General features: G+C 33.2%; 4 protein-coding genes and 1 pseudogene across 4 annotated transcripts; 1 reads left to right on the top strand and 4 right to left on the bottom strand.

Annotated features, from left to right (window-relative positions):
- Positions 1 to 6,502: 6,502 nt before the first annotated feature.
- Positions 6,503 to 11,432, top strand: LOC129303066 (eukaryotic translation initiation factor 6-2). Its single transcript, XM_054942076.1, has 8 exons — positions 6,503 to 6,790; positions 7,491 to 7,561; positions 7,730 to 7,826; positions 8,177 to 8,262; positions 8,464 to 8,508; positions 9,584 to 9,714; positions 10,765 to 10,875; positions 10,943 to 11,432. Exons 2-8 carry the CDS (start codon positions 7,552 to 7,554, stop codon positions 11,198 to 11,200), a joined length of 738 nt encoding a protein of 245 aa, XP_054798051.1. The 5' UTR covers positions 6,503 to 6,790; positions 7,491 to 7,551; the 3' UTR covers positions 11,201 to 11,432.
- Positions 11,433 to 11,464: 32 nt separating this feature from the next.
- Positions 11,465 to 17,704, bottom strand: LOC129303065 (pyrophosphate--fructose 6-phosphate 1-phosphotransferase subunit beta-like; annotated as a pseudogene).
- A 10,974-nt stretch (positions 17,705 to 28,678) lies between these two features.
- Positions 28,679 to 38,339, bottom strand: LOC129298711 (disease resistance protein RUN1-like). The gene is made up of 10 exons (XM_054937132.1): positions 37,759 to 38,339; positions 35,824 to 36,928; positions 35,448 to 35,729; positions 34,257 to 35,348; positions 33,180 to 33,701; positions 32,190 to 32,368; positions 31,952 to 32,078; positions 30,834 to 31,654; positions 30,557 to 30,677; positions 28,679 to 29,074 (listed from the first exon to the last, which is right to left on the bottom strand). The coding sequence occupies exons 2-10, from the start codon at positions 36,370 to 36,372 to the stop codon at positions 28,742 to 28,744; spliced, it is 4,026 nt and encodes a 1,341-aa protein (XP_054793107.1). The 5' UTR covers positions 36,373 to 36,928; positions 37,759 to 38,339; the 3' UTR covers positions 28,679 to 28,741.
- An 881-nt stretch (positions 38,340 to 39,220) lies between these two features.
- On the bottom strand, positions 39,221 to 51,958 carry LOC129302209 (TMV resistance protein N-like). The gene is given in 10 exon segments (XM_054940918.1): positions 39,221 to 39,900; positions 40,504 to 40,574; positions 41,272 to 41,889; positions 41,988 to 42,962; positions 43,058 to 43,339; positions 43,442 to 44,543; positions 44,728 to 45,058; positions 45,061 to 45,289; positions 50,589 to 50,744; positions 51,869 to 51,958. Coding segments are annotated over 8 exon segments (3,816 nt in total). The 5' UTR covers positions 45,254 to 45,289; positions 50,589 to 50,744; positions 51,869 to 51,958; the 3' UTR covers positions 39,221 to 39,656.
- Positions 51,959 to 52,926: 968 nt separating this feature from the next.
- On the bottom strand, positions 52,927 to 57,503 carry LOC129302210 (disease resistance protein RUN1-like). The gene is made up of 6 exons (XM_054940919.1): positions 57,459 to 57,503; positions 56,426 to 56,592; positions 55,549 to 56,346; positions 55,162 to 55,436; positions 54,130 to 55,057; positions 52,927 to 54,031 (listed from the first exon to the last, which is right to left on the bottom strand). Exons 5-6 carry the CDS (start codon positions 54,778 to 54,780, stop codon positions 53,909 to 53,911), a joined length of 774 nt encoding a protein of 257 aa, XP_054796894.1. The 5' UTR covers positions 54,781 to 55,057; positions 55,162 to 55,436; positions 55,549 to 56,346; positions 56,426 to 56,592; positions 57,459 to 57,503; the 3' UTR covers positions 52,927 to 53,908.
- Between the last annotated feature and the right edge of the window lie 2,346 nt (positions 57,504 to 59,849).

The raw sequence follows: 59,849 nt of genomic DNA, 5'->3' as shown, positions 1-59,849 counted from the left end.
AAAGTTTTATTAAATATATCAATTTCAATATTATCATTTCTCTTTTTATAATTAATTTTCATTCATTCTCTTTTTAATATATTAAATTATATATATTTTTGAAAGTTTAAGTTTTTGTTTTGAAAAGATAAGGTTGTTAAATTTATTTAATAAATTTTATTAATTTATAAGATTTTATTTAAAAGTATCTTATAATTTGCAACGGAAGGAGTATTATCTTGTAATAAGACAGCTTCCAGCTTGGGCCAGAGCTTTGTTTGTAATTTCTCAAGCTTCTGCGGATTTCCTTCATTAATGATGGCCTTATTGATCCCCTCCAGACGACGTAAAAGATTTTTCTTCCAGTTTCGTATGCCCGTACAAATCTCTATTCCACCTTGAGCATTCAACAACAGACTCATTCCAGGTCTACGCATTACCCTAAGAATCTTTAACTAGCTGGTCAAACTTTTCATAAAGAACCTAAGCCGTGATGAAACGAAACGGCTTGTCTTTATGCTTTTTGGCCAACAGATCATTAACTTGAAGAAGGAGAGGTCTGTGGTCAGAAGTAACATAACAACAACGAAGTCAAGCTACCTAACATGGGATGGGAGTTATGCATGCTAGCAACCACCAAAAATGCAAAGGAAAAAAAAAATGCAAAGAGAAGTCGAAGAAGAAAGGAAATAGTGGAAGAAGAAGAATAACAAATGAGCAATAGAAATCTAGTACAAATTATGAGAGGGAAAGTGTAGGTACAATAACCATTGTTGTCTTGAAAAAAATTCCCACCAAAAAAATTTAAATCTACATGGAAATCAAAACGATAATTAGACAAAGAAATATGCATGGAAAAGAAGATGGATGGGAAATCGTATAAGGGAAAAGTGAACATTAAAGAAGAAATGAATGAAATTTGTCAAACAAATTTGTGGCTACCACTTCCTTATCGATGAATGTCGTATCCTTGAACAGCAAGGAATTTAAGGAGGTTAAGGAGACATAATGGAGAAAGTTAAAGAGACAATAGTGATTAAATAAATTAAGGGGCTCAAGGAATTTTTATGGGAGACGCTCACTATAAAATTAAATGAAAAGAAGGTAAGGAGTCGTTAGTGGTTAAATAAACTGATGTGCTCAAGGAATCTGTAAAATTAAATTGAGAGAGGACTTGATTCAAACAATAAATAAAAATGATGCAATTAGCTCGTGAATCAAGCGGGGTGGTCTATCTGAGAATGTGGAATGATCAATGATATGTGTGAGATTTAATGAATTCCCAAGGAACCAAATAATAACGTAGTGGGGCTGCGTCTATGTTATCGGATATCGGTCATGATTTTTCATGAAAAAATATAATATCTACAACTACAAGATACTAAGGAGATAACAAAATATCTACATGGAAATAACAAAGGAAACTTATGGCATCATTTTAAAACCGAGGCAAATCCATAAACCTCATCAAACCCATTTCTTAATCAAATAGGATCGCACAAGATTTGAATTTTTTTTTAAAAAATAGATAGATAGATTATCTTTTCCCTTCAACTCCCCCCATGCACCCCAAAATAAAAATCAATAATTATTTTTTATTAATGTAATGAGAATTTAATTATCATATGATGTTAAAATTTAGAAAAAACATAATATTTGGTCCGTATAGTTTTATTGGTTTTTGTTTTTAGTTCCTAAGCTTTTTTTTTTTCCCAATAACCACCGGAAAAATGAAAATTATAGGGACTTGAAATACGAAAGTTACCTAATCTTTCTAAAATTATAAGAATTGAAAGTACTAAAAAAAATTATAGGGACTAAAAGCAAAATTCAATAAACTATAATGGCCAAAATGATGTTTTTCCTGAAATTTAAAATTAATTAACATAACTGTACCTTCACTCTTCACTATCACTTTCATATAAACCTAGTTCAGAAAATATGATCAATTTTAATAAAGAAATAGAAATAAAGATATACTTCCTTTAATTCTATTTATAAGTTACTTCCATCATATCTCATCGAAACTAAGAAATACCTTAAATCTCATTAATTTTGTTTTAAAATTTAATAAGTTTTTACCTTTATCCCTAATAAATATTTTTAAATCTCATTACTAGTAATTTTATTTAAAGCATTTAATAAAAGCAAACATATAAAGAGGGGCATTGGAAATTGACAAATGCCCTATAAATAAAAATAAATATTTTCTTCTCTCTTTGTCTTATAAATAGAATTAAAAGAGTACAAAGATAACTATTCATCAACTTACCCTCTAGTGACACCATTGCCTAATTAATTAGTGGCTTGGACTTCCCTTTAATATGTGTGTGTAGTCAATATATGTTTGCAAGAGGAAAAGGAGACATAAATTATTATTATTAGCAAGCGTAAGAACCAGTGTTTTGAAAGTTGAGCAGTCTTACTAGTTGGACTGTCCACGGATAGTCGCAGCAACAACTCGTTTCTCTTTAAAAGAACTGTTTTTGGGGTTGAACCGAATTGGACAGCCAGAAATAAACCTGAAAATCACTATTGGACTGGAATTCAGACTAGAGGTTCTTAGATTTTTGAGTTTTTTATTTTATTTTTTGGAAGAGAGAAGACATAGTTATGATCAAGAAGGTAGAGGAAAAAAAAAGGAGTGGAGGATTTTTTTATACATTAAATGAGAACAACTTACTGATAAATATTGAAAACATGATGAAAAGTCCACATGAATGTCGCTAGAAAGAAATGAAAGATTTCGACATCACTGGAAGGAAGAAACAGACGATGAGCGGCAGCAACACATTTGAAAGCTTGAAAGGGAACTACTTGACGTCGAAAAAGGAATGAAAGGAAGAGTAGAGAAAGTTAAAAGTTTATTATAATAATTTTGAAAACCAAGTACGTTCCACTTTTCCAGGCTTACATTTTATCCAGGAAATGATGGAATTGTAGATAGCGTGAGAAATATGGGATTGGCTTGGTGGGTTTAAGCTTGTCTTTTTCGGATTCGGATTTAAAAAGTGAAAAAATTTAGTGTATCGTAGCTTTTAAGCTAGGTTCTTTTTTAATACCCCATTTTAAATTAAATTTAAGTTTTAGAATATATATTTGTAGTTTAAAATTTAAATTTATATTAATTATTTATAATTTTTAATATTATAATTTTTGTCTTAGAAAAATGAATGTATAATAGTGTAATGAATAATATTAAATTTTTAAAAATTAATTTTTTTAAAAAACAAAGGGTTACAAGCTCGAGTTTAAGTCCGACTAATAAAAGTTGAATTTAAAAATTAGCCAATTTTAAGGTAAACAGACTTTTAGGCCATGCTCATATGGGTTGAGTGTCGCCTGTTTACCGACTATACCTAAAGGGTTTTAAATGTTTTTTGATATTTCTTCCATTAAAAATATACAATATTTTTTAAAAAGTTGGATGTTCACAAATATAAAATATTTTTAATTTTTTCAAGGTGTAATTATTATTTTTTTTCAAAATTGCCCCTATTAATAATGACTTTATATTTATTATAAGGTATTTAATAGGGTAAATATAAAAAAATAAAATTAGTTTAAAAGTAAATTACTTAAGTGAGATTCGATTAAAAATAATTTATATTTTTAAATAGAAGAGTATGAAGGGTTTAAATGATACAGTGACATTTTTAAACTTCTTATTATTATAGGGGTTAGGCTTAATAGGGTACTTATTTGAATCCATTTTTATAAGAATTCAGCTTTAAAAAAATTAAAATTTTTTAATATAATCAAGCTTCTAAACCTAACTTTATTAGGCCCAGCAAATGGACTCAAATTTGGATCCCTCCAAGTCTTTGTTAATTTTTTTGATAAAAGTAAATTAAAAAAAATTAAAAATGCTAAAATATGAATATTCAATAATTAATTTTCCATGTTAGCTTATGAATTAAAATAAAGTTTTGGCCATGAATTCTATCTTCCTTTTATTTGCTCGATGAATTAATTATTTAAAATGTTTTTGTAATAGTGTGAATTATGAAACAATTATTAGTTTGATTTTTTGATTTGTTAAGCAAGTTTAAGTGTGGAATATTTGATTTCTCTTACTTCTAATTTAAATTTAAATTGTCATGAGTATACTAATTGAGCTAGTGGTTATATGATGGTAGGATAAAAGTATAAATTTAACTATCAATTATTTTTTAAAAATTATTAAATAGCTAATACTGTTACGTAATACAAAATAAATCATTAATGCAGCATCCAACATTCTTCGTCTAATATAAACAAATGTCCGTTTATTTTTTTATTGCGAGCCCCCCTTCAGTCCTCACTCATCTCCTTATTCATACCTCCATTGTTGATTGCCATTGTGCTTGCCACCGTCGCCAGGTCTATAAGTCCCTATCTTCCTTGGTCAAGCTTCACTCTTTCTCTCTGCTTCTTCATCATCGTCCACCTCTACTTTATTGTCCTCATCCTCCAAGGCCTTCATCATCTTCATCGTCATTGTCCTCTATCTGTGTCTCTCTCTCTGCTGCTTCACAAATTCCTCATCATTGTCCCTATCTGCTTCATCATCCTCCTTCTCCATGGCTTTCAGAGATTATGAAAACTAGCTTCCCTCGTAACTCTACTAGCACTTGGGTTATTGAGTATGGATGTGATACGTTGTTTGAGCTCAACTTTCACAGCTAAGAGAGGTTGATGTTGCTGCTACTCTGGATGGCCATGATGTTGATGAGCTTGAGCCCACTTGAGGGCATCCATTAAGGCATTGGAAATGGGAGGTTCCGTCTCAACTATTATATTGTTAGTTAGATTTAAACTCCTTCACGTTCCATGACCTCCTTCTACCTGCCCTTATTTTGAGCTTTAAAGCAGAGCCCAAGAACTCTTTTTGCCAAGTTCCATGCATGAGTAAACTGAGAGTTGACGATGGTGTTCTGGTGAACCTCCATCATCTACATGGGAGCTGATGAAGTTAAGCTTGTGGAAATGGTCACTTGCTAGCTATCTGGTCTATCACCATTGCTTCCATTTATGTTGGCGACAATGTCCAGCACCACATGTTGAACTCTAACATTCACGGATAGTGACGAGAGAGAGTGATACAGTGAAAGAGAGGACATACCAAAGGTAAGGTGGAAGGAGGAGAGAGATGCTTGACTGGTATAAACCTTGCTTGGTGGAAGTGGACTCATAATGGTTAAGTAGAGAGATATGATAGTGAGGAGAGAGTGAAAGTGAAGAAGATATGATGGTGAAGAGAGAGAGTAGGGCTATTTTATCCGTGAAGAAGAAGAAGGTGAGGAGAGAGAGTGAGAGAGTGAAAGAGAACAATGCCAAGTGCTAAATTTATGTGGGCCCACGACATTGAACAAGCGTCTGTTAGTGGCAAATTAATGGCAAGTGTTGAACGCGGCTGATGATTTATTTTACACTACTTCAAGGATAGGTTATTCAGTGGTTCTATACAAATAATTGATGACTAAATTTATACATTTATTTTTTTAATATGTAAAATTGCCTTTTTTTGTCACAGAGACAGGATATTATTGCTAAGAGCGAAAAGCAGAGGTGTAGAAGTACATAAGTGCAGAGAGAACAAGACTAGTCCAATAGTGAAGTAAACTAACGAAACAAATGAAAGTAAGCTAAGGAAACAATCAGCCATCGTCATTCTGAATAGCTGGAGGTGTTAGGTACATTGCAGACGAGGAAGAGCTCTTCATGATTTAAAATTGGTTCTCTCTTCTCATCCTATACAATTCATAAAAGTATATCTTAAGTGATTAGTAAGTAAAAGTTGACTTATAATTGTGATATTATTGAAGATATAAATTTATTTTATTTATTTTGATTTTTAGAAGATTTTAAATTTATAATGTTATAATATTAAATTTTATTTTAAAAATTTTTTTTAAAAAATAGATTTACAAATTTTGTCTTGAGCCTTTTTAAAAAAAGCTGAATTTTAAAAGACGATAGTGTCTGAGCCCATAAAGTTGGGCTTGTTTGTTTATCACGACTTTTATCTCAGTTTTATAAATTTTTATTTTATGTTAGTAGAAATTTCAATAATATTACACATACATTATTTTTGTAAGTTAACTATTTAAAAAATTATGATCGTTGTTTAATTAGCAATCCTTTTAATTAAGTTATAAATACAAAAAATTTAATATTTAAAAATATTTTATAATATTTATGAGATCTCTTAATAATAATTTTTTTTAAAAATATTTTATAAAATTATGAGACCTCTTAAACTTATATGTAATTTTTTCTATAATCATACACACATATATTTTACATTATATAATATTATTTAAAATATATAGTTTTGAATTTTTATATTTTACTTGTATTTTATTATTAATTTTTATATTTTTTTAATATTTAAAATTTTTATATTTTAGATTCTTTTAAAATTTTTATATTTTATTTATGAAAAGATTTAAAATAATAAAAAAAAAAAGTGTTGTCAAAAATTTTAATTATTGTTTTTAATTTTAATTATTGCATCAGCAATCACTGGCAATCGGTTGCCCTAACCGTCACCGCGGCGCTCCCAGTCCTCAATCCTTCTTCAATCTTCAATCGGTTGACCCTCGTTGCTGTGCTCGTGAAGTCGTGCTCTCCTCCGTCGTCGGTCAGTCGAGCTCCGACCCCCTCCTTCATCTTCTCTGTGGCGCCCCAGCTCAGCTCGTGAAGTCTTGCTCTGCTCTCAATCATCGACTCGTCGCTCAGCTATCCTTCAAACTTCCCACAAGTGCTCACCATCGATCGCTCGTGCTCATTCTCGTCGTTCTCATCCTGTCGTCTTCTTCGTGCTGAGGTTGGTCCTTCTCGGTCTCCATTCCTACTCGATTTTAAACCTGCTACAGGTAGTGTTTCGCAAGTGTGCTTGAGGAGTTCCTTTGAGACGTCTCAGTCATGGATTTAGATAATAGATGAGAACTACTCTGGTTTTGCTGGTATTTAAATTTTAGATAACAAAACAACTTTTCAGACATGGTCATTATATTTTACTTATGGTGCTCAGCCGCTTTTCTAAAATTGTGAATTTTTTCTGGTATTTAAACATGTTACCAGTATCAGTTGTGTTTCATTTGGTCTATACTCTATATGAGAGGTTTGTCTTTTTGGGTGTTATTAATTTTGTACTTTTAGCCGAACATGGTGTTAGAATTTTCGTTTTGGAGAATTAGTTGCCGAGTTCACTGTGTTGATTGCCTGGTCATATAGATTAGAATTTAGAAGTTATGTGTTTATCATTATCCTAGTTGTTGGAGGTGATCTTACATGCATGAAGATTGGAATTGGTAATAGAAGGGCTAGGCGAAGTGGTTATAATTCGTATTTTGTGTACAATCGTATAACCCATATTCACTTATTTACCAAGTGAACAAAATTTCAGAACCTTGATACTAACCTTAAGGCAAATAACTGTAACACATGCTTGTATTTGCTTTGCTTTGTAATGCGTATTGATATCCATTCCAATGACTGTTGCTGTTTCGTGTTCTGTTGAACAGAATTTCAGCTCATTGTCTTCAAGTGTTTTACTTGGGTCACTAGGTCTCTATCGTCTCAATCATGGCTACTAGTAAGTGAGATGTATAAGCTTTTTTCTGTTGTTAATTTACACTGTGCATGGTTATAAAGGGTTCTTTTGTGTGTGTGTGTGTGTGTGTGTTTCCCCATGTAGGAGCAGCGTATGCATTTGTTTTTCTTCCAAAAAATATAATGAATGCTGTTATGTATTTTTTTGCAGGAATTATGTTTGAGAACTCTTGTGAAGTTGGAGTGTTCTCTAAACTTACCAATGCCTATTGTTTGGTTGCCATTGGAGGTTCTGAAAACTTCTACAGGTCTTCATGACTCTCTCTCGGTCTCTCAAACTAGTCATCTGTGAGACTGGATTTCAATATTGATTTAATAATTATTATTGGCTATTTGCAGTTTGTTATATTTATGTGCAATTGCAATTCTAGTAAAGATCAGACGTGCATTCTCTACAGTTTTAAATTTGTACCACAAAACTTGCATGAAGTTTGCCAAAACCAATTCCCAACTTCCCTCGCCGAATTTCGTTTCCAGACACTTAGAGTCTTCCTTATAGTAGTTTTTGTATAATTTTAAATTAGAGAGGGCTGATAGATAGGTTTTATGAACTTGGGTATTTGGTTAATGCAATACTCACCAGTCAATTTGCATGCAGTGTATTTGAGTCTGAATTAGCAGATGTCATCCCTGTGGTGAAGACCTCCATTGCTGGTACTCGTATTGTTGGCCGCCTTTGTGCTGGTAAAGTTTCTCTTTTTTGTCTTCCATTTTCTTGTTTTCTTAATTTGTATCAGTTTTTGCTTTAGGCTCCCCCTTGCAATTAACGGATGGCCATATTGTATTTTCCTCACTAATGTTTTTTTTTCCCTTTAAATATAAGATGCTGACATGAATTACCATCTTATTTGAGCTGATTAGCTTAGTTTCTTTTGTGGGTTGCAGGAAACAAGAATGGCTTGCTCTTGCCACATAATACCACAGACCAAGGTTATTCCACTTATAATTATTATTGAAGTATTTGATCTCTGCAACACTTCCTCTAAGCGTCATACTTTGTAATATATCTATCTGTAATATCTCTCTGGATCCACCCCCTGGGCCCCCAAAGAAAAAGTAGCCTCTTGAGAGATGTCTTTCAAACATTATTATGGAATGATCAGTCTTCAGTGTCTTGCTGCAGCATATGTGATGCGACACCTGTAGAAAATGTTTATATTTATTTTAATTGACCCCACTTCACTTGAGTCATCTTGTGTAACGATTGATGAATTTACTAGTCCTGCTTAACATGTTTGCCTGCTGTGGATTAAGTAATTGCAAGTTAGTGGCTGACTTATGCAGTAGTTGCTTATTCTGAGAGTTGATCCTAGAGAACATTACCCATTTAATTTTGTCAAGAGAGCTTTTTGATGCGGTATATATATCAAGTTTTTTTCATCTTTTTCTCCCATTCATTCTAAATTCTTTAGCTTGTAAATATTTTAAGGTTTTGTACCCATTTTCTCATACTATCTTTATACTTCCAGGAGAATGCTGAGCAGTGTTACAAATGTCCCTAAAAGTTATAAGAACTCTTTATTTGAAAACCTTGATATCAGTTGGCATTTTACTGATGCAGCAGATTGCATATGTGAGATGGTGAAAAGTGCATTTTTGATAAGAACAGTCCTGTTCTTTTATAAATGTAACTGTAAAAAGTTATAAAGCAGACAGGGGAAGTTTGATTTGTCTGGTACTCTCTGGGTGCTTATCCAATTATCATATTCTAGTTTGATATTTTGTTAAACATTATAATGACTGCGAAAGCTGTTGTATTTCTGCGACCATCCTGGATCTTCAATTCTCTTGGTCAATCATGTTTCAACGAACTTTATTCGTTGATGGGTTTGATGAACTTATTTATGCCTGTCAATTATGATGCTTTGCAGGGTTGCTGTGGAGGCATTTGTGGATAATAACTTGTATTTTTGGTTGTATGACAAATCTAATATTTCTTAATCACCTTCAAAGTCCATGCTTATTATGCTAACTTTTGATGTTATTGTTATGGCTACTGCAAAAGAACTTCAACATTTGAGAAACAGTCTACCAGATCAAGTAGTTGTTCAGCGCGTAGAAGAAAGATTATCTGCTCTTGGAAATTGTATAGCATGTAATGACCATGTGGCACTTGCGCACACTGATCTGGACAGGGTATTTCCTTATGTTTATTTACCCCATCTAGTGGGATAAGACTTCTTGTTGTTGTTGTATTTTCTTGTTTTGTACTGGAAATTTGTCTGGAGGGAAGCTTAGGGCTTGTTTGATTACCTATTTTCAGAACAGTTTTTTGTTATGAAAAATCCTGTTTGAAAATGTCTTTTGTTATCTGTTTTGAAAAACAAAAAAGTTAGAAGTTGTTTTTAAGAACTACCAAAAGATTTTGTTACTTTTTGTTCTGCAAAATTAGAGAAAAGGCAGGAAATATCACGCTCTCATTAATGACAATTATATTAATAAAATAAATTATTCTTTCACCTTTTATTTCACCAATCTAGGTATTTTGTTCAAAGTAACGATTCAAAAAGCTCTTTTTCTTTTTTCCATTTTTTGTTTTCAAAACTTGTTTTAAAAAATTATTCTACAAACTTGTTTTACGAACATAAAAACAGAAAACATAACCAAACAAGCCCTTATATTGTCAGTTCAATTTTTCTGTTCTCTTTTCTCTTTCTGCAGCAACATTTTTCTTGTATTTGACAGTTATCAAGAATGTGAGCCTAAAATTGAAGTTGACAGTGCATTCTTGCTTGTCTATCTGACCCTCATTATCACCTTTTTTATTGACAACTCCCATAAATTGTAAATAATTTATTAAAAAGAAAGCTCAGAACTGTGCGAGGAGGTTGTTTTATGTATGCAAAGATTCTTCAATCAAATCTGCTCTCATGACCAGCTTTAGCCATTCTTATTTGAATATTTGCATGTGTTTTTATCGTATAGAAATTAGTTCAACTTTAGTTTAAAAAAAATTAAAAAAAAAACTTCAAAGAAGTGACAGTGGCTGTTGAATTGTTTATTCAGTCTTATTGTTACTTAATTTGTGATTTAAGAATATTTTAATCTTTTATCAAGGGGGATCATTATGCCAATAGAATTGGAAGCATCATTTCTTCTGATAGCCATTTTCACTCAGCTATCTTCTTGATTTTTTATATGGGGTTGTGCGCACCCTAGCATCAATTTGTTAACCTCTTTGCTCAGGAAACTGAGGAGCTGATTACTGACGTGCTGGGAGTAGAAGTTTTCAGGCAGACCATTGCCGGAAATATTCTTGTTGGAAGTTACTGTGCCTTCTCCAACAGAGGTGGTTTGGTAAGTAATGAAAAATTGCAGATTCGTTTAAACATCTATTTCTGTTCTGACCCCAAATTTGGTGCAGGTTCACCCTCACACTTCGATCGAAGACTTGGATGAACTCTCTACACTTCTTCAGGTTCCTTTGGTTGCTGGGACTGTGAATCGTGGTAGCGAGGTCATAGCTGCTGGCATGACTGTTAATGACTGGACTGCCTTCTGTGGATCAGACACAACAGCCACAGAGCTCTCCGTTGTTGAGAGTGTTTTCAAGCTTAGGGAAGCTCAACCCAGTGCTATTGTGGACGAGATGAGGAGATCGCTTATTGATAGCTACGTTTAAGTTGTGGTTTAAATGTGTTCGAATTGTTCTGGTAAAAAAAAAAAAAAAGGTATGTTACCCCCGCTTTTCTTTTTAACTTTGGTGCCTGTTCGATTATGATTTAATGCATCAATCGAGAATTTTTGTTTTATTTAAATTTTGGTTTCTTTGATAGTACCAAATCATGGCAGGCATCTTGATTGTGGTTTCATTTTGGATCAAACAGTTTTATATTAAATATGGTTCTATATATAGATAGTTTCTGTTCTTTCAGTATCATCGAATCAGTTATGGAATTGATTTGAGTGACCGCCAGCAAACAGTGAAAGAACTTGAAAATTGTCAAACCTCAAACAAAAAACAAACTAGTGATTTTGGTCAATTGGTCATAGGGCAAATACAAAAAGGCGAGAGAGAGAGAGAGAGAGAGAGGACCTGGTGTACCGTGTATGAATCAATTCAGTACAGTATGTGGTCATTGTAAATTAGCAGAAGCTAATTATTATTAATTTTTAATTGTATACTAAGTGAATTGGTCAAAAGAAAGATCCCCAAATCTTCTTCTTAAGCTTCAGCTCCAAGTTCTAACAGTAGGGTGTGATTAACATCGTTTGCTCTTGGACCAGTAAATTGAATAGGACCTGGTACAAAGGTAAAAGAAGAATTGTGTTAGAATAAATCCTGTTTGTAGATTTCAGGTAAGAGCTAGCTTGAAGAATTTGTAAAACATTAAATTAGAATCAAAATAACACAGCCATGTTAATTTTTTTCATCTGCCCATGATTATATTATATTTAATTTACGAAAATTATATTACTAAAATGCACCTGGACTGAAGTATCTGTTCTTGACGGCCCATTCATCCCTAAAGGAGGCAAATTTTTTGAAGGGTGCACCTGTTAGAAGCGGAAGCAAAATACCAGATATTTGACATTAATTGCTTGAACTTTTTTAATTCAAAGATTTGATTAAATTATTACTGATATCTACTTTCTTTGATATGTGATATGAAATTTTAATTTATTTTTTATTAATATAATTAACTTTTCCGTCAACTTTTTCCGCAAAAATTAAAATCAATAATTATTTTTATCACTATACTGAAAATTAAATTAGCATAGTATGTTAAAATTTAAAATTAATTAACACAACTCAGCCTTTACCTTCACTCATTTTCATATAAATCTAATGCAGAAAATAGAATTAATTTTATTAAAGAAATTAAAGTAAACCTGTACAAGGTAACTATTCATCAACTTACCCTCTAGTTCCACCATTGCCTTTTTAATTACAGGCTTGAATTTCCCTGTAATATATATATATATATATATATATATGTTAATATATTTCAGTAAGAGAGGCAGAGATAAATCATTAGTAAAATGAAATGCAAGCACCATGTCTCCTCTCAACATCCATTAAAGAGGTCAATGCAGTCCCTCCAACTGTCCATTCTTCAACTGGTGCTCCCAGATTTCCCACCTGCACACGCGCGCACACGATTTTTTTATGAAAGTTGAACTATAGGTAGAGAAAAGTGAAATTTAACATGAAAAGGTAACTAAGAAAGAAAGACAAAAGAGTGTATAGAAGAAGAGGAATAAGATAGTACAGAAGAAATGAGGCCAGTTTTTCCAGCAAGAAGGAGAGCAGCAGCAGCATATCCCAAAGCATAACAGTAATTTGAATCAAAATTTGAGGGCAATCCACATCTACCCTCATATCTGCATGTACATCATCAATATATTATTTATATGTATTATTCTTATTCAAAAGAGAGCTCTTTTAAATATATATGATCAAAGTCTCTTAGAGACATAGAGAGAGAAGAGTGAATCCCAATTCTGCAACATTCAGAGGCACGGAAGTAGAACTAGATCACTTATTTCTCTTTTATCTCTCTCACTTTCACATTTATCTGTATATAGTACTTTAAGAGATTGGACTTCGTAATCATCTATTCGTAATACTAACTATATTATATGATACTAACTGTTAGGTTTTTTATGAGAATATAAAGTTGGAAAAGAAAACACGAGAATACTGAAATAAATATTTGGGCACTCAAAAAATATAAGTTTCAGAATGATTATATATGAGGAAGAGATAACATTACATTTATGGAGGAGAAAATGATAGAAAATTGTTTAAGATGATTTGAACAATACAAAGAAATTCATTGAAGACACTGGTGAAAAAAATGTAATAGATAATCTAAAATCCTGTAAAGAAAAGGTGAAGGAAAACTAAATAGAACATACAATGAAGTTATTCAAAAGATGATTATTAATAGAGTATTAATGACATCATATGATATAGGCAAATGATTTCATTCAATGGGATAAAGTTTGTTGTTGTAATTAAAAGCATAAATTAGAAGTTGTTACCCAAAGAAGTGAGATTGGCCATTGAAATGGGCGTGATATTTGCCCTCCTTCTTCCTCTTTAGCAGTTCAGTTTCCACCATTTGGATCAGCATCGTTTCTGTCTCTATCTTTGCCACCTATACTCATTGCACATATATATCATTACATCACGACCAAATTAATCCTTAATTTTGATGGAGAGAAAAATAGAAAGAAGGGAAAACTAGAGGAGAAAACTCTTAAAAATAGTTAAGAAATTTTCCGTCCTAGTTTTCTCTCTGGCCTGTTTTCTTTTCATTTGCCCTTCATCCAAACCAAGCCTAACTCTCACTTCGCTTCACTCATTAAATAAGCCAACCTGGACGTTGCCATGAGGATCTCTTTCAAGTAATAATTGCTCCTGAATTGCCTCTGGTAGAAATTCAAAGAGCTCTTGGGATTGCTTTCTTAGTTTCTTCTTCCACATGCCTCCTTCATCAATCACATCATGTGCTAATATCTCATTCAGCTCTGATATCAGTTGTTGCACCTTCAATTTCATTTGTTCATTTCATCAAACTTATTATATATGTAAACAACAAGTTACAGTAGATGGAAAAAAAAAAATTAAGGGACATATACATATACATATATATTGATCAACAATTATCACCTCGGGGATGAAATCTATGAGACCTTCTGGTATAAGGATGACACCATAATTATAGCCCAGTTCTGAACGTTTGCAGATTATATCCGTAATATAATCTGTCACTGTCTTAAGTGTCTGCTTTTTAGCAGCAACCTGTGTAACATATTATATATATTTATAATATGGCGTAAGCATAAATGCACATTCCAAAATTAATGTTTAAATACACAAATTGTTGATATGGAATGAAGTTTTGATCTCATTGAAAACATGCAACTTAAGCAGCGAACTTGAAGAATCATAGCAGAAACCAATAACTAAAAGAGCATAAAAGAAATAGAGGCAGAGAATATAATTAAAGGACCTCTTCTCCGATGATTGCGATGTTCGGATGAGTCTGTAAGCACATTCCAGCGTTATATGAGATGCTGCTCTTCCCATAAGCCTCACAACTAAAAAGAAGAACAAAAAGTTCACAAATATAATACTGATATTATATATATTTGTGTTTGTTTAAGATCAGCATGCATGGCAATATATATATAATACTATATATCATAGAATTTAATTAAGGTTAATTAAAAGATGAGAAAAAAATTTACAGTGGTAGTATTTTCCAGTAGAACGGGCATCTGCCATCACATTTCCAATCAGTTCTGCATATATCTGCATTACATTGATTATTTCTTCTCGTTATTCTGATATATTTTTGTATTTATTTTGTTTTTCAAATAATAATTGGCAAATATATTTGATAGTACCTTGCAAGCAGTGTCAAAGCCAAAACTGGTGGGAACCTCTTTGCATTTGAGATCGCCATCAATGGTCTTTGGACACCCTATCACTCGTGTCTTCAACTTTTTGCTCCTACCATCTCATACATTAATTAATTAATACTGTATTTCCTAGTTAAACAGATATTAATTTCAGCATATATATTATAATTATAGTGTACCTATTCGAAGTTAAATATAAAATATACCTGAAATTTTCTGCAAGCAAGCAAGCATTAGTGTTTGAATCATCTCCACCAATTACTACTAGACCATCTAGATCAAGCTTCTTAGCTGTTTCTTCCGCTTGCTTGAACTACCAACATACAACATGCAATATTTAATTCTAACCAATAGACTATAGTAAAATCATCAATAGTGAATTTCTAAAATGAGACTATTTTAGAACTTAATAAGAAAATATTTTACATGTCAACGAAATAAACGAAAAAAAATGTTGACGGCAATAATAATGAATTAAAATGACAATAAAGAGTAAGTTGAGAACCTGTTCAGGAGTCTCAATTTTGTCTCTGCCACTCCGTATCATATCAAAGCCACCCTGTTAATAAGAGATATTCACATCAGATACATAAGTTTGAGAGACAGTTAATGCGTGCGCTTGACCAGAATTTTTGTTGATCAGAATTTTTTTTTCCCCTTTCTATTTTGGGTGTGGGGTTACGTTCCAATTCGATCCACGAGCTTAACCAAACAATTCAGGAAGTACACTTCTTGATAAAAAATCTTTACGCTGTGTGTTGTGTCAATTGTAAATTCGATCAAATTAAGAGTGAGATACATAGTTAAGGATGGGCAAGTTGAGATTCGGTGCTCATTATATTGTGCCCATTTGCAGTGAAATTTAAGCTATTAAAAAATAATTTAGTTTTAAAATTTTTAACATGTAATTTTTCATATAAAAATTATTAGGAAAAATTAATTTTTTAATCCTTTAACTTTTAACTCACTTGTAACTCAGTCTCTCAACTATGACTCGCTGCGACTCAATCCCTCAACTATAACTTATCGTGACTCAGTCCTTCAGCTTTTGATTCACCTATAATTTAGTCCTTATTTTTAATTTTTTTTAAAATTTTTTTATCAAATAAAAGGGATAAAAAATGCTCATATATTATTTTAAAATATCCTTTTTTTGCTCATCGATGTGGGATATAAGCTAATATAAAAAAATTAACAAAAGTTAAGGGACTAATTTGTAAGTGATTTAAAAGTTAAGGGACTGAGTCATAGTTGAGGGATTGAGTCACAGTGAGTCATAGTTAAGGAACTGAGTTACAAGTGATTTAAAAGTTGGAGGATTAAAAGATTAATTTTTTTATTATTCTTTTAAAGTAATAGTTACAAGATTATCTTTGTTTTAAATTATATACCTATTAATATAATAATTTATTAAAAAATATGAAAATAAAATTATATTAAATCTGGACCATACAAATCAAATTTGAAAAATCTTGTAATGATCACCAAGATTAGATCTTGAGATGGGTTGTGTGGATCTCTTGCACTTTGAGGATGTGGAAAAAAAGAGAGTAGAAAATAGAGAAAAACATAAAAAAAAGTGTTTAATCTGATAATAACAGTTATAACCATATGAAAAAAAAGATATAATGTTCACACCTTTATATATATATATATATATATATATATATATTACAATTAAATTAAACAGACACGTGAACATGTCAATATCAGAATCAAGTTCGAAACCTTTCCTAATCATAGGAGATGGCTGTCATTGACATAACTTACCATGGACAATTAACGTTCATACCCTTTTCTCTTTATTTTGAGACAATTTTAAAAAGCATGTTTTCTCCCCAAAATTTATGTAGTTATAAAAACAACCTTAAAAAGAAAATATGTGAGCACGCTTTTTTTTCCCCCTCCCCTGATTAGCTTTTCTTTTCTCGTTTTACTATCCATGAAAGATCTTTTTTGCCTTTGTTTTCTACATCAAACCCAATAGTTGTGGGTTCAATTAAATTAAAATTAAGATTACAGTAAGTGAACAAAAGAAGCACCTGATTTCGGTAAGGATAGATAAAGTCTGACGACAATTCCACGTAATCACATTTCATAATCCCAGCTGGACCTCCTTTGAATCCTATCAACTTGCTTCCCCTTGTACGTTCCTCCAAGTAATCTTCACATAAATAAAACATCCACTCACCACAACATGAACTTCATTCATATAATAACATAATTAGTCAATAAACGTACTTAATTACGTACCAAAAATCCCAGAAATGACGTTGTGTCCTCCAGGAGCCTGTCCTCCCGAAAGAACAACCCCTATTCTCACACTCTCACTTTTGCCTTCTTTCTCATCAGTTGGATTCACAATCACTGAAGGCTGTCCATACAAGCTTGGAAATAGCTTCTTTATCTCCTCTGCATTACATCACAACTCATTCATTTCATTTACCTTAACCCCACAACACACACATGTAAATTATGTCTGTAAAAACCTGGGTTTCCTGCAGCAGAGCTTGGAGGACCATCAATGACCTCAAATGGATTCTTAAGCACAGATGGCAGAGGAAGCGACACGTCGAGACGGCTGCTCTGCAGTTCACTGTATACGGTGGCCAGGCGACCGGAGGGTACGGCCATGTTGGATTGATCCACTTCTGTTCAAGAGGAGCAACCAGAAAATACAAAATATGTATCTCTGAATACACAAGGTTACAGATCCGATGGATGTGGGTCGGTACATATTTACAATGAGAAATTAATGAGTTATCGCTTTGTATAGAGTGTTAGTTGGTTCTATCCAACGGTTCAGATCAGACTTGATCTGAGTAATGTATATAAATGTTCTATTATTAGAGAAGTGTGTGTATATATATAAGATTTATTATAAGAAAAATAAATAAATCTCACATGATCATATTCTTCTAGGGATATTATTTCATCAGATAATTGCTGTTTTATGTTATAACTTCACTGAGAACTTGTTCTGCACTGACATGTTCACCTAACCATTTGTATTTTGGGGGTCAGGTATGAAGTAGGATATGAAGAAAGGAAGTTGAGCTGCTTTTTAACGCATTTATTGCAACGTGTGTGTGTGTGGAGGGTGTGCTGACCTTTTTGTTTTGAGACTAATAGGTAAGACTGAAGACTCAAAGTGTTGACTGATTACAAAAAGGTACAATGACAATTCTGAAACACTGATGAACAATCCAAATTCATAAATAAGAACTTACATTAATCAAACAAAAGAAATACAATCACTTCTTAGAACCAACTCTGCCATTACTTATTTACATCCTCTAATGCACTCAGGAATGAGGTTCGTGTGTATATATGGCCAATGTTTCATGTCTAACAACGACAATCTTTTCATAATATGATATCAATGACGGCCTAAAATGCACCTTCAAACAAAGATAAGTCGAGGTTGATATTGTCAACAAAATATTACACTCTTTTGAATAGAAACAGGGTTGGCCATCACAGCCTTGCTCTATAGCCTGGTTCAAATCTGAGTTCACAGGGATTCCCATCGAAAGCAGATGGTAGATTCCAGCTTCAGAATGTCATGTTGCAGCAATGAAAGCGCGAACATCCGTGAGAAACCATGCAGGTATCATCATCAGATAACCTTGATTAGCTGAATTAAGGTCACTGGCTTTGCATGATCAATGACAAAACCCATTGTTGGCAATGAAGCAGTGTTTTTAGAATGTTGGTATGAAAAACCTAGCCTAGAGACTAGGGTAAGCAGTGGCGTCAGCCTTATCACAGAATCACATAGCTACAATTTAATTAGGTCCGAAATCAATATTAGAGCTGGAGCAGCTGCTGCCTAGAGTTCTTCTTTGTTTTTTCCCCTTAGAAATATATTTTTATTCAAGGCACTGTCAGATACTAAATCTAAACATCTCTCCCAACAAAGATTCAAAAGTTCTTCAAACACTATGGTTCAGCTCCCTGACTTCTATATGCTTTGTGTCAATATATGAATAACCAATTAGTACTACAAGATATACAGCATTGTAAATGAGCAACATTAAGCTCCATCCAAGAAGGAATAGATAAATTATCTGATTCAAACTTTTCTCAATTTCAGCATATTGAATGTTCCTATAATCTTATTACATAATACTCCCTCCACCCCAAATTATAAGACACTTTTAGATAAAATCTTACATACCAATAAACCTTATTAAATATACGTAACAATCTTATCTTTCTATAAGAAAAATATAGCCTTCCCAAAATACTCATCATTTAATATATTAAAAAGAGAAGTGATGAAAATTAATTATAGAAAGAGAAAGGGTAATATTAAAATTGGTGCATTTAATGAAACCTCAATTTACTCAAAGTATTTTATATTTTGAGATGGAAAAACTTCTTCAAAAGTGTCTTATAATTTGGGACGAGGGAGTATAAGTTTAAACACATGGTGTGGGAATTTCAAGAATAAGCGTGTATGATTTTTAAATAACAAGAAAGCGCCCTGTTACAGGTTTCTTAGATTGTACAAATAAAATAGGAAAAAGAGAAGAATATAAATGCAAGTGTGTGTCATCTAAAGAAGCAACATATACGTAATGGGAAACTTGATCGTTACGTAATTGACTTAATTAGTAAAACCTCGCATCGAATAAGATACCAAACACAACAGATGACAAATACGGTATAAAACAACTAAACGTAACGTCACTCGAAAGACAACTCTGTTTGTTTTATACAAGCCAGAGAAAGCTGAAAAGCACGTCACACGAGAACTGAAGTGAAAAACCATGTCAAAATCACAAGTGCATAACAGGGATGGATAAAATAAAACCCACAGAAGAGATAAGTTAAACTAAGTTTGGTCTGTGGAAAGTAGAATGATGCCGCCTAAGACAAGCTTTCAACAGCAAATAATTTAAATTTCATCGTCTACAGGCAACAAAGACTTCAACTTCTATATATAGTAAAATCTAAACCCAATTACAACGCTTAGAAAGAAATAAGAAAATAACAGATTATACAGAAAACTCAATACCACTTGGAATCACCACTAGCATCGTTGTCCTGAGTTTCGCCAGAATCATAAGCCGCAGTATCAGTAGTAGCTGGCAGTTTCAGATTAGAAAGCGTGCGAGCACCTCCGACCACCATTCCGGAAGGACTCTTAGGATCCACATCCTGAGCAGTCGTCCTCGATTGAGGATCCACCGGAGCCGAAGAAGGCCTCGTTGGAGACGGTGACTGAAAACGTGGACGCAAGGCGCTGTTGTTGAAGAAGGAGGAAAGGGCGGCGTCTAAGTCGAAGTTGTGGCACTCCAAGAAGAAGAGGGCATCGTCAGATGAAGCAGAAGTCATGTGGCAGAAGGAGATTACGAGAGACGCATGGTTATCCGGATCGGGATCGGTTTCCATGGCCGGAATTTTGATGATGACTGATGAGAGAAAGCTGAATGAGCATACTACGCACTCGCTCTTGCATTTTCTGTTATTTTACAACGCACCGCCTCGTCACAACACACGTGTCATTATATTAAGTCCCACGATCGACGGCGTCATCTCATGGTCAATAGCTCAGCCCGTTTATGTGCATTAACAATTTTTTTTTTTGGCCAACACTTAAAAGCATTAATATTTTTTTTTGGGGTGTCGAGTTCGGCACCTCTAAATTAAATCTTTTTTACAGATTTAACATATTAAATTTGTCGGTAAAAGGAGTAATACTTTGATGGGTAGCGAATTTGCAGGTTCGGTTTTCAGTGCAGGAAGTCACGATGAGGAATATTTTCAAAATCATCCTTTTAAAAAATCATGTCTTTATAAATTAATTTTTTTTTCTTATAAGGATTGCCCCAAACTGACTAAGAATTGGTTCACCACTTATTTATTTTTTTAAAAAATGAAAATTATGAACCTTATAAGGTCATTGATTACAATTCAAAGATCTTGAATTTTAAAATCTCAATAATAAACCATGATCTTTACTTGTAATTAAAAATATATAAGTTTATAAAATTATCCTCATTTAAAAAAAAAAGACATCATTGAAATTACTATAATGAGTTGAGACTGTTATTAATTCTAGTTGAGAAAACCATAATTCACACTTGAAAATGAGTTTTTTTCAATATAAAACTAATATTCACTTAAAAAGCTTTCAAAAGTTATTTATGAATATGCCATGATTACTTGGCACTTTATTAAAGTCAGTTTTGAATATGAAGCTAGTTACTTATAAATTTGCACGCTTATTAATATTCAAGTGAACTACATTTGAAAAATAAAAAAAGTTACTACAAAATTATTATTAAAAGTTGGGTTTATTATTAATCTCAAATGAAAAGAATTAGGATCCCAAATGTTATGGTTGGGGCTGCTAAAATTACTATAATATGTTGGTATTATTGTTAATATCATTCCCCAAATGTAGATTTTAGTTTTTTCAATTAAGATTACAATAATCCTAACTTATAATAATAATAATTTTTGTATTCAAAGAAATTTTATAAACTCATATATATTTTTAATTTCAAGTAAAAACTATAGTTTATCACTAAAATTTCAATCATTCAAAATTCCTAATTGTAATTAATGCTCTTATGGGGTATTTAATTGTGATTTGCCGCTTTTAAATTGAGCATGATCTAGATTCTCATCTTGTCTCTCCTTTGTGATGAGTTCGAGGGTGCAACAAAGAATTGCAGTGGCATGATATATATGTTCCAACCAAGATCATCATTAAGTTTTATTTCCTTATCTCTACTTTTTGGAGATGTCTTTAAAACTGCACTTTGGATTTGGATTGTAATGTTATCCTTCGGCTATCAACCATTGATGCTTTGAGTTAAGGAACATTTTTGCTTCTGAACTATTCATAAAGGAGTAATTAACTCTCTAAAATCCAATAATATAGAAAACCCCAAATATATATATATATATATATATATATGAAGGACAAAATTCTCCTTTAGCCATTAATTAAACACTAACTATAACCTAAAGGAGTGGCATCAAATTATTTAACTACAAAATGGAGAAATATCAAAGAAACAAGCATATATAATTAACATGTAAACTGTCAAGCTTAGCACAGCCAGCTACAAATTTTAAACCAGCAAGTCATATAGGATCAAACACGCCAATTTCAGCTCAAATGAAAGTAGAACAAACGAGAAATTATACATCTCTGAGCTTGAAACTTGGTAAAGTTATCATCATGCATGCCATTCAAGTCGATCGAGAAAGACCATTTGCAGCAGAGGTGCGTGGTTCTGGTGGCAAATAGAGCCAGGAATTAATTCAAATAAATCGTGCACTCACAGCATTCTGTCTCAGATTTGTGCTGCTAAGCATTCCATATCTAAAACCAAAACCTGAAATTTTGTGTAAATGTTTCACTAGCAGCAAGTATAAAACTTGATAAAAAAAAAAAGATTGCAAGTCAATTAAATGAGTATTCGTATCTGTCAAATATAAATTGTATCCAGCGATCGAAGTCATATGGAACTGATCAACAATGGTCTGAAGTGGGGGGAAACCTTTGTGAGTTTAATTTGAAATAAGCATCCAATCATGGTTTAGTTAACAGTTAGAAGACAACAGTTTTTAATTTCAAATCATAAGTCCTACCTTGAAATTCATCACCAATATCAAGACACATGGTAGGTTACATTTCATATGTATAATCCGTACCTTGTGTCTTCTGTAATGAACTGTTTCCACGGATCATCTGGTTTGTCTTACTTTTTCGAGCATCATGATGAGGTTTCTGGAGAAATGTTTTGATTTGGGAGCTTTCAGTTGCTGACAAACTGCATTGCCGCCCTTGCTCTTTGGCCCATTGTGTTTCCCTTAAATGCATAATACAATTCATGAATATATCTTGCAAAATAATTGAACAACTATTTCTCAGGTCCTTAAAATTAAGGTACTATTCCTGAAGGTTAATTTCGTGATCTAGTAAATTATTAGAGAAAGCATTATTAAATCAGAAAGGGGGTTACAAAGGTACTACAACCATTATTATTGGGAGGTTTTAGGGGTAACGTCACAGCAAAGACTAGTTGTTATGGGGGGCTATGGGACATGGTTGCAGAGGTTAAAGAGCTTGATGATCTTGAGAATCCATTTCAATCTATCTTGTTCATTTGGACTTTTTATAAATTTTAGCAAACCCAACATCATTAAATATTAAGAATATGATTAAAGGTAAAACATGTCCTAGAACTTTTTTGTGAGGAGCGTATTTAAAATTTTTTGTTATAACAATGTCACGCTTTAACTTTCATTTGCAATATCGCAACATTATTGCCTTTGACTGGTAAATAGCTTTGTTTGACTTATAGATGCGCACGTGGCATTGAGAGAGATTAGCTTCTTCCTTCCCATTTTGACCCTGTTCTTGGCAGAGAACGGTGGGGGAGCAAGTCGCCATAGTTGGAGACGATGATATCATCCGGCAAAACAACGGCAACAACGACAATGAATCGTACATTCATTTTCTGCTCTTCTCTTTCTCTTCCCGATTCACATTCTTCGCTTAGCGGTTTTCCCAATCTCACCATGGCAGAAGACTCGATTGCAGCGCCCCCATCTTTGTCTTCCTCATCTGCTCCTCTTGGCTCCTCCGTGATCTCCTTAATGAGCAAGCTTCATGACATCTTCGTTCTGGTCAGAAGCCAGTCCACCATCGATCATCCCCAGGTCGCCGTCGTTGGGAGCTAGAGGAGTGGCAAGTTCAGTGTTCCCAAGGATCTTGTCGGCCGCGACTTCTTGCCCAGGGGTATGGTAATGATTTTTGCACTAGGAGGTCTCTGGTGTTGCAACTCGTGCAGACTAAGAGGAAGTATGATGGCATTGAAGAGGAGTAAGAGGAGTTCCTCCACTTGCCTGGCAAGGTGTTCTACGATTTCTTCTCAAAGGGAGATTCAGGTTCTTTATCATCATCATCATCATATGTAAAAATTGTATATTTTGCTTTTTGTTTGTTTAGCTTGACCATGCTAAAATAGGATTAGGAGCTTTTAATGTGCCATTTTTAATGACCGTTCTAATATCTCAATTTTGTTTTTTATTTTTCTTTGAATCATTAGTTTCTACATAAAATAAGAGACATTTGGATATCTTGATGTCCCAAAATGGTGAAGATTTATATTTTTTATGATTTTTTAAAAATAAAAGGATGTATTTGTAATATTTTTTTTTAAAAATCATAAAAAATACAAATCTTTATCATTTTGGAACATCAAGATAAGGGTGTTCACGGGACGGGACGGGACCGGGACACCCCTGTCCCGTGTCCCGTCTCGGAAAAAAGATCAGGATTGAATTTTGATCCCGTGTCCCGTCCCGTCCCGAAAGTCGTCTCGTCCCGTTAAGAGTCGGGACGGGACCAGGACAAGATCGGGACGTCCCGCCGTCCCGATAAATGAGATAATATCGAAAAAGATCTGGATAATAATGTTCATTAAAATTTTAAATTATATAATTTATTAAGTTTAAAATCAAAATAACACAAGTACATAAATAACAATACTTTAAAATCAATTATTGAATTATATTAATCACAACTACATATTATAATAAAAAATACAAGTGATCTTTATGCTATAAGATTAGCAACAACAGGCAAGTCAAATACAACATCAAATAATTGTTCTTCTATTTTAGTGAAGATGTACTAAGCTAATTACTCTTCTAAAAATAAGCAAGAAGTATGTTATAAATAAAAGCTATTAAATAGATAGATATAAGAATAAATTATATTAATATAATTAATATATTATAAAAAAGATATCGCTATGTTTACTCTATGTCATTAAAATTATCAATATAAAAACACTTTAGTTTTAAATAAGAATTGTAAGTATTAAAATTATAATTGATATAATTAATATAAGTATAAATTATATTAATATAATTAATATATTTAAAATAAAAAATAATATATAATATTCGGGACAGGACGGGACGTCCCGATAGTAATCTTGTGTCCCGTCCCGTCCCGAACCCCTTTCCTGTCCCGTCTTGTAAAGTCTCGTCTCGATTATTTTCGGGTCGAGACAAGACCCGTCCCGATATGATCGGGACGATACCGGGCCAATCGGGATGGGTCCAGATTGAACACCCCTACATCAAGATATCCAAATGTCTCTTATTTTATGTAGAAGCCAATGATTCAGAGAAAAATGAAAAACGAAATTGGGACATTAAAACATTATAAGGAACATTAGAGAAGGGCACGTTAGAGGCCCCTGGCCCGCTAAAATATGGAAGCTATTTGTGTTTTAGTTGCTGAGAAATAAGTGTGAATGTAGGATATTGAGTGGAAGTGAATTCGTTAGCATTTCAAGTTATGATTTACTGTTTAGGAGATATAATTTGTTGTTATTGGATATGAGAAGTTCGTTTCTTAATGAGTTTGGGATGCTTGCGGACCTGGAATCTAGTTTGACCCTTGAAATCAATGCCAACTGGTGCAGGAGAGGGAGGCAAATATTACAAAGTAGATTGGGAAGGTGAAGCTTGGAGAGATAGAGAGAGAGAGAGAGAGAGAGAAGAGGTGAGGTATTGAGGTAGAAAGAAGAAAGGAGAGGAGGTGTTGCCGGCGATGCAGCGACGAGATGAGGAAGGAGGGAGAAGAATTGCACCCTTTTTTAAAGTTAGTGGCGGTATTACTCCAACAAAAAAATCAAGGATGCCACGTCCTGTCAAAAAATTCCAAAGCAATTTTATCTTTTCACCCTTGAAAATAAAGTCAATTTTTATTATTCAATCTTCGAAGTCCCCTTATTATTATTATTATTATTGTTATTTTGGGACAAGCCTTTGTTGAGTATAATTTTGCGACACACTTCCATTCATGACAATTTACAGAAAGAGTTCCAAGATTTTAAACAATTTGTCTTCATCATTGGAAGACAAACATCGAAGTTTTCAAAATTTTTGAAACACTTCCACATTATCTAATCACTTACTGGTGTGGTTTCAACTGGTTGCCATTCGTGGCTCCATCCAGTTAAATATACTTTCATTCCGGTCAATTAGTTGAAGATCAAGAATGCTTAAATTTCGAGTAATTTCCCTTCACTTCAACTACAACTTATATATATTTTACCTTGAAACATATGTATTAGCTAGCTTGCTAGAGGATCATTATAATAACCATAGCAAAGCATCAAACAATTTCATAACATATTGAAGAATGTAGCGCTAAAAGTAATAACCATCATAAAAAGCATGAGTGAGTGGGGTGGAGTAAAAAAAATTGAGAAAAGTGGTAGAAAGGAGAAGAGGGAAGCTTAGTACACTTAACTTGATTAGTTTCAAATTGCTCCCAAACCTTCCACTTAGTACGCCCTAGTAGAGCTCTTCACATCTTCTTCATTTCCTCTTTTGTTCCTTTCAATTTTGAGTATGATTCTCACTCTAATTTTATAGAATTGTGATTATGTGCATGTGGTAAAGAGAAGCTTGATTCTCATTCTAGTGACTTATATGTGCTGCGACGTCTCGTACACATGGCATGTGGTACAGAATTATTTTTCTTCGTTTTTGTACTTTTTAATGTCCGAGTGACTCAACTCCACTTCGAACATGAATTTAGAGCTGAAATCATAACCCAAAACACTCATTAGATCTCTATGACTATACACCATATTAATTTACCAAATTACCATCATCTAACTAAGTTAATTAGGGTCTAATTTTTCAAGATATTACACCTAAAGTCTTTTGGGTGAATGATCATGATGGAGGACATTGGAATACAACACATGTAGTTGAGAATGGCTTTGCATCTTACACATGCAGGCATCATGCTGTTGGTTCTCCCTTTAGTCTTACCAGATCATTCTTCTTTTTCTAACCTTGGTTTTGTAGCAAGTTCATCTGGACCCATCATTGCTCTGCATCGACCTTATGCATGCAAGCGCAAATATCCTTTGTTCTATGATGACAAAACATAGCACCTGTGGCAGATTGGTTTTCATGAAGTTTTCACATTAAAAAAAAAAAAAATTCTGTTTGCTTGGATGATTGCACTGTGGACCTTTGTTGGTAGCAGCATTGTAACGGTCCAGAAGACAGTGCTGCAACTTTTGGTGTTTCATCTTGCCTAACTTCGTTCAATTTTTTTGGCGTCTTTTATCATGTGTGTCTTTTCCATTCTTGTATATGATAGCTTATTTCATCTTATTTGTGAATTTACAAACATGGTTTTTTCTATATCCAATAATCGGAGGTTTTTCTATATACAAACATGGGAATTCTTCTCCTCCTTTTAATGGAGGTTAATATAACTAAAGTATATAATAATTCCTTTTAAAATAATAATTAATTTTCAAAATTATCCAATAATCGGAGGACTGGGGCACTGGGCACCTCTATAATTTTTGTGTTTATCTATACTTTCTTATCTTATAAAATATTGAAAAAGTCATTAAATGATGAAATATTTTATTTTGAAAGTATGTATATTTAATAGAGATAAAATTAAAAATTTGTTAATTTTTTGATAGAGTTAATAAGATTTAAATTGATTTATAAATAAGATTGAATAAATCAGTAAGTTTCATGAAAACACGCTCATAGTCCGCAATGCTTGTTGTTGTTGACTTGCAACGGAGATCATCATCAAATGGGATCCTCACGGGAATCAACCAAAAGCTCGTAAGCAAAGATCTTTCCATTACAGTACGATCACCTTGTACAATTTGTTGCAGCACACAGTGGTCACAACACAATCAGAAATATAACAAGCCGAGTTAACTTGTCCATGTTGTTCCACTTTCTTTTTCTTTTTTAAGGTTTAGCTTTTGCTATACACACACGCAACAGAAATATTTTTAACCAAATTTTAAATCATTTGTCTTCATTTTTCATACACTAACTTCCAATCTCTCTCTTGCTCTCTCATAGACTCAAGATATATAAATTCAGGAACACATTAATTTCCTGAAAATTCCCAATCCAAATTCTAGAATTGATAAAAGGGAAATTATAGAACTACAAGAACATCGAAATAAGGAGACAAAAGGGAAAACCATCATGGAATTGTAGAAGGGAGGAAGAGGAAATCCACAATCACAATGAAAATAGCCATAGAGAAAGAGGAAGCATTGTAGAAAGTGTTCACAAAATTCTTAAATAACCTTTTTTATGTCCTAACTCTTCTTTAAATATTCTCAAAACACCAAGCCCATTAACCATTTGATGGCCCATTCTACTACTCAAAGCTCATAAGTCTATTTGTTGCCGCCATTATTGTTATTGGACCCATTCATAACATACATTCCCATGAAATGGACCTTATCTTCTACTTCGAAGTAAAAATAAAAATCATATTAACATGCTTCTCATTTTTAGAAATAGGTGGATCAATACCATTCCAACAAACTAAAACGACGTACCCCTTATAAAAGCAATTGGAGGTGATTGATTGAACAATCATATAAAAAATAACCCACCTATTTCCCATTTTTTCCCACATTATAATATATATATATATATATATATTATAAATTCTATGTTTAAATTATCTTACTTATTTTCTAAGTTCTTGATCCTCAATAAATGTTCTATAATTTTCTCCGTCTCGAAATTTTCTTTTTATCTATCGAAATTGTTTATAATTAATTTGTTGTCTAATGATTAAAAACTAGGATCTTACGCCCTCGATGAATTTATGTGTGGGCTTTTCTAAACAAAATTAATTTAATCACCAATTAATGAGACAAACACATGACAATGCTAAGTAGCACAATGATTTTGTGAATGTGTCACTAAGGTTTATAAAAATTACAGATTAACTTAAATATTTTTTAATTTGCATTAAAATCCAAGGTTTTCTTAATCGCATAGGAAGAGACTTAAATAACTCATATTTTCTTCCATCACTGGTCAGCATATCATATGTTTGCAGCAACTCAGTGTCTTCTAAGTCTGGAACTTGAAAAAGTTCTTCAAGTATCTTCTCAGGGTTTGTTTTCTCAGACTCTATTGAGTAGGCCTCGGAAATAGTATTAACCACAAGTGTGTCACCAGCAATAGGATTTCTCTCCCATGAAGGATTCTGCTTTGGGGAGGAAACTTTTATGCCATCAATTGAATCATAAGAGCAAATTATTTCTTCCTGAGACTCAACCACAAGACAAACAATGATGCAAACAATGAAATTCACATTCCCTTGTGTATTTCAATAGAGGAATGATATTTTGGCCCCTTGCAAAAGAATTATTAATATTTTGGTCCCTAGCTAAGTCAAGAAAAAGTTAATACTTCATATCATAGACTCATAGTTGTCAAGCTTAAAAATGTTATAATTTCAAGAGATCAAAGGATCAATGTTTCTCATATAAGGGACCTTAAATGTCATTCTTTCTCCCCCCCCCAGGGGATAATCGCTATTTCAATTGTGAATGTATATATAAAGTTTTGTTCATCCCACTGGATTCTAATATCCCTGAGATCATGCTTGGTAATATGGAGTCATTTGAGAGGAATGAAGATAGAGAGGGAGAGAAGGTTCCATGCTTCCCATATTTGAGGGAAGTACTAGTTCTTTGGAATTTTAATTATTTGCATCAAACAATTAAGAGGGAGATTTCTCTCTCCTTCTTCCTTCCTTGAATTTTCCTTCACTCAAACCAAATATGACCTGAATTGACCCAAACATATTTTCATAGCCAGCCAAGAATGGAATCACAACTAAATAAAATTCATGATTACATTGTCGTGTATGGATTAATGCAGATTTGTATTTAAATTTAGATTTGAACCAAATCTCTCATTTGGAGCCTTTTTTTAATACTCATTGTAATGTTCTAATTTTCAAATTTTATTTTTTTTTGAAGAATTGGCTTCTGTATAAAATAAGAGATATTTTAATATCTTAAGTCTTGAAATGATGAAAATTTGTATTTTTTTACAATTGTTAAAGAAAATTATCATAATTACATCCTTTTATTTTTGAAAAATTATAAAAAATACAAGTCTTCATTCTTTCGTGACTGCAAGATATCAAAATATCTTTTATTTTATGTAGAAGCCAATGATCTAAAAATAAAAAAATAAAATTAAAAAAGTAGGGTATTACAAGGGGTATTAAAGAAAGATAAATTATATGCTCTTAGCTCATATATGAGAGTAACAAAAGCCTTGATAGTAAAAACATAAAGAGAACAAAAGAGTTAGGGTGATTGAAATTTCAAATAATTAATGTCTAAAAAAATTGAAATTTAAAAAATTATAATAAAACATGAATTTAGATTTTGAGAATTGGATTAATTAAATCTATAGACATTTATGCATTATAATATCGTTCTTGTCTTTCATTATTTAAAAGATAGGACTCGCGACTTCAAGTATTTTGTTTTTATTTTGAATTTTAATCCTTCTCCTTTCTTCCTTTGAAATTTTTTACACTGTCTTAAAAAGATTTTAAATACATTGATTTTAAATGAGATTTTAAATTCAAATTTCTCATTCCTTAATCTAAATGCTATCAATTAAGAAGAATTTCAGCAAATATGCCTAAAAGAAGTCTGGCATATGAACCATGAAGGATGTGAATAAGAGGAAGATACTACGGAGTACATGTCAGTTCTTATAAGCACCATACCTCAATAGTCACACTCTCATGTGGATGGCAGTTCGATGAAGAAGGTGATTCGATGGCAGCAGGCGGCTGTGCTGTGATGGCTGGATTTGCAATGACGGGAGCAAAGTTCTGTTGTCTAACTCTGCGTTGACCAAAGCACATCGGTAAAGTCAAAAGCATTAACTTCATATCAGGAAATTTTAAATTGAGGCCACAATTTTTGATTTCAAATCACGATCCAAACTTTGAAATTTATCATTAATAAATGATGATAAGATCACATTTCTTTTATACTTACATACAGTACCTTGCATTGTGAGTATTGAATCGCATCTTCTTCTCACCACCCCCTACAACTTCAAACCATCCTTGTTCACAAACATGCATAGCATAATCACAGTTTCTCTCAGGACTAACACTGAGCCATGAACCATACATAGGTTTTGTAGGATCCATCACTGCCATCTCCCTTTCTGCATTGCAGATTCTCGAATCATGCCCTATAAATCCACACTTGCAGCAAAGATTCTCGAGTCTTTCATACCTCACTGAGCTCCATAGCTTTGGCAGCTCTGGTCTCAAAATCCAAAACCCTGTCACTAGTGGGCGACTTAGATCAACATTGATCCTTGCCCTTGCACAACTCCTAATTATCCTTCCATTAACAATCGGACATTCAACCATTAGTACCTCACCTATCCTTTTTCCTAATTTCATAAGATTACTCACGGTCATAGCCCTTAGAGGTACATTATGAAATTGTACCCAGAAAGGTGACATGTTGAATCTTCCGTCTGATAACACTATATACTCTGTCCATTCTTGGATATTCAGTAGACATCCTGAGATGTACCAAGGTCTACTTCTTAATACCCTAATGTAATCCTCCTCAATCTCAAAGGTAAACAGATATGCATTAATTTCTAATTCCAAGATATCCACCTCCTCTTTTAGCATATTCCAATCTTGTCTAAGCATGCTCATCACCTTCTTGTTGTCCAAAGCTTTCTCCGTCATTAACACTCCCACTAGTCTCCTCTTCCCTCCTCTGTCGCCACTACCACCTGTCCAATCCAATTCAATCGCAGTACCTGCCTCATCCCCTTTTTCTGAATTAGCCTCCACCAACCAAATAGCAATATGACCAGCACAAACAGAAGAAGTAATAAATAAACAGATGAAGCAAAACAACAGAAGAATGGAATTAACTCTTCCCTTGAGTGAGAAAAATGAGAATACTCACTAGAGAGAACTCTCGTTCAAATTTATATGCCAATTACAATGAAAAGGTCTGATTGGATTGACCCTAACAAATTTTCATAGAAAGTTAAGGACATGATCTTAACTGATCAACATCCATTATTACATCAGAGGAAGATTCAGAGGAGTGCTTTTCAGTTAATATAAACATCATACCTGGCTAGTTACACTCTCGGATGGACGGAAATTTGATGAAGAAGGTGAATAGATGGCTATGGGGGGCACTGTGATGGTTGGATCCGCAATGGCAGGAGCGAAGTCACAATGATTATGTTCGCATTGGCTGGAGCAGAACAATCAAAGTAACGTCAAATCACAAGTTCAAGAATAGTCTAAACTTCTTTATTTATGAACAGATTAAGAGACATTTCCCATGTATGTATATATATCGTACCTTGCATTGTCAGTACTAAAATGCATCGGTAAGTCACATAAATTGCTTTCCTTTTCTAAGAGTGAAGAAGAAGACTCTGGAGACTCGGTTTCACATTCATTGACTATGGTTCGGTGGCTCACACTCACTGAAGAATAACAGTGTCTTTGTTCTTCAACATCGGAGGACCTTACGTTTTCCTTAATACATGGCATAATTTCTATGAGTATAGCTTGCAAAATAATGAAACAGCTTTAAAATGCAAGAGAATGTGCCTCAAATTCTTTTAAATCTTTTATGACATCTACTATTTTCCTCTCACCTTTTCTTTAATTTCTAATCACCTTTTTTCTGAATCTCTACTTATTTTTCCTTAATCCTAGCAAATACAGGCTTAAATTCGTCTTTTTTCTTCTGTGTGGTTTCTCTCTTCTGTAATAACTTAGACATGACCAAAAATTATTGGAAGTAATGTGAAATGAAAAAAGCAAGTTGCCAAATATATATGTAGCACACACATATTGAAGTTGTCACTAATTTTAGGCTTAAAATAAAGTAAACAATAGAAATAAATTGGAGTAGCATCCAAGCCAAGATCAATGATCACTATTCAAGGGTGATTATTAGCTACAGACTTGTACTTCGAGGTCAACACAACTTTGTTCTATAAATAGTATGCTTGGGTAGTCATGTAGTGCATCAGGTAGTGAGTAAAAGAAGAGAGGAGAGAGAAGAGGTGCCGCGAGAGTGTGTAGGAAAAAATACAAGAGAAGAAAGAGGAGGAAGAAAGTGATACATGAAGGAGAGAGAAGGAAAAACGCTTGTAATTTGATGTATTTTATAGTTTGAGTTTGCAATAAAATTCTCTTTCATTTAAGTATCTCCTATCATTTTCTTAAAATATCTTAGATTTTTTCCGTTCATAGATCCTACAGCACATGCATGAATATGGCTTTTACACTACAAAATACACACATAGTACTCTCGAGAGAACTTAAAAAAGTGACTTACTTGATCCTCAAGCTCTTGCACAGTTGAAAGGAGGTTTTCAAAATCTATTTTGTCCATGAGCCGCCACCCACACTTAATGGAACTCAGTACATCATTCTTTCGAGCTTCAAATTTCAAGAGGAGCTGGTTGTAATCCATTGAGAAACGCGCACCACTTTGCCTTCCAATTTGCCCGAATAGGATCCACAAGTGAGGTGAACTTATTTCTTTCTCAAGTTCACGTCCAGTTCCATGAAGGAATACAATATCACCATTGGAAGCTTTTGCAAGAAGAGAGAGTCCAAAGGCCTCAGTGGAATAGAACATGTCATCTTCTAGCACAATGCATAACACAAATCCAAGCCATTCACATGGAGGGATGTCTAGTATTATTGAACTTTTAGATTCGGAAAGATAGTTTTGGTTCTCAAACCACGATGGTATCTCCCTCCCTGGAATACTAACTAACAAGGCTTGGAATGATAGTGATGCCAATGAATCAGCATTCAATCTATGCGATAGCCTTTTAGCATATTGTCCACTCTAAAATATAAATTTGGCTATAAGTTAAACAAAATATGGCTTACAAAAACAATCTCTCTTTCTCTCTCACACACACTCTAATACACTTGAATTGGACTTGACATAGGAAAAATTATATACAAGTTCCGAATAAGCTAAGTCCCATCAACTTGTAAAATTATAGTAAGTCTCTAGCGATTTGGTTGTAATTTGTCATGCATGTGAAAAAATCACATTACCCTAATTTTTGAACTGTCTAGTTGTGAATTATGAATTTTTTTATTGTAAATTATTATTTTTTAGTTGTAAATATGAGAGAAGAATGACATTTTTGTGGGCTTATGTTTACAGCAGGTCCTCACGAATTTACAATTGAAAAATTGTAATTCACAATTGGCCAGGTATGAAGTTGAGGCAGTGTGGTCTTTTCACACGGAAGACAAATTACAAGAAGGTCCCAAAGGGCTTGGCTGCAATTTTACAAATTTATGAGGCTTCTGCGTAAATAAGTCCCTAATTTGGGGCTTATTTGTAATTGTTCCTTTGATATATGACTACATATAGACATATGCGTACCTGGTTAAGTGAAGCAAAGAGATGCAACAATTTTACATCTGACAGAGCAGTCAGTGAAGCACAATCTCCTGCATCCATTAGATTTAAACCTGGTGAAGGCTGTGGCAACAATTGGAGCCTTGGGCAAGAATTCAAATAAAGAAATTGTAGATCCAAAAGATTAGAGATGCAGCTAGCTGGTAGATTTACAAACATGTTTCCACTTAGATCTAATTTCTTCAATGATGATAGGCCACCGAGATCGAAATGAATGATTCTATCATCAATATTGCAGTTGCTTAAATCTAAATTTGTCAATGATTTAAGATTGAAGATAGAATCAGGCAACGTTAAGCCCTTAGGACCAGAACAGCATCCATGAAATAACAGTGTCTTGAGTCCTTGTAAATGACCAATGGAAGAAGGTACTTCTGTTATGGCAGTTTTGCTAGCATCAAGAATTTCCAAGGCTTCATTTTCGTTAATGTTTTCTGGCAATTTACAAAAAGCTGAACAACCAGAAATATTGAGAACTTTCAAGTGTTTCAATTTGTGAAAATTAGAGGGAAGGCCAACAAGATATTTGCAATCCCTTGAATTCAAAGTTTGGAGACTAGCTAAAGATCCAAGAGATTCAGGAAGCTTCGCTATACTTGTCTCTTGGACATCAAGTGTTATGAGATTTTTCATATTTTCCCCAAATTCTGGAAGATTTCTAACTAGTGTGCATCCACAAAGAACAAATTCCTTCAAAGAATTCATGTCCAATTTTCTTGGGAGGAATTGAAGATTTCTGCAACTTCTAAAATTCAAAACTTCAACACTAGTTAGGGATCCAAGTGTGTCAGGAAGATCTACTATGCCAGTCTCTTCTAGAACAAATTCTATTAGACATGTCATTTCCAATTGTCTCGGAAGACTTTTTAGATTCACACAACCTTTCAAATTTGCCACAAGAAGTCGTTGGTGTTGTCCAAGCGAAGGATGAATTGCAAAAAGTTTTGTGCAACCTTCAAGGACTAACCTTTCTAAATTTCGGAGTCCATAAAATTCTGGACTTTCAATGAGGTCTTTGGAATGGCTCAAGTCCAAGATCTTTAGATTCTCCATAAACTAGTCAAATAAAAGATATGACAAATCAGCTATAAACAAATAGTCATGATTAACTTAATCAATTAGAGTTATGTGAATGTTTAAATTAAAGTAACTTACTTGTGTACCGTGAGAAAGTCGCTTTATTTTGCTATTGTGCATCTTGAGATATACAAGTTCATAAAGTTTCACATTCAACGGAAGATCTCTGAGAGGATATCCATACCAATGAAGAACTTTTAATGTCCAAGGAAAGCCCATGAGACCACGAGGAAGGTTAAATTTACATGATATGATGAATAATCGAAGCTGACGCATCCTTAAGAAAGATACAGGATTCCAATTTGCTTCATCTTTTGCAAAGGTGAAGGGCAAAACCACACCTTCTGTTGCTTTAGTTCCCTAACATAAGAAAAGCAAACGAGGCATATAAAAATTTAGCTGGAAGAAAATTTGTAACAATATTGTTAGTATTTCTAGAAAATTAATCACTCACCGTATTTCTATTTAGTACTTGATCAATGTCATGAGAAAACCACAATCTACTACGCCTAGCAACAACATCACGAGATTCATCAAAAACAATAAGTCTACCCATTTGTTGAACCAAATCATGCATCTTTATGTACTTGATATTACCGAGCTCAATTTCAACTAGCAATGATTTGTCAATAAGATTTTTCATACCAATTGTTGCCTCAAAACCACAGCTTACCAATATTTGTGTTACTTCATCCTTGCCCCACATATTAAAAAAACAGGCAATATCCAAAAATATTGTTTTTTCCACATGGTTTAATGCAACATAACTTAATCTAAGTATCTTGAAAACATCATTATTTGAGTACTTTTTCAACATATCCAAAGCATCTTCCCATTCAATTCCCCTTCGTCCTGAAAAGAAGGAACCAAAAACACATAGAGCCAAAGGAAGGCCATTTGAATAATTAATTACTAATTTAGACAATTCCGAAAAACTCTTTTTTGGTTGATCTCTTCTAAATGCTTTTTGACAAAAGAGTTGAAGACACTCATCATCATTCATTGGTTTAACCTCAGATACTCCATCCACATTATGGGATCTCAACAAGCAGACATCTCTAGTTGTTATAATTATTCTACTTCTATCACCAAACCACTCCCCGCTTCCAACTAAATTCTCTTATTGGCTCATAAGATTCACATCATCAAGGACAAGCATAACCTTCCTATGGCAAAAAAGGTATCCCGTTGTTTTCTTTCCTTCATGCTTGTCTTCAATTTCTATGTTTCTAATCTTGAGAAGTGCAAGCAGTCTACTTTGCAAGTGAACTAGGCCATTCATTTCTGAGACCTCCCTGGCATTGGCAAGAAAGCAATGGAAGTCAAATTGGTTATGAAACATGTCATAGATAGCTCTAGCAAGAGCTGTCTTGCCAACACCTCCCATACCCCATATTCCTATCAACCGAGCACCATCCAACCCTATCCCTAAGAGAGAATACATTTCGTCCACTCTCCAATCAATTCCAGTCAGTGTATTAGTGTGCCGTGGCAGCAGTTCAGAATGAAATTGGTCCCATAAATGTTCAACTACTTGGTCAATAAGTTCTGTTTCATACCTACAAACACATATATTGAAAAAAAAAAAGATGAATAATAAAAAGATTTATGCATTTGACAATATGAAGTAATTATCAAAATTTTTACTCTCAACTTAAAATTTTGACAATATATTGAAAAATAAGATGAATAATAAAAAGATAAAAAAATTAATCATTTGATCCTTGTAATTTTAATTCAGTTGTAATTCAGTTTCTAAACTTTGACTTGTTATAATTTGGTTCTTATAAATTTAATTTAGTCTCTGAATTTTGTCTCTTGTAATTTAATCCCTATAGTTTAAATCACTTAAATATTTGTCCCTATATTTTAAAAAAATAAAATTATAATGATGAAAAATATGTTAAAATTTATTAGTGATATTTTAAATTACTAAACCCTTTTAATATTTATAAATATTATAAATTTTAAAATTTTAAAATATTTTAAATTTTTATAATTTTATTTTTAAAATATAGGAACTAATATTTAAGTGGTTGATTCTATAAAAATTAAATTACAAAAAGATAAAGTTCAAGGATTAAGTTATGACCAAGTTAAAACTATAAGGATTGAGTTATAATAAGTTAAAGTTTAGGGATTGAATTGTAATTGGGTCAAAAGTACAAGAATTAAATGATTAATTTTTTTAAAAAGATTTATGCATTTGATAATATGAAGTAATTATCAAAAATTTTACTCTCAACTAAAAATTTTCATCCCTCTGAAAATAAAGAACATGTTGACACATGCAAATATCTTGGATGCACCTATGCATTGTTAAATGAATTGACAATAATACATACAAATATCATATACGTTATTCAATTTTATTAATAAAAAAAATTACCCATATTGGCGGGGATTAAATCCAGATAAATTAGCCACTTTTGTCAGAGAATCCCTCCATTTTTGCACCTTGGATTGGTCTTCATGGGACTTCAGTCCAAGTTTGGCGAATGCTTTACTAAAGCTGTTTCGTTGGTTTCTCATGTCAAATGGATCTACATGATAAAAGATGGGGAAAACTTGTTGACCCAATTCATTTCTGGAAGCAAGAATATGTTGAAACTCATCTAAACACCATGAAGAAGAGGCATAATTTTCAGAGAGGACAACAATTGCAAAGCGAGATTCTTCAATTGCTTGTGGCAGCTCCTATGAGATAACTTGTCCCCTTCTGAGTTCATTATCATCCCTGAAAACTCTAAACCCACTCCTATTTAATGCATGAAACAAGTAGTTTAAGAAGCCCCTACGAGTGTCTTCACCCCTGAAACTCAAGAAAACATACTTGCAGGCTCCTCTGGTTGAATTGGAGTTAGCAGAGTTTGAGGAAGATGCTTCTTGGTCACTTGCCATAAATGTTTGAGCCAACTTATGGAGTATAATTTGATGAACCACTACAATAACGAAACCATATCAATAGCCTAAAAGAAAACAAATCAAATGTGAAATGAAACAAGGTAGAAGAAGAATTGTAAAACACTGACCTTAATTAGCTTAATGTGAAGACTTTCAACTCTAATGCTTCATTAATAATTGCATATATAGTACTTGAAGATTTGACATGGGCTAATGAGAAACCGTCCACGATTTGAAAGTAAGGAAGCCGTGATGCAAATCCGCTGACTTTTCCCTTAATTATTGTTTCCCCCCTCGCATTCCCATCATTTTGCATTATTTTCAGATATCTTCTGCTCATTACTATTATTAAAAAGCAAGTGGGAAAATCTCTTCTGATTAACCAATCCAATATCAAGAGGAAGGAGCATCTACATGGCTGGCTTTCAATAGAATTGATATTATCAACATGCTGGGCTCCATTTTCATCGATCTTTGCGGAAAAATAAATAGGGTCCCCAAGTCTATTCTTCTTTCCATGCAGCTTCCCACATGACTTCGACTTGTTTCACCACACTCTAAGACAACCCGTGGCATAAAGACTCCAAGTCTTCCCTCATTATGCTACAATTTTTTTTTTTTTACTTTTTGTTCTTGTATGCGTTTGTGTTAAAATTGATATGCGGGAATTAACTTTTGGATTTCAGGAAGTTAACTTACTCAATTTATTTGATAAAACTTATCAAAGTCTTTTGTTAAAAATAGGCTCATCTTATAAAGCGTATAGGGGACCTGTCAAGAACAGGGCATGAACCGAGGATACATTGAGTGTCGTGAGGGGAGATTGCAAGAAGCCGGAAAGGATTGCAATCACTAGAACATTAAATATAGTGACCAGAATTAACAAATTGAGTCAGATTGAGAGTATCTAAATTCATAAATTAAAATTTAACATAAAGAGGGATAAATTAGTAAATGAGATTTGTTTTAATAAAATTTTTAAGAATATTCTTCATGGCTACTTATTAGCAACTAAAGAAGCTTTACACCAGAAGTACATCAAAGATCCTATGCGTCCAATTTGCTTTGAGAAAAGTGAAACTGTGGAGCTTTGGAATTTTCTATGCTCACGTACTAGGGTGTTGGTCTGATTGCCCTTTGGATGAAATCACAACTGATCAAAATTCATTATTACATTACGAGAATTTCAGCCAATACGCCCAAAAGAATCCCCAGTTCTCATAAACGCCATGCCTGAGTAGGTACATTCTCAAATGTTTAGGTTGGTAGTGGATTCTCTGTCAACCCAATTTCACACTATCAAAAGTTTGGAATAAGTGGAGCCAAATTAAGTATGAAAGAGAGTATTGCCAACACCTTGAAGACTTTTGTACACAACTTTCTTCATCTCTTCAACTTTTTAGAGTTCGAAGAACTACTTTCACCAATAGATTTCAATCCAATCACCATTTTTGCAACATTGTCATCATTTATGCAATTAGATGACGAGATATCTCTAATATGAATGTTTGATGTTCTCCATTTCTTATTTGGTGTATCAAAGGAGGATGACAGCTCGGGCATGGCTTCTCCTTTCCTTTTCATGTTCAAACTGGAAATTCTCATTTGTTCCCCTTCTTGTGTGATGCTGCAATTTTGCAGAAGAGAGCAAGAGTATTATATTTGCAGCAACATTGGACCAAAATAATGACAAAAATTAAATCAGATCGGTTCTTGTAATTTGGATTTTGTAAAATTAAGGAGATAACATACTCCTTTCGTTTAAAAATATAAGACATTTTTTGAGAGGTTAGATGTTAAAAAATGTAAAACTTTTTTAGTCTTAATCATTGCATTTTTTTTTTCAAAAGTATCCAAATTACTCTATCCTTATTTTAGGGTAAAATACTCTATTAAATAATGATAAATATAAAAAAATAAGATTGATTTAAAGACAAGTAATTATTTTATTAGAGCTAAAATTCAATTAAAAATGTCTTACATTTTTTAACGGAGGAAGTAGTATTTTAGAGCATTTGATCTAAATATTAGCCTTCTCTTAATAGTACCAACACCAAATAGTCATATAAAAAGACAGGTACACCTTGTAAAAGTATGTAAACTCCTAATTTTGTAAAGTCTGGTACATAATCAAACATCCTTCAGCAGTTTATTTCATTACTTTCAGACAAAGATTTTTACTATTTACTTTAGAAAGCATAAGTATGTATTATTCATAATTTTGACTTACCTTGCTTCTGTATTGAAGCTCATCCATGATTCATCTAGATGGCCTTCCTCTTCCAAGCATGAACTTGATTCCTTTGCAGATTCATTATGGAAGCTCTCAATTAGTGACAAACAGCATTGACCTTGCTCCTCAAGATTAGAGCGCATTCCATTTTCCGAATTAAAAACACGATTCATTCCATATTTCATAGAATATATCTTAAAAAAAAACTTAATTCGGCCTTTTACTGCAGTGATTGTTCTCTTTCGTTTTGGATGTTACAAATATACTTAAATTGATTGGATGTTGTTAAAAAAAGGATGAAGATGAATTTCATTCAAGAACAGAGGAATTGTACAGAGACTGAGCAACGAAAGGACAAGACAAAACACATAGTTAACAGATCTGCAGAAGCCCTATAGTCTGACTCTATGACCTCTGATTAGGAATTGGCTGGCAACTTCTCAACAGATATGAATATGATAGACAGAATTTGTATACAATTTTTGAGTTTGATACATAACTAGCATGTACACCAATTTATTGACAGAGTTTTAAAACTTCTAAGTAATTTCTCATCAACAATATCTTTTTCTGCATTTTATTCAAGTTTAAATAGGATAGTATCAGAATGATACCAGATTTCAATAACTATTGTGTGAAGCAGTTTTATAAGATATAGAATGTCGTTCTTAAAACTACATAGGAATGAAACAAATAGTAGACAGAACATTTATTGCGCAGTATTTGAAATAAAAATTATAAAGATAATTTACAGAGATGACTTACTCTTTCTTCATAGCCTTCCCACGTAAGGTGACTTTGACCCCTAATTTTTCTCCACTCCTCAAAATCTTCTTTGCTTATAAGACGCCACTGACACTTGAGAGGAAATCTTTCATATGATGTTTGTGACTCTAGAAAATTACCATAAAATTTCAAGTGAAGCTGGTTGTAATCCATGGATAATTCCAAACCGTTTTTTTTAGTAATTTGCAAAAACAGGATCCCAAGATGAGGATAATATATTTCTGACCCAATTTTACTTTGCCAACCAACAAGGTATTCAAACTTATTATCTTCGGAAGCTTTAACACAATCATAATACCAGCAAGGTGTACGGAATTGACTTCCATTTTTCTTAAGGGAATAGAACTTGTCATCTAGAACCAGGCATAATGCAAATCCTAGCCAATCACTGGCACTGTTAGATTGAGGGACATCTATTATTATTGAACTTTCCCCACCCTTTCTCACAGATAAGTAATTTTCGTTCTCGAACCATGATGGTATTTCTCTTCCTGGAATAGTTGCCGCAAAATCTTTAATTAACAATGCTGCTGAGTCTGATACCTTTCCCTCGAAATATGAATAAGACCAGACTGCTGCTTGAGCATATTGGACACACTGAGACAAAGAAGTATCAACTATGCCATGAATTAACCAATGAGAAAAGATACATAGATTGATGATAGATGCAAATTGAATGCACAAATAACATGTACCTCATCCACCAATGAGCCAAACAGATACCATAGCTGTTCATCTGATAGTATTGGTTCCATTGAAGCACAGTCTCCTGCATCCATTAGTTCTAAGGAAGGTGAAGATTGCGGCAACGACTGAAGCCTTGGGCAACATCTTAAATAAAGATATTGTAGTTTCAAAAGATTCAGAATGCAGCCGCGTGGTAGATTCATAAAGTTGTTTCCTCTTAAATCTAATATTTCCAATGATGATAAGCCACCAAGATCTTCAGGAATGAATTCATCACCGATATTACAGAAGCTTAAATCTAGTTGTGTCAGTGATTTCAGCTTGAAGATTGGAGGCAATATAACACTCTCATTAGGAAACCAATGCCATGAGATCCCTTTGCATCCATGAAATGAAAGCACTGTGAGTTTTTCTAACTCACCAATGGAAGAAGGTACGTTAGTTATGGCAGTTCCGCTTAGATCAAGCTTTTCCAAGGCCACATTTTCATTCAAGTTTTCAGGTAGTTTAGAAAATTTTGGACAATCAGAAATATCAAGATTTTTAAGGAGCTTCAAATTCTTAATAGTGTGCGGAAGGCAGACAAGTTTTTTACAGCCTTTCACATTCAGAGTTTCAAGACCAGTCAAGAATCCAAGAGATGCAGGTAATTTTGCTATGGCAGTCTCCTCAAGATCAAGTGCTACAAGATTGCCCATATTTTCTCCAAACTCTGGAAGTTTTTTTATTTTAGTGCATCCACAAAGAATAAATTCCCTTAGAAGAGTCATTTCCAATTTCTGTGGAAGGGATTCAAGACTTGTGCACCCTTTCAAATTTACTACAAGAAGGTTTTTGTTCTGTCCAAATGAAGGATGAATTTTCACTAGCCTTGTACAAGCTTCAAGAATTAATTTTTCCAGATTTGGAACACCCAAAAAATCTGGAGTTCTAGTCAAGTATTTGGAGTGGCTCAAATCCATAAACTCCAGCTTTTCCAAACACTGAACAAACATAAGATAGGAAAATCAGCGATGAAAAATATTAGGGCTAGTTTAATCAATCAATCAATCATGTAAGAAGGCTTAAGGTATCTTACTTCCACACCATTCCAAAGTTTCTTTAATTTGCTATCATGCATTTGAAGATAAACAAGTTCATCTAGCTGGACCCCAAGCGGTAGAGCCTCTAAAGGATATCTATGCCATAGTAGAAATTTTAATTCGCTTGAAAGGCATTTGAGGCCACAAGAAGGGTTCAAATTCCCATGTACGATGAGTAATCGAAGATTAAGCATTTTTGAAAAGGCTTTAGGATCACAATATGTTCCATATGATTGAGAGTTGTTGGGGAAAACTACACCTTGGATCAGTTCAGTCCCCTGATAAGCAACAAAATCAACAGGAGAACAACATAAGAAATAATCAGGAGATATAGAGTATATAAAAAATTTATCAAAAACCTTGGTATATCAGTCACTTACCATATTTCTTTTCAATACTTTATCAATGTCCTTGGGAGACCACAATCTACTTCTTTTTCCGATATTTGGAGATTCTTCAAAAACAATTCGCCTACCCATTTCTTGAATTAAATCATGCATATCTATACATACACCGCCATTAGCTACAACTTCAGATAGCAAAGACTTCTCAATAAGAAGGGGTATATCATTTAATGGATAAAGACTACATATTTTCAATACATGCGTTACCTGGTCTTTGTCCCACATCTTAAAGAAACAAGAAATATCTAGAAATGTTGCCTTCTCAGAATCTCCTAATCCATCATAACTTATTTTCAGTATTCTAAATATATCCTTCTCAGGAACTTGCTTCAATTTATTCAAAGTTTCTTCCCATTGAGGCACACTTCTTCCATACAGAAGGGATCCCAAGACTTGAAGTGCCAAAGGAAGGCCTCCAGCATAGTTAACCACTGCTTCAGATAACTTCAAATAAGCCTCTTTAGGTTGTTCTCCTCTAAAGGCTCTCTTATAAAAGAGATCAAGGGATTCATCTTGGTTCATGATTTCAGCTTTATATATATGACGCACCCCATGTGATTTCAACAAATGGCAATCTCTGGTTGTTATAATTATTCTGCTCCCTAAACCAAACCAGTCTTTACTTCCAGCTAAATTCTCTAACTGGCTATTCAAGTTTACATCATCAAGGACAAGGAGAACCATTTTATTACAACAAAGGTTTTGGATTGTACTCTTTCCTCCATAAGTATTATCAATTATCATGCCCTTTACCTTGAGTTGTGACAGAATTTTTGTTTGCAAGTCAATCAAGCCATTACTTTTTTCAGAAACCTCCCTCACATTGCCCAGAAAGCAACAAATTTCAAACTGGCCTAATAGTCTCTCATAGACAACACTAGCCAAAGTGGTCTTACCAACACCACCCATTCCCCATATCCCTACAAAACGAACATCATCCAACCCTATCCCTAGTAGTGAATCCATAACTTCCAACCTCGGGTCCATTCCTACAAGAATACCATTGTAAGATGGCAGTTTAGAACGTAATTTGCTCCATAATGATTTAACTACCTCTTCAATAAGTTCTGATTCATGCCTGCACACATATATAATGAAACAAATAAATTCTTTGCGGCCAATTTAACATGAATCACATTATCATGATCAAGTAAAGCAACAAAACAGAAATATACCTTTGAATTAGAATAAAGGAGACACACACACGTGAACTGATAGTACAAATACAAATTATGAACTATAAATATTTAATAAAAACTTACCAATCCTTAGAATCCCAACCAGATATGTTAGCAATCATTGTTAAAGAATCTCTCCATCTATGCACCTTCCATTGCTCTTCTCCAAACTTCTCTTCATGCTTGGCAAAAGCTTCAGCGAAACTCCCTTTCTGGTGCCTTACAACGGATGGATCAATACCATAAAAGATGGGGAAAATTTCTTCACAACCCCGTTCATTTTCGGGGTCAATAATCTGTTGAAGCTCATCCAAACACCATGAAGAAGAAGCATAATTTTGGGAGACAACAACAATTGCAAAGAGGGAACCCTTAATTGCTTCGAGGAGACTTGTTGAGATAACTTCTCCTTCTCAAGTTCGTTATCATCCCTAAATGTTTTGAATCCCTTTTTACATAATGCAGCATATAAATGATCTGTAAAGCCTTTACGAGTATCTTCACCCCTAAAACTCAAGAAAACATGGTACTTCCATTTTGGGGTCGACGTGGTGCTTTTTAGACCCTCAGTGCCATTGGAAGATTTTGGAGTTCTAATGTTTGAGTTCATGCTCAATGTAAATTGACGACCCAATGAAAATGAAACCTAAAACAACAGAACAATATCATCAGCTAAAGGAAACTGAATCAAATACGACAAAATCTATTAATGCTTATGTATATAGTTCATACTCATTATGTAAAGCAGTAGTACTATGTATTAACGTTCTTACCTTGACCGGGGTTCACTGCTTAAATTCACTTAACTAAAATGCTGAGAAAATAAAGGCTAAAAGTTGATTCATGATCTTCAATTCTTAATGCGTGATTTGGAAGCAGAACCAGTTTTAGCCTTTTAGGTCTATGAAGTCAATGCGTTCTCACAAGCAAAGGGTGGCGTACTAGCATGCCAAAAAGGAGGAGGGAAAATCGCACATAAGTTTCATTGAACAGATTTATTTATAATTAAATTTTATAAAATTTAAAAATTACAACTAAATCTTTTAAAACTTAAGTGTAATTTATAATTAAAGTGTAAAAACAATAATACCCCTATTGAAAATATAATACATAATAATTGACAGTAATTAGATATCTAAAGTCATAACTATAAAAAAATTGAAAGAATAGTTATAAACAATAAATGTTAAATTTTATTAATAATGCATGATCGATTTAACTATTAGATATGTGAAGTTATAATTGTAAAATATTGAAATGATAGTTATAAATTACTAATAAGATAATTATAAACAATTAGTATTAAATTTTGTTAGTAAAACATGATTGATTTAACTATAAGATATGTGAAATTATAGTTGTAAAATGTTGAAGTGTTAATAGTTGTATACAATTAGTATTAAACTTGTAATAAATGATAGGTTTAACTATTGAATATATGAAGTTATAATTATAAAAAGTTGAAGTGATAGTTGTAAATTATCGATGAAGTAAATATTTTTATTGGTGTAATTTGCTTTTAATAAGGACATTATTGTCTTTGCACCTTACTTTTAAATTACACTTAGATTCGATAGATCTAGCTATGATTTTTAAATTTTGCAAGACTTATCAATCTAAATAACAAATCAAATCTAAACAAGCCACTACAAACATCTGGCTCCAAACACATGCTCTTTAAAATGGCTATATGAATAATACTTGGCTTTAGCTACAATGTTGGCTTCCTAGGTTGCACAGATACAGGTCTAAGTATCGGTTATGATACATTATGATACAACGATATGGTAAATTTTAAAAATTTTAGGATACAGGTGCGGGGATATATGTATTAAAAATTTTAATATTATATATGTATATCCAATTAAAAAAAGGAAGGAAAAAAATAAACTAAATAAAACCAATCCCAAACAATTGAAAATCTAGCCGCCAATACAATTTAAAAAACCAATAGCCCATAAAAAATACCCAATTCTATACAGCCATACATATCAGTTCATTACCTAATCAATAACCTAACTTCTAGCCCAATAAAAGTAATAACCTAACTAGGACTAGAGAGCACTGAACAGCCTAATTCAAAGTCTACTCTCTTACATGAAAATGATTGAGTTAGGCAACTCATAGTTCGATCTTGTTCAGTGATAATTCAAAATTAAAAGAACTGAACTTGGTTCAAAGGATTGGAAAACTGGTCTGTTGGTCTAATATTCAATTAGCTATTTTTTTCCTCTATGAGAGGCAATAATCATTTTAATTTAATAAACTCAATTAAAATAATAAAAACACTTATAATCATAATAAATCCATAATAATTTTCAACAACAAGAAAAAAAATATTTCAGTTATCATTCAAATGATTTAAATTTATAACTTTAATAAAAACAATGCTCAACAAATTTCAACAACACTACATTGCAACAACAATTAAAAATAAACTCAACAAAACTACATGTAATTATTTTCTTAACATCAATTACACTTGATACATTTGTCAAAAATAAATTAATTATAATTATATTAAATAAATTAATAAGACAGACTGAACTAAGTGATGTAGATGTCCAGTCTCCTATCTAGTTCAAGCCAAAGAAACAGTTTAGTCTTTTTAATTTTTTTAATCTTAAAGGACTAGTATTTATAATGACTGAATAAAAAAGTACCATCTCATATTGACTATGTCAGATTGAATTGGAGGATTTTTGTGCATCCTTAATCCTAACTACTAACCACACCAAAAAAAACAGCGAGAGAGGGGCAGGCAAGCACAAGGGAGAAGTGGAGCACGAGTAGGAATAGGGAGGGAGAGGAAGGGAGAGAACTTGACAATCACTCATTGACGGAAGGTCAACGGAAATGGTGAAAGCAAACAAGCAAGTTGCCAGAGGATATGAAAGCAAAGCAACAGCAAGAGCAATAAGAGGAGAGCAACGACGCATATCGAGGAAAGCAAAGTAGAAGCAAGAGCAACGAGAGGAGAACGACGACGCGTATCAGGACGTGTATCCAAGTACCTGACGTGTATCGGATACGGATACGCCAGGTTAAACGGCGTATCCACTCTTCCTAGCCGGCTTCTAGCCATGAAGCCACGGCTTCTAGACATTTTCCTTCGGTTAACGGTCGTTCCTATTGAGTAAACTGTATCTATGAATCTTCTAATCTGTCTCTCTCTTCTAAGCACTGGAGAAGATGCTGCCGGAGACATTGTTTCACATGTATCGATTATGATCTGCGAGTTCTCACTTAGTGACAATAAACTCCATTGTCCTGCTCTTCATGAGCTTCAGAGCAGCTTGCCTTTTCCTTAAAGACATGGCACAATCATTAAGACTATTAATGCCTGAAGAGCTATTTATTAAGACTATTAATTTGGTTTTCTGCAAGTGGCTTTAGTCTTTTACTGAATTTTAGAAAAAATAAACTACTGGCAGGAAAAAGAGTAAAAGAAAAAAAAAAATGCATATTAAGATGGAAAGGGCCTGGCGGCACACACTTAGTGCTCTATTTGTTTTTCCTCAGCACTTATCAAGTTATCTAGGCCATATAACAAATTACTGGATGCCATTTGCAATTTCATACACTACGAAGCTTGTTGGGCAAACAAACAATCCAAAATGACTATGCCACAAAGAGACGAAATTTCAAATGTAATGACACAGAAAATTATTCAAGATAAATAAAGCCCCTCCAAGGTTCCTTTGTGCATATCACAAAGAGACGAAATTTCAAAAGTAATAATTCTAGATAGCTCTAGCAAGGGTGGTCTTGCCCATACCATCTAAGTAGAGTTAGAAAACGGACGGGTTTGGCCCATATGACCTTGGCCCTTAAGGGCTTAAACCCATTTTTTTTAAATATCTCATTTTTTAAAGCTCAGCTTTTATATAAGAGTATAGGTTAGGGCCCATAAGCCCTTATTATTATTACTTTATGAAATTTTTAAAAAATAAAATTTTTAATTATAATATTTTATATATTTTTTAAAAATATAAATTATAATGTTTAGAAATTAAAAAATAGTAGAAATTCTAATTTTAAAATATAAAACATATATTATAAATTTTAAATTTAATTTAAAAATTAAAAATATTTTATTTTTTAATAAAAAAAATAAAAAAGGCCTAAAAGGGCCGCCCGAACCCAAGCCTTTTTTTTCAAGGCCTATCAGGACTAGGCTTGAAAGCTCGATTTCCTTCAAAAATGTCATTTTTTCAAACCCAAACTCTTGTGAAAATGAGTTTAAATGAGCGGCTCTTCAAACCCAACCCTTATTTTTAACTCTACACCAGGGGCCCCAAATTCAAGAAGGATGGTCATGTAGAGTAAATTTAATACAACTCATAAAAATATGAATTATGATTAATTACAATTTCCTTTAATATACACACACACATATTCCTCACAGATTTGGATCCCCTAATTATTCTTTTTCTCTTTTGCTTCTCCTTATCTCATTTTTACCTTTGTTAAAAATTCAATGATTAAGATCTAATATTTTATAGAACTACTAACATAAATAAATAAGTTTAAACTGTTAAAATTTGATCGGTGTAATTGTAGACTGTCATTAAAAAATAAATGAATAAATTTCATTGAATTTCAATTAATTTTTAATCTAGTGTGGGAATGGAGTGAGAAAAAGAAAAAGAGAGAAAAGGATGATGACAGTATGCATCTGCCAAGCAACAAATTTTAAATTTGAAGAGAAGCCTATTAAAAAAGAGAGAGAGAATCATATTCCAAAAATTTTAACCGAGGACTCAAATTCTCTTCACCTTTGAGATAATTTAAACATCAAGTATTTTATAATAAGCAGTTTTAACTAATAATTATGAAGTGAAACATTTTTCAAACTTCTAATTAAATAATTTCTTGTACAGTACTAAACATAACATGAATGGAAGGAATAACAAATGGATAGTTCTTCTAATTAAATAATTTCTTATATTTTTAAAGTGTACTCTTTTCACGATTTAATTATTTCTCACAATTAAAAATGTTTAACAATCTGGAAACGAAAAGATTTGCACACATGTGAACATCTTGCATGATTTGGTACCAAAATGCACTACATCCCGTTAAAAATATAAGTGTTTAATTTTAAGATTTTGATATACAAATGAAAAAATATAATTAATATGTTATACTCCCTCCATTTAAAAATATAAGATATTTTTTAATGAGTTGGGTGTTAAAAAATATAAAGTATTTTTAATTTTTTGAGATGTAATCATTGTCTTTTTTCTTTCAAAAGTGTCTCTATTGATAATAACTTTATATTTATTATACGATATTTAATAAAAATAAATATGAAGAGATAAGATTAATTTAAAGATAGATAACTACTTTATTGAGAGGTGAGATTTAGTTAAAAATGCCTTACATTTTTAAACGGAATTAGTAATTTTTTGAAATTTTAAAATTTTCTCTTATTTTATTTTATAATAAATTAGATAAAATTACATATTTAGTTTTTTAACTTTACATAATACTTAATTTAAATTATTTAATTTTGTAAAATGTCTTTTCATTTATCTAATCCTAGTACTGTTAGTGCTATAAAAAAACCCTAATACTATTAGTTTTATTAAAAAAAATTGATAACATTAAACTTTTAAACGCTGAAAAAAATGTTATCAAGATATATTAAGTTTAATTTTTTTAAAATAATAATCATTGGCACAAAAATTATCATTTGAGACTAATAGTGTTATACTAAAAATATTTTTTATAAAATAAAAGAATCAAATTGAAATCTTACATAAAACTATAAGATTATTGAGGTTATACCAAGAAAATATGAATAAGTATTTTAGTAAACTTTAAAAAACATGTGTAAAATTAGAGGAAAATTTCTCTCATGAAAAGACTTATATTTCAAAATGGAATGAAAAAAAAAAAAGCATTATATCATTTCATTATTTAAAAAAAAAAAAACTTACCTCTATTGTTTAGGATAATGCCAGCCAACTAAGCTGTCAATTTCCGTTAGAGAATCCCTCCATTTTCGAACCTTTTCCTTGCCACTCTTGGGATTCCGTTGAAGCCTCCCAAAAACATCCCCAAACTTCTTCTTTGACGTCTTATATCAGATGGATCTACATCATAAAAGATAGGAATAACTCGTTGACCTCATTTATCTCTTGAGGCAAAATTATGTTGAAGCTCATCCAAGCACCATAAAGAATTCGCATAGTTTTCTGAAAAAACAACAATTGCAAATTGAGAATTCTCAATTGCTTGTAGAAGTGTATCGGTTCTCCCCTCTAAAGTTCACCATCATCTATAAAAACTCTGAATCCTCTCCTCAACAATTTACTATTTAAGTGGCCTATAAAGCCTTGGCGAGTATAAATACTCTAAAACTCAAGAAAACATCATATGTCCAGGTTCTGGATGGATTGGAGTCATCAAAAGATTTTTAGGAAGACGCTTCTTTCTCCTTTGCCATTGGAAGACTTTGGACTATAAATATGCTTCAACTGAGAATTAAACTCATTGAAGCAGAAAAATAGTGATCTCTATATAAGCAATAAACCATATCATTAACTAAAGGAAAGCAAATGGAAATGAAAGAACAGTTGAAGTCTCTGAACTCATCTAATGCTTTACATGTACACAAGTACATGAAGAGGTGTGGTGTGGTTCTTTTTCTTTTTTGCTTTGGCCACAACAGGAACTAATGTATTAAGAACCGGGTCTGAACATTAAAAACCAACCCAAAAAAAACAACTGATCAAAGAAATCCAAACAAAGTAGCAGTAAAAGGAAACCAAAGGGTAAAGGAACCTGATAAAGAGTAATCCTAACCAAACCGGTAGGAGCTGCTAATAGGAAGAAAGCAAGTAGGAATGGGGGCTTAAACACCCTATCAAATGAGCATATCCATTTAGAAGCTATGTAGTAACATAGCCCTCTGCTAACAGAAACAATCTTGAAATCCGCTTGAAGCTGGTCTAACGCAACTAAAAAAAAAAAAAACAGCTTCCACAGTTCCACTCAAACCTTAGCTAAGAAAAGCCATTGCAAGTCAATGCTCGTGAAAATAACATACAACCTTGTCCAACAAAGTTTTGAAACATATCTAAACTTCAATCAAAATAAGCACACAAAAGGTTTAATGTTTTAGAATAAACAAGCCTAAGTTGCACTATTCACTGTAAGTTTGGACGATGTATCAAAACTTATGTAAGCAATTGTAAAACTCAGTAACAGGTCTGACCTTCCTTTTGAGCGGTTGTGACTAGAATTCCTCACAATTTCTCTAGCTCTCAGCTCTTTTCTTCCTTTCTCTTGCTTATGCCTCCCCTTTCTGCAACAAGGGAGCTACTTATGAGGAGGGTGAAGGTTGTGATTGGGCCAAATGTATGGACAAGATATGCTTCTTCGCAGGACAGCTACGAGGAAAAAGAAAAGCATAACCAAATGGAGATTTCAATGCGTACATTGTCGGTGCCATCATTATGATGAAATAGATCATTTGAATTTTGATTTAGATAATCTAAATTTAAAATGTTATTATATATTTTATTTTATTTTTGTTAAAATAAAAATGTGTAAAAATTATAAAATAATTTTAATAATTTTTTATTTTCAATCTGGTCTAATTTAGAGGGTTCAATTTAATATTAAAATTTTTGTAATAATTAAATATTAACAACTTAGATGTTTCAACTCTCACGTGGAAAATGAGTGTTGAAATAGTATAATGGCAATCCGCTGGACTCCATTATCATCAATGTTTGCCAAAAGGTCAAAGAGAACAAGACATGTGAATGAGCAGAGGATGCCCATTGTTCCTTCCATGCTCCTTCCCTCACGACTTTAACTTGTTCAACTTACTTTATAAAAAAAGTTAATTCATTTGTGGGGGCAAAAACAAAGAAAGGAAAAAAAAAAAAAAAGAGACCCATTTTGTAAGGCAAATAACCGACCTGTCAAGAACAGGACATGAACAGAGGACCCGTTTCATGCTTTAAACTTTTAATAAATTATCGATTTAATGGATAAACGTTCTCTTCACCGTTTGGACTAGAAATAAATATCATAGTAATTATAACACACACACATATTGAAGAATTTCCCCTTTTTTCTTTTCTTTTCTTTTTTTTTTACCAGCAATTTCCCCCTTTTTCTAAAATTTAGATTATACATGATTCTGCATTAACCCGGAAAGAAAGTACTGTATGTTCGTTTTAAAAGATGAATGTCATAGATCAGTGTGAATATGCATCTGACAAGCTCAATATAAGTCAACTTACATCACAATATATCTCCAAATCCAACTTACTGCCAATCCATAATCGAAACAAACATAGAACAATGCTAGGCTAGCAAAATAATTATTGTCCCAAAAACTTTTACAAATAAACCAATGAAATAGGATGTTTTATTGCATCTAGTTTTTCAGATATTCCAAAAACTAGGGATTTCTCAATAGGTAGTGTTGCTCTAATACCCAAATCAAAAGGCCATTGCAGTGCCAATCAAAAAGATGGTTGTCACTACTGGACGGCAAAATGGGCTTTGGAATTTATTGTAACTGGAATTTTTTTTTTATCTGCATTAATAACCAACCTTTTCTGAATTGAGAAGGAAGAGCCTCAAACGCCTCACACATTCTTTCATCATGAATAAGGATATCATAAATTTGTGCAGCAACTCAGTGGCTTCCAAATCTGAAACTTGAGAAAGTTCTTCAATTATCTTCTCGGCACTGGTTTGTTGGGAGTCTGGCATGCTAGCCTTGGAAACAGTATTAGGCACAAGCGTATCACCGACAACATGATTTCTCTCTCTTGATGGACTCTGCTTTGAGGCAGCAACTTGTGCACCATCGATTGAATAATCTAAGCAAATGCTTGCTTCCTGTTACAGAAAGAACATAACGTCAGTGAATTGATGCCGAGCATAAAAATGTCATGCCCGAGCAGTCGCACTCTCAAAAGGACAGCAATTTGATGAAGAATGTGTCTCAGATGGGCTGTAATTCGACGAAGAAGGTGACTTTGTGATGGCTGGGTTTACAATGGGGGCAGAAAAGTCACGATGGCTGAGTTTGCATTGCCAGGAGCAGATCAATCAACGTTGCAGCATCAAAATCACGAGCATGAATTTCATCATGGGAAATTAAAATTAAGAGAGAACAATTTCTAATTTCAAATCATGATCTGAAATTCAAATATTTATTATTGAGAGATTCAAAGATGATAAGATCATTTCATGAACTGCATCTGTGAATCTTCTAATTTGTCTGCCTCCTCTAAGCATGGAGAAGATGCCACCTGAGACATTGTTTCACATTATCAATTATGACCTGAGAGTTCTCACTTAGTGACAATGAACTCCATTGTTCTTGCTCTTCATTTCGCCTCAGCCTTTCCATCTAAGCCAGGTATATACACACACATGCACTTTGTGAGAGATTATATATAAATAACTACAAAAAATAAATAGAATATGACATATGGCATATGGACATACCCGGTCAATTGAAGCAAAGAGATGTAATAATTGTTCATCTGACACAGTTTCCAATGAAGTAGATTCTCCTGCATCCATTGTCCATAATCTTGGTCCACATTGCGTCAATAACTCAAGTCTTGAACATGAATTCAAATAAAGAAATTGTAGATTCGAAAGATTATAAATGCAGCCACCAGGTAGATTCACAAACTTGTTTCCACTTAGATCTAATATCCTTAATGATGATAAGCCACGCAGGTCATCAGGCATGGCATCAATATTGCAGTTGCTTAAATTTAATTCTGCCAGTGATTTCACATTGAAGATTGAAGCAGACAATATTAAGCCCTTATGAATTGAATGCCTCCAAAACATGTCGCTCAATGGAAGAGCCAAGCTCCAAGAGCTCGAAGTTGACCATTTGCAGCCATGAAATGACAATCTCTCGAGTTTTTTTAAACCGCCAATAGAAGAAGGTACTTCTGTTATGTTAGTTCCACTTGCATCAAGCACCTCCAAGGCTTCAATTTCCAAGTTTTCTGGCAATCTAGCAAATTTTGAGCAACGAGCAATATCAAGAAGTGCAAGACATTTCAAATTGAGAATGCTTTGAAGCAGGTTAACAAGTTTTTGCGGCTCCTTAGCATCAAGCACAGCTAGATTCTTCATATTTTCCTCAAACTCTGGGAGATTTTTGACTTGCACCCACGAAGAACAAAAACTTTTGGAGAAGTCATTTCCATTTTTTTTTTTTTTGGAACGACTTTAAGATTTTGCAATCTTTCAAATTCAACACTTGAAGTCTTTTGAGTTGTCCAAGTGAAGCATGGAGCTCTACAATATCCTCACAACCTTCAAGTTTTAATCTTTCCAGATTTGGAAGCTCAGAAGAATTTGGAGCTTTTATCAAGTATTTGGAATGACTCAAGTCTAGAAACTTTAGATTCTTCAAGCATTAACCAAAAAAATAAAGGGGAATCAATGGAAAAAATATATTGGCATAGTCAATCTCACTGTCTATACCATCAAAGCGTAAAATATATATCTTACCTGGCTTTTATTCCAAAGTTGCTTTAATTTGCTATGACGGATTTTAAGATCAACAAGTTTATCCAGTTCGGTTCCGGGGGAAGAGTGTCTAGAGGATATTTTGTTCAGTGAAGAACTTTCAAAGCATTAGAAAGGCATTTGAGGCCACGAGTAAGGTAGAAATCACTTGATACAATGATAGGTAATCTGAGGTTAAGCAAACTTGAAAAGGCTTCAGGATCCCAACATGCTTCACAGGATGTGGACGGAACTATGCCTTGTATTTCTTTTGTGCCCTGATAAACATCATCAATTAACCACCAGGAAAATGATATCAGACAATTAAGATAAGAAAATAACAGATAACAGTAAAGGTTGTAAACAAAGTTAATTAAGATCAAGCCTCACCGAATTTCTTCCCATTACTTGATCAATATCCTCTTTTGACCACAATCTACCACGCTTTCCAACATCATTGGGCGATTTTTCAAAGACAATTCTCCTACCCATTTGTTCTAGCAAATCATGCATCAGTAAATGATTGTCACAATCCCTTCGAAAAGACTTCTCTTGAAGAGTTCTTATCCCAATTGTTGAATTAAGACCACAACTTTTCAATAATTGTGTTACTAAATTTTTTCTCATGCCATTAAAAAACCAAGCGATATCTAAAATTATTGTCTGTTCTATATCGCTTAAAGAATCAAAACTTATTCTAAGTATCTTGAAAATATCTTTATGTGGTTCTTTCTCCAACATATCCAAAGCATCTTCCCATTCAGGAACACTTCTTCCATATAATAAGGAACCAAAAACAATGAGATCCAAAGGAAGGCCTCCTGCATAACCACAAACAGATTCAGACAGATCCAAAAAAATTCTCTTGAGGTTTATCTCTTCCAAATGCTTTCTGACAAAAGAGCCGAAGAGATTCATCTGGGTTCATAGTTTTAACCTCATACACTTCCTGCACTCTATGTGATGTCAACAAGTGCAAGTCTCTAGTTGTTATGTTTACTCCCAGCATTTTGTAAATGGATTATATGACTGACATCATCAAGGATAAGTAAAACTTTTCTATTGCAACAAAGCTTTTGGATTATTTTCTTTCCTTCATACGCGTCTTCAATTTCCATGTTGTTTATTTGGAGATGTGAAAGAAGTTTTCTTTGTAAGTGAACTTCGCCATCTCTTTCAGAAGTTGTCCTAACATTGGCAAGAAAGCAACTAATATCAAATTGGCTATGATATTTCTCAAAAACAAACCTAGCAAATGTCGTCTTACCGACACCCCCTACAAACAGAACATCATTCAAACCTATCTTCAAGAGTGATTCCAGTTGTTCTGCTTTACTGTCAATTCCAATTAGTTTTTCACCATAAGGTGGCACTCTTTCACGTAATTTGGTCCATAACTTCTCAACCACCATTTCAATGAGTTCTGCTACATTCCTACAAGTACAAACAACATATGAAGGGACATGCATGTGATATATTTAACACAAATCACTGATAAAAATACAAATTTTGATTCTTTCTATATTTACAATCTGTTACTTCAAAATTGACCCAAAAAAAAAAAAGAGAGAATCTGTTACTTCAATTTCTGCAATTGTTAATATTCTTTTCCTTCTGGATTATCAACATATTTAAACAATTTTAAGGAGCCAAGACATGTATGTGTAGCTTATTCCATTTTTGTTTTAAGAGAGGGCTTTAATTGATAGTGTAGTTTGAGGAAAAAAAGTTTTCACCGTGAAAAAAAACTAAATTAACAGTGAAAAAATAAATTTAAAAGCATTAATTTCTGAGAATGAAAATAATACGGAGAGTTTTAAGCCAACTAGTGGAGTTTGACAAGGGACCCCATCTCTCCTTACATATTTACTCTGTATTGAAAGATTGAATAATGTGAGTGAGGATGCTATTGAGGACCAACCTTGGACTCCTACCCAATTAGCTACAAGCGGCCCCAAAATTTCCTACTTTTTCTTTGCTAACGATGTGATTATTTTTGGGCAGGCATCTTCTTTTCATGTAGATATTATGGCGAACGTATTGAAAGGTTTTGTAGTGCTTCAAGGCAGAGAATGAACAAGTTGAAGACAACAGTTTGCTTTTCCAAGTCCATTCACTTCTCTAGAGCTCTTGAGTAGTCAAATGGATGTGACATTAACTGGGGATTTGCGGAAATATTTGTGAATCCCTTTAACTTACAAGGGGGCTTCCTATGTACTTTTCGCTCCTATTTTGGAGAAAACACAGAAAAAACTCACTAGTTGGAAAAGGAGATTTCTTAATATGACTGGAAGAGCAACCTTTATTAGAGCAGTTTTGTTAGCCTTGCCTTCATACCACATGTACTACTAGGGCTGACGGAAGAGACTGGACGGCACTGGACTTCACCCTAACCCCAGGCATAAAGGCCCTAGAAAGACAAAATGAGACTTTCATTGTGAAATTTTGCTGGAATCTAGTCAACAATGAAGATGCCTTATGGGCTTGTGTTTTGAAGGTCAAGTATAAATATGATAATAATAGCTTGTCTGCAGTCACCAAAAGAAATAATAATTCTTATACGTGGCACAGCATTTGTGAGGTTTGGAAAATATTTAAGGAAGGATTGGGGGAAAATTTGGCAATGGCAAGAAGAATTCTTTCTGGTTCGATAATTGGTCTGCGAAGAATGTTCCTCTTATTGTACTCGTGCCAAATAGAGAAGGAATGATTGATAGGAATGAGAGGGTTGCAGACTATTTTGATCCTAGAAGGCAATGGGACTTGCAAAAACACAATTACTGGTTACAGCTCAATACAATGGCCTATCTTACCCCATGCTTAAGGGTAAGCATCAGTCGATTCGGTTTGGTCTTAAAATATACTTAACCGATCGATCAAATAACACTAAAAATAAAAACCAAATTGAACCGAACAAGGACTGAACTAAAATTTGATAATTCGGTTTGGTCAATTAATTCGGTTTTTTGGTTTTATATTGGGCTATTGAAATTGGACCCATTTTTTAAATGTTAAAACAAACAACACTACAAAATTGGACCTTTTTTATTCATTTTTTTTCAATATGAGCCCATTTTAATTACACCCATATAACATAAAGCCCAAATATTATAAAGGCATGGATAATCAAATAAACAACCATAAATAAACACCGATGATAAAATAATGGCCCCATAATCCAGTCACAACACCTACTGATGAGAGTGACTGACCGAAATAAGGTTTCAAGTGATATTATTATTTTTTATTTTTTATTAAAATAAAAAATAAAAATAAAATAAAATAATTTATAAATTAAATATAATTTATAAATTAATAAATTATATGCAATTCGGTCGATTTGGTTTATTCAATTTTAAATTTTACTCACCGAATTGAACCGATCAACCGAAATATTTAAAATAAAAAAACTGAATCAAACCAAAAAAATCAAATAGACCGAATCAAATAGACAAAATTCAATTCAATTTGGTTCGATTTTCGATTTCGGTTCGGTTTTGCTTACTCCTACCCATGCCCACCCACCTAGTGAGGGGAAAAAGTGGATAAACGCTTTTAGAAACTATCTGTGAATGATTGCTTTAATGTCACATTTGCATATTGCTTTTTGTCTGCAAGTACTAGGAGGAATGTTGATAACATTTAGAAAAAGATTTGGAGATAGGTGATACTAGAAAAGATCAAATTTTTTATGTGCCTATTCACATATATGCAAGCATATATAGTGGAATTGAGACAGCGAAGGGGATTAACAATTGAGTGGAACTATTGTTTTGGATGCGACATTTTGGAAGACTCAATGCATATGATTTGTGATCATCCACACGCCAAAGAGAAGTAGAAAGAGTTTATGCAAGAAAGGCACTAGAGCATCTTTACCACCCTAACTAGGGCGGAATGGTTTAGTTGGAATCTTTCCCATGAAGCTGGCAAAAGCTACAAGAAGAAGGTGAACTGGGGATGTTCTTGTCGAGTATATTTGTTGGGATATTTAGGTAGAAAGATTTAGGAAAAATTTTTGATGTGGAATTTGTTGATAATAGCTTCACTACACTATCTACCTTTTTTTGAGCATGTTCAAATATGGATCTTATCAAATTACTTTCATACTTAAACTACAAGAAACATCAATTAAGAGACTATACTGTTGAAGAATTGAAGTAGCTAGACTCAAGGTGGATGGATATGTGAAGTTTGATGGTAGTGGTGGGTGTGATGGAGTCATTTGGGATGAATAGGGAATTTGGGTTAAGGGTTTCAATTGTAACCTTATTAATGTTCCTCTGGTGATTGCAGAGATTCTAGCTATCATTCAGGGGTTTCAAATTTACTAGTATATGGGATATAGAGACATAGAGATACATAGCAACTATACTCATGCCATCCAATTGTGTCACGCCCTAAAAATTTAACATAACCAACATAAGATATATGCACAAATTCACATCCCTAAAGCTTCAATTAAGAAAAGTTATAAATTAATATATCAAATTTTACTTTTCACATAAATTAAAATGTCAAACTTTTTATAAAAATTTCTGCAGCACCTCCCTTAAATGTAGGGTCTTTCGAAATCTCTACAACAATATAGAGCTTTTCCCCTCAGAAGCAAACAATTAACATAACAAAAAGGAATCAAGACCCTAACTATAGTTAATGTGGAGCACTCTAAATCGGACTTCCAAAAGATA

Source organism: Prosopis cineraria, unplaced genomic scaffold (genome assembly GCF_029017545.1).
Source record: "Prosopis cineraria cultivar Desert tree isolate PC_DT_omini unplaced genomic scaffold, ASM2901754v1 PC2, whole genome shotgun sequence".
Lineage (NCBI taxonomy): Eukaryota > Viridiplantae > Streptophyta > Magnoliopsida > Fabales > Fabaceae > Prosopis > Prosopis cineraria.
Note: the sequence above shows the minus strand (reverse complement) of the source record. Positions and strands in the feature narration are given on the sequence as shown.

What these genes read in the sequence shown, in the direction of transcription:
- LOC129298711 (XM_054937132.1), bottom strand. Translation starts at nt 36,372, where the DNA reads ATGAATGATGATGAGTGTCTTCAACTCTTTTGTCAAAAAGCATTTAGA. An exon ending in TTTAGTACTGACAATGCAAG is followed by an intron (nt 32,079 to 32,189) that starts GTACGATATATA and finishes GTTCTGCTCCAG; the next exon opens with CCAATGCGAACATAATCATT. An exon ending in CCGAGAGTGTAACTAGCCAG is followed by an intron (nt 31,655 to 31,951) that starts GTATGATGTTTA and finishes TGGTTGGTGGAG; the next exon opens with GCTAATTCAGAAAAAGGGGA.
- LOC129302210 (XM_054940919.1), bottom strand. Translation starts at nt 54,780, where the DNA reads ATGAAGAATCTAGCTGTGCTTGATGCTAAGGAGCCGCAAAAACTTGTT. An exon ending in TCTTTGCTTCAATTGACCGG is followed by an intron (nt 54,032 to 54,129) that starts GTATGTCCATAT and finishes TACCTGGCTTAG; the next exon opens with ATGGAAAGGCTGAGGCGAAA.
- LOC129303066 (XM_054942076.1), top strand. An exon ending in CGCACACTGATCTGGACAGG is followed by an intron (nt 9,715 to 10,764) that starts GTATTTCCTTAT and finishes CTCTTTGCTCAG; the next exon opens with GAAACTGAGGAGCTGATTAC. An exon ending in TCTCCAACAGAGGTGGTTTG is followed by an intron (nt 10,876 to 10,942) that starts GTAAGTAATGAA and finishes AATTTGGTGCAG; the next exon opens with GTTCACCCTCACACTTCGAT.